The sequence below is a fragment of the Papaver somniferum genome, chromosome 11 (assembly GCF_003573695.1).
Source record: "Papaver somniferum cultivar HN1 chromosome 11, ASM357369v1, whole genome shotgun sequence".
Classification (NCBI taxonomy): domain Eukaryota; kingdom Viridiplantae; phylum Streptophyta; class Magnoliopsida; order Ranunculales; family Papaveraceae; genus Papaver; species Papaver somniferum.
Window position 1 is genome coordinate 628424 of NC_039368.1, and position 72089 is coordinate 700512.

Genomic DNA, 72089 nt, shown 5'->3' on the forward strand with positions numbered 1-72089 from the left:
TCCATAATAGGACCCAAATGGAAAACCCACATAAGTGAAAGCCCAGAAAAAAACTCATCCTTACCAAAACCCTAAAATTATAGTAGAGAACAACTGAAATTGCCGCCGCCGCGACCCAAGCTCTGAAATTGACGCTGGAATTTGTCAAAATCAAATTGCGCCACCATCCCACTGCTAAAACATGAAGCTTTCGGGTGGAGCACAGCATAAACTACATGATTTCTTCCATCATCTATACCACCGTCTTCAACTCCAGATCCATCAAGCCACCGTTGAAACCGCTTTTAAAAAGTTAGGAAAGTTTTACTCAACAGGTTTTGATTGAAAATAATGTTGAAGAACCGTGCAAAATTAGACAGAAAAACTATTAAGGTTAGGATTTGAACCACTCTGTCGGACCCTTGAAATCCACCTCCATACACACAGACGTCTTCCATAACCAAGCCACCATAACGAAATCTTTGCCACTTCTTTCTTCAATAAACAAGTACCTCAGATGAAATTAGTGATTTCGGATGATGTTGATTGAAAAAGATGAAAAATAAATGACAAATTCAAGAAAAACCAGCAAATCAGCCCCACATCAGTGAAAATCAGTTTCTATGAAGAACCCAACTCTGAAAGAACTTCAAACCAAACACCGATTGGAAGCCGTCCCTGTAAAACAGAAACCCAAAGGAAAATACCAAAGAGATCTTAGAAGACTTGGATCCAAGGTGAGAACTTCAAACCAAACACCGATTGGAAGCCGTCCCGGGGTTCGACCTGCCCGGTCAGGTCGCTGAGGTCCATCGTACATTAAATTTGAAAATCAAAATAAAAACCCAGTAATCCAATTCAGCAAGTGGTAGTGACAATTCATGTATCAACATAATCTAGTGGAGCAAGAACTTGTGGCAGTTTCTGCATCAACAAAGAGAAGCAGCGAGATATGGGAAGAAACTACATATTAGCCGCAAGTAATATATACAACAAATTAAGCTACAATAAGATAACACATCTCCAATTCAGTAAAGGGTGAAAAATAGGAAAAACAAAGTACCGAGAAGCGTCATAATTTCTTTTAAAATAGTTTGTAATTTGAAACACCATGTCATACAAACAATATTCAGGGAAGAAAAACCCAATGATTCTGACGGTAATGTTGGTTTCTTAATAATTATATATGGGAGAACGAATTGAATTAAAAATGATTGTTTTTTCTTGACATTTTCAGAAATAAATAGAGTTAGTATAATTCAAAATATCAACCCGATAATAGAAATAATAATATTCGTTACAAAACTATTAACCGAATATACATGGTAACAAATCCCCAAAAAAATTTATGTCAAAGTATAGTCATCATCACCGTGTATTCTCTTAAATCTGTATGTGATGGAAAATGCCCACATACGAAAAAAATTCTTTTCACTGTTTGATTGTTTAAAATCAGCAACAAATTTTACCCCGGCTAGTAAAAATAAACAATTTGCATAGTTACTGTGAAAGTGTGTTCTTTTATCAGTGAATGTATTGAAGAAAACCACATGGTAGCAAGAAAAGAAGGCAAGAGATCCGTGTTTTGAATTTACTCGAGTATTTTAGTCTACTTTAGCTTTTTTCTTTGGCATATTAGAAGAATGTACGTGATCCACAAACTATAGTTACAAAGGAAAGAATATTTAATAGACCAGAAGAATATAAATGATGACTAGCTAGGAAGGCATGATATTTTTTTTTAATAAGAAGAGAGGAAGAGTGTTAGATTAGAAGAATTTACAGTGTGCTACCAAGAGGTGGAAAAGAGTAAAAAAGCTAGAATTTACGGCGTGTTAGATTAGTTAAAAAAAAGCTAGAAAAGAGTAAAGGTAGAAAAGAGTGTGATAATCCATATTGTTTACATATATGGATTATCCCTATCAAAGGCGTCTGCATTTTCTTTATTGGTTGATGCATATTTTTCTTTTCTCTAGTGTCTTAATCCGCTGAATCCAGCAAAGGCATTCCTTTCTCTCTTATCTCTTTCTTTATTTTTTTAGTTTCTCAGGTTTCAAATATTCTGTCACTTATTTCCTATACATATATACACACATGCTTATAAAAAATAATATATATATATATATATGTATACACACATGCTGCTAACTAAGAGCATACCAAAACGGTTTTGTAGTCACCCAATTAGCGGGAGATTAAATACATAAAATCGGATGCAATTTTCAATGCTGAGAACTAATTAATTACATGATGTGTTATATCGTTCATTTACATTGCAGTAGCGATGTACATGAGTAAGGTATGAGCAACAACAGTTGTGTTTGAGCTGCGAATGAAGCATCTAACTTGCAGCAAGAAAAACTGCAATGACTAACCATTTGGAACTCGGATTTTAAACAAGAACAAAAAAAAACCTGTTTTATACGAGATTTATTTCTTATAATAAGACCAGCAGGCAGCTAATCAAATATGGAAAAGAAAGACAAATCTCACACTCGTATCATCACTTAGCTAAATTAGACCTTAGGGGTCTTTCACGTGTTTGTGCGATAAGGTCAAGCAAAAGTCAACTAAGTCAACCAAATTTTTTTTTCATTCAAACTTGATTTCGTCTGATTTATTTCTGTTTGATCTTACCTTGTTGTTGTTCTATTAGTCTAGATCTTCTGTTAAATTGTACTTATTGGCTTTTATTTTTGTTTAATTTCCCCTCTTTTTTAGCCCTAATTTTCAAATTTGTCTTCTTTTTCTTTCTTTATTTCTTTTGCTGTAATGATTCTGTTTGTCTCTCTTTAATGGCAGTACATCTTCAGTAATTCTCATTTGGCCAATATCAGTGTTTCAGCTATGTCCCATTACATCATTCGAATTTTACTCAGTTGGCTTCTCAACAGTTGGTATTTTACAGGTTGGCTTCAGTGCTTTGCAGTGGTACATCGATTTCTCCTGATATTCATCAAGATAACTATTAGTTGGATATATCATATTGGACATATCTTATCACTCGGGTATCGGTATCTGGTTGCTTCTTGATAGACACATTTTTGTGTCTAATTTGTCCTCAATGTCCGTATTGTTGGAACTCTATTTTTGTACTAATATTGTGTTTTTATGTATTTTTAGGAAATAAACATTTTTGGAAAATTCGGCTCGAAAAGTTGATTTTGGCACCCGGAGGACAAGTGTTATTCGGACTCTCGCTTTTGGATAAGGGGTAACCTAATTACTAAGGGGCACCCCCAGGTCACCCCCAAGGCATATGCTATTCGCACCCTAGTTCAGGATAAGGGGAATATCATCTTCAACATTCAAATTCGTGTTTTGGCAGGAAAACCATTTTCACTCCTGACAGAATTTCGATCGTCAAAATGAAGGGGTTATGGGTCGATTCAATGGCTGAAATTTGGTATAGAGATGTGATATAGGTTAAGGAACATAGTATGGGTGACATGATTGATCAAATTTGGCTGGAATATTCGGTATGATTCACACACCCAAAACAGAGCACATGTACTGTAACACGAGCAAAATTGAAGTTCTTGTGTGCATGGGGGAGTTCTGCTGGCGTTGGAAGAGTGTTGAGGCGTGAATAAGTCGAATGGGAGCGTGCAGGAAGCAAGTTGACGTGAGAAAATTCTTTAAATGGCAATTATTCTCTATTTTTGGCAGCGAGGAGTAATCGAATTAAATAGAGTATATACGCAATCAATGGTCGGATTTTTGGCCTCAATTCACTATAAATACACGTACAATTGAAGTGAGAGAGGGTGTCGAGAGTTTTGGGAGCTAGGGAGAGCTAGAGAAGCAGAAATGAAGAGTTTTCAGAACTCTGCTGCTGTTGCTGATGATGATGAAGAACATGAAGAACACGAAGAACGGACCTGCCAGAGCAGTCGTTCTTCAACTATAACAGCGACAGCGGAACGTGGGTCGTAGTTTTCCAACGACTACAGCACTTAAGAGATATCGTTCTTTGTAACGTGTTATGCAACGATTATAAACGTTCCAAACACCTGATTTTCACCATTTTCTCTCTGTTTCATCATTGTGAACCATTTTTGAGCCATAATAAATTATTTTGAGAGCATTTTTACTATGATGAGTTAATTCCCTCGTAACCAAGGCAATGGAGGAATCTATTCACACAACATAAAAGGGTAACTATTTCATTTAATTATATAATTTACCTAATCGCTGCTTTTGCAGGGTTTTAAATTGTTTGAATGATTATCTTAATTATTTGTTATTCAGTTTGATAGGTTATGCTTGATTTAATTACTTGATAATCTATGCTTAAGGTTTACAAATAGTGTTTGAGAATCTGTATGATTGATAGTGAATTAAAGATAAAAGAGGACTTAAGAATTGAATAGAGTTTTGAAATAGTTATCATTCAATTTTGCATAATAGTGGAATCTAGTGTCTTGGTTACCTCTCGCACCCATTGTTAATAATTTTTTATATAATTTTATTAAATCTTTAAATTTATCCTTCACAAGTCCGAGAGTTTGAACCTCATTACTACAACCCATCAAAAATCTTAATCACTTCTCAAGATAAGTTTTCTTTTCATAACATCTATTCTTGCAACACTTTTCAAACCTATATTCATATTCAGCAAGCCTATATTTATAACTCCATGATACCTCTTACTAAATTTGCTTATAAATTTTCCATTTGCCAGACTTTCTTTCATACTGATGAGTGCCAAATATTGTATATATTTATCCCTTTTTGTTGGCATTTAACTCATCTTTTATGCATTAATTGAAAACGATAATTTTCAGGACCATATAGAGTAGATACCACGATAATTTGCCATAATTGAAAACGAACTCCTTCTTTTTTTTGAAAAAAATTAAAAAAATTCCAAAAAAAAATTGAAAAATAAAAAAATCAAAAAAATTAAAAAATGAAAAATCATAAAAAATGGAGCTCATTTACCTTGAAATGTTGACTCTTGTGCAAATATGTATTTTTATTAGGAGTCTTAGTCTAGATATTTAGGCACCCTGATTCTAGCACAATTCACATAGTGATAAGAAATTTGCACGCGCACGATCTACCAATACATGTATGGCCTCGATCTTCAAGGTGTTGGATAGGAAGTTACGATTGCCAATCACTTTAGAATACTGAACGAAACTTGACTAGCTTGTTCTTTGGTTGGTTGGGATAGAAGGTGGAGGTTACATTAAGAAAGACAACCATCGAATTTAACTGGGTGCATCAAAAAGGGCTACCTCTTGCAAAGTGTCATGTAATTTTTGTTTCCTTTTGTATATGTATCAAAAGTGTTTCCTTGTAAAAAAAAAAAAAACAATGTATATATTCAGAAAAAAAAAAGAGAAAAAAATATCAGAAAAATACAAAAAAAAATCAAGTATTTATCAATTCCATCATCTCTTGTTCCAAAAATAAAAAGAGAGTAGTCAATGTAAATAAGAGTCATGTAAATAGTCATTTTGTTGTTTCATTGTAATAAGCAAGGAGGGTGTATGCCATTGATGTACAACGCGAGTAATTGTGAAATACCTCCAACTCATTCACAATTCTCGTAAAGTCCGGACAGCTAGCTAGATTTCGACCTCAGTTCTTAGCCGGAGAAACTATCTCTTGGTGATTAGTAGTCATAACTTCAGATCTTTCTTTACACATGTGTAGATACACTTTACACTCTTATCACATGTCCTTTTTTTGTTATCAGTGCTAGGATTGTGCCTTTGATAGCTAGATTGACATCTCCATTTTGCTGTGAGCTTAAACTGTTTTGCACATGTCACATTTGATGGAATCTGAGCTTATATTTTGACCTAGAACTTTGTAGGTACGTTCTAAGCAAACCTTCACGAGACTTCAACTCGTCCACTAGGGACACTTAGTGGTTTAAAAGGCTTAGTGCATACGCTAAATGCATTCGAGAGACCAGCGACAGTGGTATAGTTAGGATTTCCTTAGTTTTGTTTTACTTGAGGACAAGTAAAATTCAGGTTTGGGGGTATTTGATGAGTGCCAAATATTGTATATATTTATCCCTTTTTGTTGGCATTTAACTCATCTTTTATGCATTAATTCTACATTTTATCCCATATTCTGTATTTTCATTGTTTTCAAGAATAAATATTTTTATTAATTAATTTTGCATTTTTAGGTAATAAATAAAGTCTGGATGACTTGCGGAGCAAAAAGAGCAGAGAAGTAGTGAAAAGCCGGGAGAAATCACGCAAGGAAGCCGCGAAGAATGGTGCGCACAACCTCATTTTCTACACACAAAAACGCCTCCGTTCTCAGCCATCAGATCAGTTCTCAGAAGCATTCGACGGTCGCTCCTTCATAGAGCATCAAAATCTGAAGTCTCTGCCAAGCACCACAGCGCTGAAATTCCAAGCCTTCAGATTAGATGGTAGTTGAATCCAACGGTTGCTCCCTTGCTGTGCATCGAAGTTTGATATCTCCGCCTTACACTACAGTACCTAACTCCATCAAGTACCGTTCGTTTCGTTGTATCCCTTCATCGGACGGTCGCTCCTCGCTTGCCTCCGCATCACCGTTCGATCTACCTACCAGCTCCACATCTCACGGCCTAGTCTCGCTGAACATCAAAAATCGATGAACTCGCCTCACACCCAAGTGCCGAACATCCTCGACCTCAAACAAACAACCCCTACCCTAACCCATATCGACCTCTCCTCCATCACCTCCCTCTGCAGAACCACCTTCTTCACCTGCCGCTCCACCACCAACTCCACTGCCGCTCCACCGTACCACCATGTCCGCCACCACCAACTCTGCCACAACCACACCACCTACCCCACATGGTAACTTTCAATCAACTTCATCAACATCACACGATTTCAGTGACGTGTGGAATTGATGAGAATGATTGCATGTTATCAATCGAAGCTAGAAAAGGCATGGGAAGGAGCAGTGAAGTCAGAGGAAGGATGGGTCAGCGATTGATTGAAGAAATTGCGCCATCAAAGTAAGATTTTACGAAACCCTAATTTCTCAATATTTGGGATTTTTATAGAAAACCCTAATTTCTGTTAGGGAGAGCATAGGGAAGCTAGAGTAGGGATATGGGTATGATTGAATTAGGTGAATTAGGTAAAACCAAACCCTAACTGTACTGTTTTCAATTTGGATTTTTTTGGGTAAAACCCTAATTGTGCTTGTAAGTATAAATAGGGATTGTGGTGTGATGTAAAAGTTATGCCTGGATTATCCAGTGTGTCCAGAACTGTGAGTTCTGTAAAAGTTCAATTTTATGTCATGTTTTCTCTATTGTTCTTAACTGTTTTGTGCTATTCTTGTTCATGTTTCTTTTGTATGTAAAATGCTCCTGTTTTGTAAATGCTTCTGTTTAGTGTCAAGTAAATGCCCATGTAATGTCCCTGTTAATCTCCATGCTCAGTTTGTATCACTGCCCCTTTGTTCTTCCTGTTCTGTCTTGTTCTGTCCCTGTTTATGTTTCGTTAGTTATGTCAAATGATAGGTTGAGATGAAGTCTTAGTTTCTAGGCTACATCCACTGAATTGATTGAGTAATGGAAGAAATCAGTGCTCATAGCAAGCTGATTATCTTGCCATTCCATTTTTGTATGCTTAGGATGCAATGTGTTGATTGAGCATTGGGAGAAATTAGTGCTCATAGCAAGCTAATTCTCTTCCCATTCTATTTGTATGCCTGTATTCTTCCCTTTGCCTTAGTTTTGCTCCATTTCAGTTTCACTATCATCCCTGCCCTTGGTTTAGGCCTTGGTTCATCTTGCATTGTGCTGTTGCTTTTGCCCTGTTGTTGCATCTCTTGCACTGCCATTTCTTTTTTCTCCTTGTTCTGCTGCTGCCTCCCTTTCTCTGCTTGTGCAGCTGCTGTGCAGCACTTGTGCTGCTGCCACTTCTTCTCCTGCTGCCTTCCTTTCTCTTGCTGCTGCTGGTGCTCCTAGGCCTGCTACCTGGTGCTTCCACTCCACTTCTCCTGCCAAGCCCAGTTCAGTTCTCAGCTAAAAGGCCTAGCTAAATCAAAACTGAAGTTCAGTTCCTCAAAGGCCCAAAGGCCCAGATCCTTGACTGAATCCAAAGCCCAGTTCACATCAAAAGACACTGAGCCCAATTCACAGTTGAACTGTTGAGCCCAAGTTCAGTTCACTGTTAGCCCAAAGCCCAGTGCAACTCAAAAGACCAAAAGCCCATAAGTTCACAGTTAATCCAAACAAACCCACTAAGCCCAAAGCACAATTAGAAGCCCAATAGCAATTTAGAGCCCAAATAGCTAGAAACAACAAAACACTCCCGATCTCTGTGGATCGACCCGTACTTGCACGAGCCACAACTGACGACCGTGCACTTGCGGTATTACTGTAGGCCCGCGTTTTCATTGCGCTTAATTTTATACATATCTCCGGGCCCACCAAGTTTTTGGCCGGGGATAATTTTTAGGACCTTTTAGAAGCCTACCAAGTTTTTGGCGCCGCTGCCGGGGACTGGTGCTGTGTTTTTCTTGTGTTTTTCTTAGCTATTTTGCATTTCACTGCATAGCATTTGCATCTGCATCTGCTTCACTTCATTTGCTGTTGGACCTGCTGTTCTGAACCTGTTTTTCCTCTGCTGGGACGCCACCAAGGAAAAGAACCAAAACCCAACTGGGTTTTTGCAACAATATCAGAGCAGCTGGGCTGTGCTAAAAAGGTAAGCCTAAACCCATTCCATTGAGAGAACCCAACCCGTGGGCTTCCAAATTTCTTTAATTGTGGGCTTGTAATAATTAACCCAATTTTTTGGGCTTTTTATTTTTCTATTTTGGGTTTGTAATTAATTATTTTTGGGCTTGTTGTTTAATTTGTGGGCTTGTATTTATTTTGTGTGGGCTTGTTTAAATTCTTCCATTGGACTTGTATTTTGGACTCTGGGTTTAAACCCAGCTGAGCTTATAACTGATTGTGGGCTTGCTTCCACTCAAGAGTGGACCTCGAAACCAAAGTTTTAAAACAAACGTCGGGCCTTAACCAACTGGTCCAAATTAAACTTTCAAAATTAAAACCTAGTGTTTCGTGGGCCGCAGCCTTCCTTCCATTCCATTAGAGGACAAACAGTGGGCTTGCTCCCATTCAAAAACCAAAATTTTATTTTCTTTTGCAAAAAAAAAAAAAAAAATCTTTTGCTCCCAATTTTAAAACCAAATTTCTACTTTGCTCCCATTTTTAAACCAAATTTTCTTTTCAAATATATCCCATCAAAAAACCAAATTTTTCCCAAAAATCCAAACCCATTAAAAACCAAATAGTGGGCTTTGTGTCATTTCAAAATGGGCCAACCTCATGCTCTCCGTGAATACATGTATCCGTCAATAAAAATTCCATTATCATGTATTGTATTACCTCAAACTAATAACCCTTTTAAAATAAATGCAAGCATGATACAAATACTTCCTATATTTCGAGGGTTCGATTCTGAGAACCCCTATACTCATGTAAGGGAGTTTGAACAAATTTGTCGGACTATGCAACCTGATCATATGTCCGAAGACTCTCTGAAATTGCGTTTGTTTACATTTTCTTTAAAGGAAAGGGCCAAAACATGGTTTTACGGTTTGAGACCACAATCAATCAACACTTGGGACCAACTCACAGATCTATTTTTCAAAAAATTCTTTCCACACCATAGGACCATCGCTATTCGTCAAAGTATCAATTGTTGTGTCCAATTGGATGAGGAAACTGTTTTTCACTATTTTGAACGTTTTAATGATTTGTTGAGTGAATGTCCGCACCATGGAATTGAGAAGTGGAGACTTGTCGTCATCCTCTATGAGGGACTAGACTTTAAATCTCGAACCATGGTTGAGTCTATGTGTAATGGTGAGTTTATTGATAAATCTGTGGATGATGCATGGAATTTTTTAGCCGAGATTGCAGAGAAAACCCATCAATGGGAATCCGTTAGGGAAACAGGAACAACACCACATGATATGAGTCACCCCATGAATTAGAGTTTTATTCTTGTAATAGCTCCGACCTTAGGATTGAAAATTATCCTAGATTGCAAAATTCCTATCATGATGATGATGATTATGATGTTATGTTAGAAGAACATGTCTATACTGAAAATGTTATGGAACCTTTGGGTTCAAATACATTAGGCTTCTCTGCCCCGACCTTAATGCATGATATTTCTTCTAGTATTCCATGTGATGTTTCCCCTGATGTGCCGATACACGAGAATAAATCTGTTGATGATGTTGATAATTCTGATTGTGATCTTGCCAATTTGATTGATGATTGTGAGCATGATGTGACATGTGTAGATGAGTTAGAGATTTTGATTTGATTGATAATGATATGCCTATTCTTCTACCTAAGTCACAATCTGATGGCCTTCCACCCAACCTAGATTTGGTTTGTACCCATATTGTCAAACCATTTTTCTGAAAATTCCTAATCTAGGATTGGAACTGTGTGCTTCCCAAGTCCTCTTGGACTATTTTGCTTCAAATATAACACTTTTAAAGAGCCACAGTTGGAAATTGCATGTTTGCCCATCCCGAAAACAGTCCATTATGAGTTAGACCTTTTGAATCCTGAACCCCTAAAATTGTTAGATTTTGTGCTTAAAAGTAAACCTGTTGAACAATTTAGGTTTAGGGGTATTCATTCGGTTTTTCCTCTCACTCTCCTCCCATTTAAGTCCAATTTTAGTGTTTTGAAACTTTCTATGTCTCTACACTTTTTCTTTTGGGTTGATCCTCAACTCTTTAGATTTTGTGTATGGTGAATTTTTTGTATATAATCCAGTAGATAAATTTTAAAAACCTTTTGTTCCTTTTGTATATATTTTGCTAATCCAATATGATCTCGGCTGAAATATGTTGGATTTTTGCCTTGAATAACGGAGTTTTAATTCTGCTTTCGCCGAAATCGGGTATTCTCTCTCCTTTTACTCTACTCAGCATGTCCCTTTCCATATGTTGCATTTTAATTCTTTCCATATTTTGAAACATTGAGGACAATGTTTAGTTTAGGTTTGGGGGTATAGAGTAGATACCACGATAATTGCCATAATTGAAAACGAACTCCTTCTTTTTTTGAAAAAATTGAAAAATTCCAAAAAAAATTGAAAAAAAAAATTCAAAAAATTAAAAAATGAAAAATCATAAAAAAAGGAGCTCATTTACCTTGAAATGTTGACTCTTGTGCAAATATGTATTTTTATTAGGAGTCTTAGTCTAGATATTTAGGCACCCTGATTCTAGCACAATTCACATAGTGATAAGAAATTTGCACGCGCACGATCTACCAATACATGTATGGCCTCGATCTTCAAGGTGTTGATAGGAAGTTACGATTGCCAATCACTTTAGAATACTGAACGAAACTTGACTAGCTTGTTCTTTGGTTGGTTGGGATAGAAGGTGGAGGTTACATTAAGAAAGACAACCATCGAATTTAACTGGGTGCATCAAAAAGGGCTACCTCTTGCAAAGTGTCATGTAATTTTTGTTTCCTTTTGTATATGTATCAAAAGTGTTTCCTTAAAAAAAAAAAAAAAAAAAAAAAAAAAAAAAAAAACGATGTATATATTCAGAAAAAAAAAAAAAAAAATCAGAAAAATACAAAAAAATCAAGTATTTATCAATTCCATCATCTCTTGTTCCAAAAATAAAAGAGAGTAGTCAATGTAAATAAGAGTCATGTAAATAGTCATTTTGTTGTTTTTGTAATAAGCAAGGAGGGTGTATGCCATTGATGTACAACGCGAGTAATTGTGAAATACCTCCAACTCATTCACAATTCTCGTAAAGTCCGGACAGCTAGCTAGATTTCGACCTCAGTTCTTAGCCTGAGAAACTATCTCTTGGTGATTAGTAGTCATAACTTCAGATCTTTCTTTACACATGTGTAGATACACTTTACACTCTTATCACATGTCTTTTTTTGTTATCAGTGCTAGGATTGTGCCTTCGATAGCTAGATTGACATCTCCATTTTGCTGTGAGCTTAAACTGTTTTGCACATGTCACATTTGATGGAATCTGAGCTTATATTTTGACCTAGAACTTTGTAGGTACGTTCTAAGCAAACCTTCACGAGACTTCAACTCGTCCACTAGGGACACTTAGTGGTTTAAAAGGCTTAGTGCATACGCTAAATGCATTCGAGAGACCAGCGACAGTGGTATAGTTAGGATTTCCTTAGTTTTGTTTTACTTGAGGACAAGTAAAATTCAGGTTTGGGGGTATTTGATGAGTGCCAAATATTGTATATATTTATCCCTTTTTGTTGGCATTTAACTCATCTTTTATGCATTAATTCTACATTTTATCCCATATTATGTATTTTCATTGTTTTCAAGAATAAATATTTTTATTAATTAATTTTGCATTTTTAGGTAATAAATAAAGTCTGGATGACTTGCGGAGCAAAAAGAGCAGAGAAGTAGTGAAAAGCCGGGAGAAATCACGCAAGGAAGCCGCGAAGAATGGTGCGCACAACCTCATTTTCTACACACAAAAACGCCTCCGTTCTCAGCCATCAGATCAGTTCTCAGAAGCATCCGACGGTCGCTCCTTCATAGAGCATCAAAATCTGAAGTCTCTGCCAAGCACCACAGCGCTGAAATTCCAAGCCTTCAGATTAGATGGTAGTTGAATCCAACGGTTGCTCCCTTGCTGTGCATCAAAGTTTGATATCTCCGCCTTACACTACAGTACCTAACTCCATCAAGTACCGTTCGTTTCGTTGTATCCCTTCATCGGACGGTCGCTCCTCGCTTGACTCCGCATCACCGTCCGATCTACCTACCAGCTCCACATCTCACGGCCTAGTCTCGCTGAACATCAAAAATCGATGAACTCGCCTCACACCCAAGTGCCGAACATCCTCGACCTCAAACAAACAGCCCCTACCCTAACCCATATCGACCTCTCCTCCATCACCTCCCTCTGCAGAACCACCTTCTTCACCTGCCGCTCCACCACCAACTCCACTGCCGCTCCACCGTACCACCATGTCCGCCACCACCAACTCTGCCACAACCACACCACCTACCGCACATGGTAACTTTCAATCAACTTCATCAACATCACACGATTTCAGTGACGTGTGGAATTGATGAGAATGATTGCATGTTATCAATCGAAGCTAGAAAAGGCATGGGAAGGAGCAGTGAAGTCAGAGGAAGGATGGGTCAGCGATTGATTGAAGAAATTGCGCCATCAAAGTAAGATTTTACGAAACCCTAATTTCTCAATATTTGGGATTTTTATAGAAAACCCTAATTTCTGTTAGGGAGAGCATAGGGAAGCTAGAGTAGGGATATGGGTATGATTGAATTAGGTGAATTAGGTAAAACCAAACCCTAATTGTACTGTTTTCAATTTGGATTTTTTTGGGTAAAACCCTAATTGTGCTTGTAAGTATAAATAGGGATTGTGGTGTGATGTAAAAGTTATGCCTGGATTATCCAGTGTGTCCAGAACTGTGAGTTCTGTAAAAGTTCAATTTTATGTCATGTTTTCTCTATTGTTCTTAACTGTTTTGTGCTATTCTTGTTCATGTTTCTTTTGTATGTAAAATGCTCCTGTTTTGTAAATGCTTCTGTTTAGTGTCAAGTAAATGCCCATGTAATGTCCCTGTTAATCTCCATGCTCAGTTTGTATCACTGCCCCTTTGTTCTTCCTGTTCTGTCTTGTTCTGTCCCTGTTTATGTTTCGTTAGTTATGTCAAATGATAGGTTGAGATGAAGTCTTAGTTTCTAGGCTACATCCACTGAATTGATTGAGTAATGGAAGAAATCAGTGCTCATAGCAAGCTGATTATCTTGCCATTCCATTTTTGTATGCTTAGGATGCAATGTGTTGATTGAGCATTGGGAGAAATTAGTGCTCATAGCAAGCTAATTCTCTTCCCATTCTATTTGTATGCCTGTATTATTCCCTTTGCCTTAGTTTTGCTCCATTTCAGTTTCACTATCATCCCTGCCCTTGGTTTAGGCCTTGGTTCATCTTGCATTGTGCTGTTGCTTTTGCCCTGTTGTTGCATCTCTTGCACTGCCATTTCTTTTTTCTCCTTGTTCTGCTGCTGCCTCCCTTTCTCTGCTTGTGCAGCTGCTGTGCAGCACTTGTGCTGCTGCCACTTCTTCTCCTGCTGCCTTCCTTTCTCTTGCTGTTGCTGGTGCTCCTAGGCCTGCTACCTGGTGCTGCCACTCCACTTCTCCTGCCAAGCCCAGTTCATTTCTCAGCTAAAAGGCCTAGCTAAATCAAAACTGAAGTTCAGTTCCTCAAAGGCCCAAAGGCCCAGATCCTTGACTGAATCCAAAGCCCAGTTCACATCAAAAGACACTGAGCCCAATTCACAGTTGAACTGTTGAGCCCAAGTTCAGTTCACTGTTAGCCCAAAGCCCAGTGCAACTCAAAAGACCAAAAGCCCATAAGTTCACAGTTAATCCAAACAAACCCACTAAGCCCAAAGCACAATTAGAAGCCCAATAGCAATTTAGAGCCCAAATAGCTAGAAACAACAAAACACTCCCGATCTCTGTGGATCGACCCGTACTTGCACGAGCCACAACTGACGACCGTGCACTTGCGGTATTACTGTAGGCCCGCGTTTTCATTGCGCTTAATTTTATACATATCTCCGGGCCCACCAAGTTTTTGGCCGGGGATAATTTTTAGGACCTTTTAGAAGCCTACCACATACCCTTTTCCCATTTGCAATTTGTTTCACGCTCTTACTAATGGCTAGACCTCATCTAAGTCATATTACTAGGCAAATGGAAGAAACCTCTTTAACTGATGAGCCAATTCGTCGAAGGGTTATATCTCACTCTGATTCTACAATCTTTACTGGAATCAGGGATTGGAGATTCAGTTTGGTTGGAAAACTTTATGCACTAGGCATAATGATTTGGCAGGATGCTGAAAAAGCTGCAAGAACTATCTGTCCTCATCTTCGCAGAAATAACCAATGGTATGTAATTGTTAGATCCTTAGACCCCAATATCTTTAGTATCAAATTTAACAATTCTGATGATAAAGAATCTATATTATTTGGAGGTGCTTGGAATTTAGATGGTTATCTGATTGTGATTAAAGATTATAATCTAACTATAGATCATCATAATCTAGATTTTACCATCTCTCTTTACTGGATTGAGTTTAAGAATATGCTGCCAGAATTTTCTTATCCTGAAATACTTAGGATATTAGGAAACATTGTTGGTGAAACCAGACTCGTCGAACTGGACGGTATTAATCCTCATACTTCTAACAAGTGCAGAGCTTTAGTAATGATAGATGTTAGAACTCCTCTAATCTCTGGAATCTATGTTGCAAGTGCAGCTGAAATTACCAGGTGGGTGGGATATTTTTATGAGAAGCAACCTTACCGTTTATGTCAAGAATGCAAAGTAGCTGATCATTCAGATGCTGACTGTGACTTGATAAAAGCTCGAAGGTTACAAATGGAAGAGACTGTTAGGAATTTCGGGTTTGCAGAATCCATTATTCCTGAGACTAGAAATCCACAAGATAAAGCTTAGTTGTTCCTTCAGCATGGTTCGATTCGTCGTTCAAGACTCGATCAACCTGCTCAGATGCAACAAAGACCTCTAGATGGTATGCACATCTCATATTTCACTGCCACTGATAACGAAGCTTCTTCCTCTTCTTCGTCAGTTCTTCAAGGTGAATCCTCTACCTGTTTGCCAACTGCTATGGATGTTACTTGTGGAAAGAAAAAAAGAATTCGCCAATGTCCAACTTTAGTTGTTGTATCTGATTCCCCATATGCTAGTATGGTTCAAGATCCTATCGAAAACCATGGCTCTAATGTTGAACCTAATATTTGGGACATAGCTACTGCGGCTTATCATTCTCGGAAAAACACTGATACTTGGACTCAGGTTACTTCTTTTTCTCTCACTCTCACTTTTCGTTCTTTGGTTTCATCTTTTGATTTTCCTTTTGTTTTTTTTTGTTTTTTCAATATGAAGTTTTTCTCTTGGAATTGTCAGGGTTTTAATAATCCCCATACTAGAGACTACTTTAGGTTTTGCTTGACACAATTTGATCCTGATATTTTCTTTCTTTCGGAAACCAAATCTCAAACTAATAAGATGACATTGTACCTCACTCATACTCATTACCCCAATTATTGGTTTGCACCTTCTTTAGGATTATCCGGTGGAATTGCTATTGCTTGGAAAAATGGCATTGATATGGAACTGATGCATACTACCTCTGATACTATACATGCTATTGTTCATACTCATGATAACCATCCTGATATCTTACTTACGTGTATGTATGGTGCTCACAATGTTGTTGAAACAATTCTCAACGGAAATATCTCATGGAAATGCATAATGAAGTAGATCTTTCTTTGGTTATTTTGGGTGATTTAAATTTTACGATGCATGACTCTGAAACTCATAGCATTCATCCATCTCATCCTCATCATGCTAGTCATGTTAGAAATTTTATTCATCAGATGGGTCTCTTTGATTTAGGTTATATACAGGTTCTGATACTACTTGGTCTAATCATTAGTCTGATGATGATCATGTTTCAGTTAGGCTTAGCAGAGCATTAGTTAACAACCTTTGGGTTACTCACTGTAATCAATCTCATTTAGAACACCTAGTTCCCGTTGCATCTGATCATAGTCCAATATTATTGCATACTTTACCACATCAAAGGAAAATTTTTCCATTCAAGCTTTACAGATATTGGTTTCGACTTGGCTCATATATGACACTATCACTCAAAGTTGGCAGCATCAATTTTTAGCCTCTCCTTCTTACCAGTTCTCCTGCAAGCTTAAGTATACCAGAACTCAGCTACAATTCTGGAAAAAAACCTCATTTGGTAATATTGAATCGCAACTGCATAATATTCAGACTCGTCTGCAACATTGTTATAATAACAACATGGCTTCCACTCATCCTCAAGTTCAACAGTTAAGTTCTTCTCTTCAAAGTTGGCTTTCCATTCAGAAAGATCACTTCATGCAACAGGCAGGTGATAGGTCTTTAGATGCTGACAAGAATACTTCTTATTTTCATTCGAAAGAAAACTTTAATAAAAGAAGGTCTCATATACATGCTATACAAGGTCCTTTAGGAATCTGGTTTGACTCTAGATCTGATATTGAGAATATATTACTAACTCATTTTAAGTCTATTTTTACTACTTCACATCCACCTGTTAGTAATGATATTCTTCAATACTTTTCTCCTTGTATTTCTGAGACAGAGAATAACAATTTGCTAGTTCTACCTGATGCTCAAGAAATCAAAGAGGTGGTTTTTCAGATTCGTCCTTGGGCTTCTCCTAGCAATGATGGTTTTCAAGCGGGTTTCTATCAACAATGCTGGAATACTATAGGCACTGAGTTAATATCCATGGTGCAACATTTTTTTATTCATAAACATATGCTTAGAGCCATGAATCATACTTATCAAGTTCTAATACCAAAAATTCCTCACCCTCAAACACCATCGGATTATAGGCCTATTAGTCTTTGTAATGTTAGCTATAAGGTCATTTCAAAGATAATAGCTAACAAGTTAAAACCCATTTTGTCAAAAATAATTTATCCTACCCAAACTGCTTACATCTCTGGTCGACATATACAAGACAATGTTATCATTGCACATGAACTGATCCATAGCATGAAAACTAAGAGAAATAGAAATGCTTTAGTGGGTATAAAATTAGACATGTCGAAAGCTTTCGACAGAGTAGAATGGTCTTTTTTACTTTATATTCTTCGCAAACTTGGTTTCCATTCTGACTGGATTGACTTGATTGAACAGTGTATTTCCACAACAAATATTTCTTTACTTATTAATGGAATACCTAGTTCTACATTTGCTCCAACTCGTGGCACTCGACAAGGGGACCCCTTTTCCCCTTACTTATTTTTGTTCATCATGGAAGCTTTCTCTCGTCTGCTGCAACATGAAGTCGATTATGGTCTTCTTAAAGGTATTAAGGTAGCGAAACATAGTCCTTCTATCAATCATTTGTTTTTTGCAGATGATTGTCTTTTTTCTTTCAAGCTACTTCAACTCATATGATTCACTTGCAGAATTTACTTCACTCTTTTAGTCAACCATCAGGTCAAGTTATTAATATGCAGAAATCTACAGTCTTTTTTGGAAAACATACTTCTCCTTCTCAGCAATCCAACATTTCAGGTATTCTAGGAATGAAGAGAATGGGACATGGAGAAAAATACTTAGGCATCTCTCTTTTACTGCACAGATCAAGAAAACAAAATTCTCAAGGTATTTTAGATAACATGGGCCGCAGATACAGGTTTGGGAAAGCAAAATTATCAATTAAGCTGGTTGAACAACTCAAATCAATGTTGTTCTAAGCACAATGGGAACGTATCAGATGCAGGTGTTCAAACTCCCTGACTTAACACTTCAACAAATTGATAAAATTTGGAGGCAATACTGGTGGCATAGATACACCAACTACAGATCTCCCCGTTTAATTTATTGGAATACTATGCAACTACCTAAGAGGCTTGGAGGTTTAGGTCTTAAGAAATTAGACAACTACAACTTGGCTTTTCTGGCTACACTTGCATGTCAGTTACTGCACAATCAAGATGCATCGTGGGCGAAAATTTTAAAGGGTAATCACTTCCCTTACCATGATTTACGATTTCATCCTCCTCCTAAAAGTACTAATTCTAGTTGGATTTGGCAGAGTATTTGTTTGGGTCTTGAAATTGTTCTTAAATATGCAAAGTGGAAAGTAGGAAATGGAACTCAAGTAAATATATGGACATCTAATTGGATACCCTCCATGACATCACCATTATAAGACTGGAATGATCTTCATCTAAGTAACCATCAGTGGGTGTCTCAATTATTGATTCTGATTCTGCTCAATGGAATGTTTCTCTACTACGACAACTGGTTACTCCTAATCAGGTGAATTCGATCCTTATTATACCTCTGCAACTTGATCATCCAGATAAACTTATTTGACCTTATACAACTACTGGCTTATTCACCACCTCTTCCACTTATAAGCTACTTTGTGAACAACATCTTCCACCAAACGTTACTTTAAACTTATCTCCTCAATTCTGGTTAAGATTTTGGAAGTTCAAAGTTCCTTATAAATTTTATATCTTCATGTGGAAGACTCTTCATAATTCTGACAATCAACTCTGTGTTCTGTGTAACACTCAATAGCCTGAAGATGTGGATCATCTATTTCTGCACTGTGCGTTTGCTCAAGACATTTGGAGATATTTTCTTCCTCAACATTATACTTCAATAGTGCATCATTCAACTGTTCTTGCCTGGATTCAAACGTGACAGTCTAAGGATTCGTACATTAATATTTTCAACACTGCTTATCACATCCATGTTACACTCTGCATCATTCATCTTATTTGGAAACTTAGATGTAGGGTCATTTTTAGTAGTACTAATCCTAATCCTAACACTGCCATTCATCATGTTAACTCATACATTGCATTTCATCACCTTGGTAACCCATATGTTAACTATATGAGCATTAATAGGTCTATTACTTAATCTGCCTTGGAAACCTCCTCCATCAGGATATTTACAAATAAACATTAATGCTTCCTTTAATAAAGTTTCTCTCCTTGCTGGTATTGGAATTATAACAAGGAATCATGCATGACTTTATGTGATGGGAAAAGGATGTTTGAAAAGAGCTCAGAATATGAATCAGGCAGAATCTTGGGCTATGTTTGAAGCTACGCGGTTGGCCACTTCCTATGGTTGGTCTAGAGTTATCTTTGAAACTGATAATCTTAATATCAGTTCTTATCTACAGAAACAATCTCCTCTTCCTCCCTGGTAGAGTATGCCTTTGCTTAGACAATATGTATACAAACGTAATATTAACTCTAGTTGGTCTTGTGTTTTTGTTTATAGAAGCTGTAATAAAACTGTTGATGCACTTGCTAAAGCTGCTCGCAGGTTTCACTTATGTGGGAAATGGTGGACTTATCCACCTCACTTATTACTTCCTCACCTTACTTGTGATGTAAATTTACTTGATGTGTGATATATGGTTTGTTCAAAAAAAAAAAAAAAAGTATCATCACTTAACCATTTTACCTAGGGGCCAGGGCGTAACCATGGAAAACTCAAATTCCAAGATTTGATACTACTTTGCACCATTTTTTAAACAGGTGTTTTTCTACCACGGTGATAAAATTGTTACACGCCAGTAAAAATCCCAAACATCCACCTTGGCAGCTCATCCAGACTAGAGTCAACTTTCTCGTTTGACATTTTGACTAACTTTGACTATTTAGTCATTTACAATATTCAGTCAGTAATCCCCAAAACCATTTTATCTTCTCATCAAGATCGGGGTTTTAGCTCTTTCTTCATTTCTCCTTTCTCTTCCCCTAAAAAATGGAATCCCTTGCAAAATTCAATCAACATCCACTGAATGTCTCATCCAACAATCGTAATCATCTCCTTCAATTCACAAAACCCATTTCTTCAATTTCTCTCAAAACCCTTTCAAAATCAAACAAAACCCTCATAGCTTCATTTTCTTCGAACAAAAATCCCCAATTTGATAAAACCCCAAAAAACCCGTTCTCATCAATCATCAAAACCACATGTGTCACCATCTTCACCACTTCACTGTTCTTGAATCAATTCTCTAAACCCTCAATTGCAGCTCGAATTCCTCCAGAAACCTTCGAATCCATCGAAGAAACCGAGGAAGAAGAAACCAAGATTGCTCAGGGAGAAGAAGAAAAGCCTATAGATGAGAAACAACAGGCCATTGATTCACTTCCTAATGATGTTGAGAGCTTGAAATTACTGATGGAAAACAAGATTAAGGATAAGAAAGTGGTGGAGGCGGTGACGATACTCGATAAGTTGATAGAAATTGATCCATCTGATCCCCAATGGCCGTTATTGAAATCTCATTTGCAGAGTTCAATAGGTGAAGCAGAAGCTGCCACATTAGGGTTTGAAGAAATTTTATCCAAAGATCCACTCTCTGTTGAAGCATATCATGGGTTAGTAATGGCGGCGTCGCAATCGGAAACTGGAGAGTTACAGAATGTGTTGAAGAGAATTGAGAATGCAATGGAGAAATGTAAGAAGGAGAAGAATAAGAAAGAAGATGTAAGAGATTTTAGATTGTTGATTGCTCAAGTTAGAGTGATTGAAGGGAATTATGACGAAGCGTTGATTGTGTATCAAGAGCTTGTTAAAGAGGAGCCTAGAGATTTTAGACCTTATTTATGTCAAGGTATTATTTATACTTTGTTGAGGAAAACAGAGGAAGCTGCAAAATCATTTGAGAAGTATCAGAAATTGGTTCCGAAAGATCATCCTTATCATCGGTATTTCGAGGATAACATGATGGCTACTAAGGTTTTCTCACAAATAGCTGATAGTCAGACTAGTTGAACCAGAGATATGGAGCGTCATTCGGGAAATTGAGGTTGGTAAGACCTTTTCAGATGCTTTATGTTTCTGTTCTTTAAATGAAGTTTTGCAAACTTAGCAAGTGATGAATATATATGAGACATTAGGAACACTTATTATCGGAAATTTTTATGGCAACTTGAACCTTGTTCACATTAGATTGTTTGATGTTGTTATTCCTGTTTTTTCTTTGTTGATGATGAGAAGGAATTTTTTGCCTAATAGGAATAGGATTGAAATAAACTTAGCTTTATCCTTTATGCTTCCTTTATGTATTATATTCTGTTTAATCTATAATGGTGGTGGTAGTTTTGAGTGCGGCAATGATTCTCATTTAGTGTAACAACTGAAAACTGAAAAATACATAATCCTGTGAAGGTATGCTACTTTGTCTTACCTTCCAGAAGCACCAACGTTTGAAGTTTTCTTGATTGAACTAGTTTTATGTAGTTCTCAACTTCTCATTTCGAGTTCATTTTTTTGTTCTTGCTGTCAGTAGTTCCTCTATAAGGTTAGATATATACATAGAGAAATAAACAGACAAGCAAAGAGATCCAGGTCCCAGGCACAGTGCCATGTGCGTTGATCGGAGTAATAGTGCTTAACCTATTTTTTTATGCGGTTGTCTTCATTTATTCTTTGTTGGTTCTGTTTGGGACTGTCTTTGCCTTCAAAAATCGAGTAGGATGTAGACTCCCACCTAGTCTGATAGGATTACTGATCATTGGACATGTGCACCTCATAGATATTGTCCCTTATGATCTATTCACAAAATCGCAATCCAATACGGTCCTTTGATCCATCTTCCTCTAGGTTCTGTTCCATGCATATCATAGTTCCCTCTCCTGAATTAGCCAAATAGTGTCTTATGACCAATGAACTGACCTTTATTTCACGTCCTGTAACCATCGCCATTGTTTACCTCTCTTACTACTCTGCTGGCTTTGCTTTCACTTCTTTCGGAACTGTCTAGAGTTTTATGTTTTATGAAGAAAGTAGTAATGTCAGAGCTCCTCGGTGGCTAGGTTCTTAAGAAACATTGCCACATTCGATAAGAATTCAGAGCTTAGTTCAGCTGTCAATGAAGAAATCAATCAATGGGGAAATAGTTAATGTTTCAAAAGAACTCGTGAAGCTTTCGAATAACTTAATTACTCAAATGATGCTTGGTATTAAGTATTCTTCAAGTAAAGAGAGGGGAAAGGAAGTTTATTTTCTGATTAGGGAGGTCACAGAGATTTCTGGTCAGTTCAATGTCTCAGATATTTTTGGCTTTTTACGAAACCTAGATTTACAAGGGTTTCTTAAAAAATCTACTGATATAAGAAGCAGATATCATATTTTGCATGAAAGAATCATCAAGGAGCGCGAAGAAGTAAGAAGCAAGGCGAATAGTGAGGGCGGTAATAAGATGGTGAAAGATTTTTTGGATATCTTACTTGATGCATCCAAAAATATGAACTCAGAGGTCAAACTTACCAGAGATCATGTTAAGGCCTCCCTGCCTTATGGATTCCTAGATATGCTTCTCATACTCCGTAAAATTTGTTGTTTTTTTAGTGCTAACCTCTGCAGTCATTTTAGTACATAACGGGGCTAGTTGCTATTGGACTTGGCCATGCTTAAGTAAGTTAGCTGTTAGCTGTTCTATGAAGAGGTATAGATTCACTTGTTCAGAGTTTAATCACATATTCTCTCCCTAAATTGTGTGGTTGATTAGGATATGATGATGGTTGGGACAGACACATCAGCTGGTTCTACTGAATGAGCGCTAGGGGAGCTCATTAATCATCCCCTGGTTCACAAATTTGCTTCAGAAAGCTAGGAAAGAAATAGATTCGTTTGTGGGTAGGAATGTTAGGTTGGTGGATGAATCTGATCTTCCATATCTTCAATCGATCTTTAAAGAAGTGTTTTGTCTTCACGCTCCTGCATCCATGATTGCTGGAGAATCCACCCAAGATTTCATTATAGGAGGCTGTAGTATTCCAGTTAAAACTAGGTTGTTTGTGAATGTGTGGTCTATCAATAGGAATCCCAAGTACTGGAAAAACCAGTTGGAATTTCAACCAGAAAGGTTTATAATACCTGAAGGTGTTGATGGAAAAAGTGATCAGTATTAAACAAATAGAGTGGATAAGGATGTTAGGTGGCAGCGTTTTGAATTTCTGACAGTTGGTATTGTGAGGAGAATGTGTCACTGGTATTTGGTTATCTTTACTAGAAAGAGCAGCAGTATTGGCTGCTATGATACATTGCTTGGATTTGGAGGTAGTTAGCAGTAGTTTTTTTTTTTGAAGCAATAGTTAGCAGTAATAGCAGCAAAGTAGTTGATATGACTGAAACGTCCTGTATTGATTGTTCCCATGGCAAATCCTATCGTACTTGACGTGGATTAATAATACCGACTTATCAATGTTTTTAACGATATGCACCCCTGTAAAATTTTATCCTGCTTGGTGTTATTTTTTTCCATTTTCTGTGGATTGCAAGTTTCTCGGATATTGGAAGTTTGTATTGGTGCATTCTGCCTATACATAAGGGCAAATTAAGGCCTAGTTTGGTATTGATGCGGCTTTTACAAAAGCATTTTTCTGCTGTGCGTTGTGCCGTGCTGTGAGAAAAAGTTAGACGTTTGGTTAAATATTAATTAAAGTTAAGAACCCTTCTGAGAATTTCCGATCATAAGCCCATGAGATTAAGCATATCAGCCAAAAAATTCCAGTTTACCAGATCATAAGCCTTCGCCATATCCAATATCAAAGCAAAATGACCATCCGAGGCCGCAGAATTATTCATGGAATGTAGAAGTTCTTTAGCAATGACAATGTGTCCATAATTTGTCGTCCCGGAACAAAAGCAGTTTGTGACCAAGATATAAATCCATCTAGAAAGGGTTTGATTCTATTAGATAATAATTTCTCCACTACTTTATACAATACATTGGTCTGTAATCACTTGGACTAGCTGGATTTTTTATTTTTGGAATCAATGATATACGTGTTATGGAAACTCAGCATATTGAAAGATGACTTTATTAATCTCACAACATCATTTGATAGAATGGACCAACATTTTTTTATAGAAGATAGGAGAATACCCATCTGGACCCGGAGAAGTATAAGATCCCATCTTAACAAGAGCACCCTAAATATCTTCTTCTGTTGGAATTTTAGCAATCTCTTGATTTTCCTGATCGGATATTTGGAAAATAGAAGCATCGATTAACCTTGGTAATGATTCAACAGGTGGTTGTTTAAACAAATCTTCAACGTGATGAACCAATTCCTTAACGATTTCATCCTGGTGAGAAATCCAAGTTGAATTCTCTTTCTGAATATGGCTTATAATATTTCTTCTTCTGCGCTATTGAACATACATATGAAAATGCCGTGTATTCCTATCTCCATCTTTTGCCCACTGTTGCTTCATCCTTTGATCCCAATAGGTAGCCTCCATAACCAGATACTCATTCAATTGAGCAGTTATCTCCATTTCCTGCTGAAGCACTGAAACTGATGGTGGTTTAGATTGGATTCTTAGCAATTTGGTTTTAAGAAAAGTAATCTTATGCCTAGCTAACACAACTAATTTTAGTTTTGCTCCAATGTTGTAAGAAAGACCCCAATTTTTGCAGTTTATCATGAATTGTAGAGACCAGCACTCTTCGACCTTCTTCAAGAAATCTAGATGTGATATCCAATATGCTTCAAATTTGTAATGCGGTGCTGCTATTGGAATGTTCTTGCCATATTTAATATTATTGGGGCATGATCACTTGCCCATCTGGGTAGATGCAGAACACCCAATTATGAAAAGAAACATACCATTCAGGAGAAGCCATTACTCTATCAAGACGTTGTCGAATCAATTCATCCGAACTTCGACCATTACTCCAAGTGTAAGCCGGACCACTAAATCCTAAATCAATCAAATGATTGTGATGAATAAAGGAATTGAAATAAGAAATAGTAGAACCAATCACGGGTAGACCTCCACACTTATCTTGAGTTGAAGAGATAGCATTGAAATTCCCTATAAAACTGTTTGAAGTGTATGGGCTTCCAACTCAAAATCAATTGGCAATGAGTGGAGTGGCTCCACACCTTATATATTAAGATCTAGGCTAAGGAGTTAGCTATGTGGGACTATCTTATAGTTTCTCCAACATGCCCCCCTCCACGTGTAAGGCGGAGATTAAGTCACTACGACGTGGATCTCTGTACGGGTGGACGGACAATCCTTTGGATCTACTTCTCATTCCACTCTCATACGGGCCTAGCTGTGATACCATGTTTGAAGTGTGTGGGCTTCCAAATCAAAGCCAATTAATTTTGAGTTGGAAGCCCACACACTTCAAACAAAAACACTTACAACCTTGAAGTTGTTGAACCTAAGAAGACAAATTCTCCCAGAAAACTGCTCCGTCCGAGAATCTTGGTGGTCCGTATAAACAAAAAAGATGCCACGAGGGTCTTGAGCCGTCATTGTGAACAACAACATGAATGAAATTAGTAGAAGAAGATATTATCTCCAAATTAACAGAATTCTTCCATAATAACCAAAGACCACCACTTCTGCCAATTGAACTTACAACATAGGAATTATCAAAACCAATTTAATTAACTCTTGTCTCTGAAGCTACATTAGATAATTTAGTTTCTCATAAGAAAACCACCGATGGATTGGTACACCTAAGGAACGAGTGTAGCGCACGAATTGTTGGGTTGTTCCCTAATCCCCAAAAAATACCATGAAAAAATTAACATTTATCATGCGGCCTTTTAGGGATTGACACTGCACCACTTCCATTCGATGAACTAGAACCATTCTTCTTAGCATACTTCGATCTTGGGGAATTGTTGATAATGTATGAATCATCCTGGAATCCTTTTTGTGCTCTGCTATCGTAAGGACGTTCAAAACCAAGAGGCTTGAGTATGCCTGAATTACGGGCCATATTCTTCCAATCTGCATGACTCTTTACGCCCAAAGATGGGGGTTTGGTAATAACCTTTTTTGGAGGATATGGAATTGCGATAGTCAGTTGTTTACCTCTCCCAGAGACCAAACGGCTATAGTTTTCTCTGTGAAGACATAATTCAGAATTAAAAATATTTCTTTCAATCGATATATCAGCAACATGAATTTCCGATCTGAGAATTCGGGTCATAGAGTAATCTTATCTAACATTCTGAGAAGAACCCTCCTGTTGCGACACCAAACCTGGCTGCTATCTTTTCCTTATTTAGATTTACTTTATTTACTGCATAGCTTTCCTAGTTTGAATAGAACTTCTTTTATTTGCATTACTTGCTCAACGGGAAATTTCGTAGTTATAAATACAATACTCGAGTCTGTATGAATGACACAACTTAATCAATACAACTCAGTTTATTTATTTCTTCTTCTTCTCTTAATCTTTTAAGAAGAGGTGGCTAACCCCCAACTCAAAGGGTTTTATCTAGGGTTCTTTACCTATTTCCTGTGTTCTAACTAGTCTTTTGTTCAAGGACCCTAACACATGGTTCAAAGCAGGATTTGATCAATCCCTAAATTTTACCAATTTTGTTTCTTTAGAGATGTCTTATCTAGAGAATCTAAAACTTGTTCAAGATAGCTTTGTGAATGCTGGTCAAAAACTTGATACTCTTGTCACCACCATCAACAAAAATCATGTTCACGATAAAGAAGCTCGCGACAGGAAGAAAGCTGAAGACAAACAACTGCGTGAAGCGGATCGTGCAACTAGGAAATTGGACTTATCTGAACATAAAACAAAGCTGTCAAACACTCTTACAACAGATGTCACAACAACCTTACATCATTGGAAAACTCCTTACATGCAGTGTTTAAAGAACTTATTCCTATGATTAATCAACTTCATGGTGATGCTCCTCCACCACCTCCACCACCTCCTCCTCCTCCTGGTGGTAATGCAGTTAATATTCGATATGGATCAATTAGCTTGACGTTTCCAACTTTTGATGGTGATGATCCTGATGGTTGGATTTTTAATGTCGATCAATATTTTAGTCTGCACGAAGTAGCTGAAAATTTGAAAATCACTCTTGCTTCCGCTCATCTTAAAGGTGATGCCAATGATTGGTTTCGCTGGAAAAAGACAAGTACCAGTGTGACAACATGGGTAGAATTTTGTGATCTTGTCCGTTCTCGTTTATCTCCTACAAAATTTGTTGATGCTCGAATGGCAATTAGCACGATTAAACAAAAAGGTACGGTTCGTGATCACATACCTAAATTTTAACGCAATTTTGTCACAGATTTTCCTAAAGACCACTTAGTCAATTTTTTTATCCATTCTTTTAAACCGGATATTGGCTCTGTGGTTAAATTGCTGGAACTACAAATTTTAGTTGCAACTTTTAAAAAGGCAATAAATCAGGAAGATGTCTTATTAGCAGCAAAACAACCTTACCGTCCTCCTCAGCTAAGATCTTCAACCAATCCTTCACCTAATCAATTTAAAAGAAATACCTTACCTCCTGGAGCTAAAAGACTTACTTGGGAAGAAAAAAAATAGAAGAAGGATAAGGGTCTTTGCTTTAATTGTGATCAATTGTTTGCTCATGGTCACTTGTGCTTAAAACCGAGATTATTGATATTAGATGGAGCTTCAGAAATGGTTGAATTGGATACAGAAATTGTACATGAAGAAACTATAATGATTCCTGAAGATGAAACTGAAGATACTATATCATTACATTCTCTTATGGGTTCTTCTTTTCCTAGACCTATGCGAGTTAATGGTTTTTCTAAAGCTCAACCTCTTACAATTCTGATTGATTCGGGTTCAACCCATAATTTTCTTCATCACGCATTAGCTAAATGATGTGGTTATTATTTTCAAGCTAAAGATAATGCACTATGTGTCACTGTTGGTGATGGTGGTCAGTTAACTACATTGGGTACTTGCTTCAATGTTCCAATTCGAATGCAAGATTATAATTTTTCTATTGACTTTTATATCTTACCCATTAGTGGTTGGGATGCTGTGTTAGGAGTTCAATGGTTGCGAACTTTGGGACAGATTTCTTAGGATTTCTTGGGATTTTGACAATGGTTGCGAGCCTCTTCCAGTACATGCAGATGTTTGGATAGATATCTCAATGGATTTTATTGATAGATTCCCACAATCTTATCATAAGACTTCCATATTGGTGGTTGTTGATAGTTTGTCGAAATATGCCCACTTTATAGCTCTTGTGCATCCATACTCGGCTGCTTCTATTGCTGATATCTTTGTTCAAGAAGTTGTTCGTCTACATGGAATGCCAAGAACAATAATCATCGATCGTGATCCAATCTTTATGAGCAATTTTGGAAGCATATTTTGCTTTACAAAATACACAATTATGTCGCAGCTCGGCTTGTCATCCACAGACAGATGGACAAACAGAGGTGACCAATCGAAATCCTGAGTGTTATTTACGCTGTTTTTCTAGCATTAAACCTTCTGAATGGAGCAAATGGTTGCCTTGGGCAGAATGGTGGTGTAATACCAGCTATCACCCAGCTATCAATATGTCACCTTATGAAGCTTTGTACACTAGAGTTCCACCAACTATTTCGAGCTATAAACCTCTAACCATAACTGTTCATGCTGTTGATCTTAATTTGAGAGCTAGAGATCAAACACTCAAGCTCCTTAAATTACATCTTCAAGATGCTCAAGCTAGAAAATCTTTTGCTGAAAAACATCGTACTGAGAGATGTTTTGTAGTAAATGATTGGGTATTTCTTCCCCTGCAACCCTAAACCCTATATACAATTGACAGTGGCAAACCAACCATATTCTAAACTTTCTCCTTGTTTTTATGGACCTTTTAAAGTTCTGGAAAAAATAGGAGAAGTTGCATATAAGTTACAGTTACCTGCTGAGAGACGTATTAATCCAGGTTTTCATGTTTCACAATGGAAATTAAAACTTGGATCTGCTGTCACTGCGGAAGCAGTTTTGTCTACAATATTTGATTATGAGAAATGAGAACGTGAAGCTATCCTCAAAAAGAAGATGTTCAAAAAAGGAAATCAAGCTGGAATTAAATGGCTTATACAATGGAAGGATCACTCAAAGGAAGACGCAACATGGGAAGATGCAGATGATATTCTCTTTCGTTTTCCAGAAATTGAGGCTTGAGGACAAGTCATTTTTCAAGCGGGATAGAATGTTACGACACCAAACCTGCCTGCTATCTTTTCCTTATTTAGATTTACTTTATTTACTGCATAGCTTTGCTAGTTTTAGTAGAACTTCTTTTATTTGCATTACTTGCTCAACAGGCAATTCCGTAGGTATAAATACAATGCTAGAGTTGTACGAAGGACACAACTTATTCAATACAACTCAGTTTAATTATTTCTTCTTCTCTTAATCTTCTAAGCAGAGGTGGCTAATCCCCAACTTAAAGGGTTTTATCTAGGGTTTTTTACCTATTTCCTGTGTTCTAACTAGTGTTTTGGTCAAGGACCCTAACACCTCCTCAAATAATGAAGAAAACTGGTCTGAATTGTGCGATCCCCTGAAATCCCCTATTTTAGACTTTCCCCTCGAATCATGAGTATTATAGTAGGATAGTTATTTATCTGACTATAAGACATCTGAGTGCTTCGTTTATCTGGTTGGTTATACAACGCATCGGCCACCACAAATATATCGTTATACACCGGTATCTCCTGTTCTGCAAATCTACCAGAAGCATTTATAGTATGCTTATAAGTTGGTTATAATAATTCTAACGTTTCTGCATGGAGATTTTTAGGATAGTTGTTGTAGATATAATTTTTGAAGAAACTGGATTTGGGGCACAACTTCATCCATTGACCTATTAAACCACAAAATAAGTAAAACCCGGGTAGACGTTCATAGTGCAATTCAACAGCATAGTATGGTTTTCCAGGAAGGGGGAACGGAATGGCTTATGGAAATGGATGATTCATTGCGACATGGGTTCAAGTTTTTGCAAATTTTTCCCAAGAAGTACATTCATAAGTTGCAATAGGTCTAGTAACACCAATCTGAGATATTAGAACGTACACATATAGAGAGCAGAGATTCTCTACAGGTGAGCCATGAATTTGGATACCTTACTCAACGGTTTCAAACTTGTAATCCTCTGGTCGCTTATTTGGGATACATCTCTCAAAAGCATAGAGATCATCTTTGATGATCCAAGGTATTCCCTCAATAATCATAGTAGCATCTGCCTGGGATTCAAACTTGATGATATATATGTTATCAGTAAAGACGGAAATGTCGAAAACCTGAGTAGTTTTCCAAATTTTTTGCAATGTTTCTCTGACTACATAGACAGAAAATGACTTGAGGGAAATAATTTCAGTATAAGACAATTCTGATGTCTCAATTTTGTTCCTTGGAAATTGGTATTGATATTGACGGTAGCATTTGATGATTCTTGGGAAAGTAGGTTTGCAAATTGATCCAGAAGATCAGACGAAGATGGATTGGAAGGTAGATGATGATCATTGAAGTCTTCAGAAGACATGTTGAATGGAAAGATAAGGACAGTTAAGAGCATGAAATCCTTAACGGCTATTAAAGTGGTTAACACAGTAACCTATCAGGGAAGCAGTTTTAAGCAGTCTGAGTTTCAGTTTTGAAAAAAGAATCAGATAAAATATGAATCTATGTGTTAAGAAGAGAACCCCCCTCCCCTCCTTTTTGTTTTTTCCTTGAAACAATATTTTGAATGATAGTAAAGAAAACCAGATAATACTATTATAATAAAGATTCACCAATGATTGGTTTTAATGATGTTTAAACAAAGAAAAGGAGATAACTACTGTAATGATAGAGGACAAGTAATGAATCAATGGAAGTTTTCAGAAAAAAGAGAGAAAGTTGCAGAGAAGAGGATACATCCAAACCGTACGAATTCAGTTCTTTTCCGTTTCAAATATGCGCAGCGTGGGACGGATGTGTAAATATTTCTTCACTCGGCCTCAGCCGCAATAGCCTCAACAGAGATCACTCACCGGAGATACTATAAACCAGCAGACCGATTGGCACTCTTGAACCAATGCTCCAAATAAAGAATGTCGCTCAACCAAACGAGATGGACTATCAAATTCCTTTGCATGTCCTGCTCGAGTATTAAACATAGATTAGGCTTTATATATCTCAAGGTAAGAAACTTTTACCAGAAATAAATCATATCGGATACCAGAGATAGATTTAGACTGAGCGGTGGGAGAGAAACATACCTGCATCTATTACTAAAACTCTGTCACAGTCCATGACAGTCGGTATTCTATGAGCAATGCTAATGATGGTACAAGCACCGAAGTCTTCTCGTATGATTCTTTGAATAACACCATCAGTTTGTGAATCAACAGACGCCGTAGCTTCATCCATAAACAAAATCCTGCTTTTCTTTAGCATTACTCTTCCAAGACAGAGCAACTGCCTTTGTCCCACACTCCAATTATCTCCACTATCAACCACTAAGAGAAGGAAATAAAGCAGTCCCGAATATCATGAGTAATGAGGGATTGCAACTGAGGAGATCAATGAACAAACAAATAACATCCAATATCTGAAAATGGTTACCTAAGGAGTCAAGTTTATCGGGTTTTGCAGTCACCACATCTTTTAGTTGGCAGCGCTCAAGGCTCTGTACACAGGTAAGATAAAACCTAGATTTAACATTTGAGGACTGCACAAACTTAAACCAAGTAGCAAATTACTGAGATTGAAAATCAATAGTTTTTCGTAGGAATTACCTTCCATATTTGGTGTAGAATGTTAGTACTAGAAATCACACAATGTATAAAACTTCTCAAAGGAAGAGTTTTCTTTTCTTTAAAATCTGCTTTTCTTCCTTACAAACGTGGCCATATATATGCCTTATGGAATATGCCAATATCTTTTATGATTAATGCTAATAAAGAGGAAATCCTAATAAATATGATATCATGCAAATACTTGCAAGATATCCCTTATTTCCTAACAAAATAACAAATAGGAAAATATTCATACATGGCTAACGGATATTCTTTCGTCGATCCCTTCCTTCCAAGTATGGTTCTGCCATATCTTGCACTACATCATTCTCCCCGGGAAAGAGGAAATTCGCCCCCGAATTAGGCAGGGTAGAAAAATCATCATCAAACAAGTCGCCGTTGTAGGGAATGAGATGACGTACATTGAACACACCAGCAGTATGAATACGACTGGGAAGTCGCAGACGGTAAGCATTAGGATTGATCTTCTCAATAATTTCAAAAGGACCAATCTTGCGAGGGCCCAATTTGTTGTATGTGCCCGTAGAGAAACGTTCCTTAATGAGTACAGCCCAAACGAAATCACCTACCTCAAATTCAACGTGACGACGATGCTTATCGGCGGCCGTTTTGTACTTCGTAGAGGACGCCACCAAGTTTTGAGCAGCATCGGCATGTATCTGTTGTAAGTGATGCACCAACTCATCATCAGTGGCATGCACTCGTTGTAAATCTGGCACAGGCGCAAGATCAAGGGGTGAACGCGGATTAAATCCACAGACCACTTGGAAAGGGCTAAACCCGGTGCTCTTATGAATGGCTCTGTTGAAGGCAAATTCTGCTTGAAACAAATGCCTGTCCCATTGTTTAGTGTGAGAACCCACCAGGCTGCGAAGTATGTTCCCCAGAGATCGGTTAACAACCTCTGTCTGCCCATCCGTTTGAGGGTGATAAGCACTGCTGAATTTCAACTCCGTACGCAATAATTTCCAAAGAGACCTCCAGAAATGACTAAGAAATTTAGAATCACGGTCCGATACAATGGATTCTGGGAGACCATGAAGACGATACACGTGTTGGAAAAACAAAAATGCCACATGAACCGCATCCGTAGTTTTTTTGCAAGCTATAAAGTGCGCCATTTTGGAAAATCTGTCAACTACGACAAAAACAGAATCCATTCCATGTTGAGTGCGAGGCAAACCCACAACAAAGTCCATACTAATATCAGTCCAAGGCTTAGACGGAATTGGTAATGGCATATAAAGACCAGCATTTGTCGAAGAACCTTTAGATACCTGACAGATATGACAACGAGAAACGAAACGTTGTACCTCTTTAAACAAGCGCGGCCAAAAGTATGATGTTGAAACCAACTGGAAGGTCTTGTCACGACCAAAGTGACCCTCGTTATGCAGTTCTTGAACGATACGTAAACGCCAACTACAGTCTGGAATGCAAAGTCGAGTTCCCTTGAAGAGAAAACCATCCAACATCGTGAACTGGGCACTGTTGCCAGCATGCACAGCGTCCAGAATTGAGCCAAAATAGGGGTCAGTCTTGTACAAATCAGCAAACGACTCCAAACCTAAGACCTCCGTCCGTAGTGACGTTAGCAGACTTCGTCGACGACTAAGACCATCAGCCACACGGTTCTGAGTGCCAGCCTTGTGTTTGAGGACAAATGTGAAATCCTGTAGATAATTAGCCCATTTAACTTGTCGTGCATTCATCTTGTCTTGATTGCCGATGTGCTTGAGAGCATCATGGTCAGTAAACAATACAAATTCAGAATGAATCAAATAATGACGCCAGTGCTTTAGGGTTTGGATGATGGCATAAAACTCTAGTTCATACGTGCTGTAATTTCGCTTAGCTCCATTTAATTTCTCACTAAAAAATGCGATCGGTTTACTGGTTGGCTGAGGACTGCACCTATACCAACCTTAGAGGCGTCTGTATGAACCTCAAATGGTAAAGAAAAATTTGGTAAGACATATAGGGGCAGAACAAAGCTTCTCCTTCAGCAAGATGAAGCTTGCTGTAGCTGCGTCTGTCCAAGAAAACTTGCCATTCTTCATGCAGTCGGTGATTGCTGCTGCAATAGTGCTAAAGTGGGGAATAAACCTTCTATAAAAGGACGCGAACCCATGAAAACTCCTGGCCTCATGGATTGTTTGCGGACAAGGCCAAGTACGCACAGCATCAACCTTCGATTCATCCACGGAAATACCATCCTTGGATATGACGTATCCAAGAAACAAAATGCGATCTGTACCGAAGACACACTTCTTTGTAGCGGCAAAGAAATTTTGCTGGCGTAAGACTACTAAGACCTCACGAAGATGACGCAAGTGCATATCCAAGTTAGTACTATAAACCAAAATGTCATCGAAATAAACGACCACAAACTTACCCAAGAATGGTTTTAATACTTCATTCATGACACGCATAAACGTACTTGGAGCATTGGAGAGACCAAACGGCATCACCAACCATTCATAAAGTCCTTCCCTAGTTTTAAAAGCGGTCTTCCACTCATCTCCAGGCCGTATACGAATCTGATGGTAGCCACTACGCAAATCCAATTTGCTAAAAATCGTAGCACCATGAAGCTGGTCCAGGATATCATCCAGACGAGGGATGGGAAAACGATACTTCACCGTAATCTTATTAATAGCACGACTGTCCACACACATGCGCCATGAACCGTCCTTCTTAGGAATGAGCAACGCCGGAACTGCACAAGGACTAAGACTCTCCCTGATGAGACCCTTGGCTAATAACTCCCCTACCTGACGTTGTAGTTCCTCGTGTTCTCTTGGGCTCATACGGTAATGAGCTCGATTAGGAAGAACCGATCCTGGTACTAAGTCTATCCGGTGCTGAATAGCTCGAGATGGAGGCAACCCCTCCGGAAGGTCAACAGGAAAAATGTCGCAAAGTCCGATAATACTCCCTGGATACATGACGGAACCTCCACAGCCGTCGGCAGATGCAAGAGAAAGACCACACAAGATGAACAATACCCTCATCTATCATCTCGGTCTCAAACGTACGCCAAGACAGAAAATTGGAAGCCAGATTAGAGAGTGGTTTGTGCACAGTTCCTTGGCAGGTACTAACGTGATGCGAGTCGATTTGAACAAGAATGAATATGTGTTTAGTTTACCATCGTGAATTACCTCCCTGTCGTATTGCCAAGGTCGTCCCAATAGCAGATGACAAGCATCCATAACCACGACATCACACCACAAAGCATCTTCGTATACAGAACCAATGGAAAACTTCACAAGACAACGTTTGGAAATAGTTACCTCCGAACCTTTACTCAGCCAGTGAAGAGAGTACGGACTAGGATGTTTCTCTGTTGATAACTTGAGCTTTCTCACAGCTCTTCAGACACCACGTTCTCACAGCTCCTGAGTCAATGATCATTCGACAGACTTTCCTTCTATGGTGCACGTTGTCTGGAAGATGTTCTTTCTGAGCCATGACTCGTCAGTGTCAACCTTCGGCGTCAGGAACGATGGTCGAGAAATCATCAAGCAGTCACCTTGGTCCCCTGGCAGAAATACTTCATCGAACTCAGTTGATGTCTCCTCCGCATCAGCAAAGACATCATCAGCAGCAGTCGGTCTCTACAAGTAAAGCTTTGCCAGGTCGACCAGCCTTACGACAATCGTTGCCAAGTGACCAGGATCACCACATCGGTAGCATTTAGGACCAGGCCTCTGAGACGTACTAACATTCTGTTGAGCGGAAGCAATCTGTGAAGGAGTAATAGTAGGACGGCCAACAGCTGCTCTAATTGACTTACGGGATAATTGTTTTTCCAAACGCAGAGCTCGTTGGTGAACCTCAGACACAGAAAAATAATCAAACATATTTAGTGTGTCTGGAAAGTCTCACGCAGACCACCTATATAGCGGGAGACAAGCTGATCATCGGTGTCTGTAATACCTGACCGAGTGACCAAATCATAGAACTCTTTCGTATATTCATCAATGGATCGAAAACCCTGACGAAGGTTTTGTAAACGAATATACAGTTCTCTGGTATAGTTAAATGGCAAAAAGGCTGAACGCATACACTTTTCAAGCCTTGCCCAGGAAGAAATAGGAGTTTTACCTTTTTGAATCCGGGAAGCTTTCAGTTGACGCCACCAAACAGCAGCCCTACCCCGAAAGCGTGTAGCCACAAGCGGAACCACTCGATCATCAGGAACCCTCTTAAATTCCAGAACTTCCTCCACAGTAGAAAACCAGTCGATACAATCCTCTGGTGTCAACCCGCTACCATGAAACTCAGGAATTTCGATGCGGAATGATGATTCCCAACTCCTAGATTCACGCTCACGCCCAGCAAAAGGGTTATCAGTATCATTATCGTCATCTTCATCAGATGAATTGGACTCATCAGTAGGAGGATGACGGCGCTCATGTCGTTGTAACAGGGTTGCTACCTGACCGGCGAGCTGCTCAACCGTGCGTGATAGTTCATCGTATCTCGTTCTCTCCATTACCTCCTCAACCAAAGCTTCGCGAGGACCACCCTGACCTCTACCACGAACCATGTTGGAAGGATCGATACCCAGTTTCTGAATACCAAATGGTGTAGAATGTTAGTACTAGAAATCACACAATGTATAAAACTTCTCAAAGGAAGAGTTTTCTTTTCTTTAAAATCTGCTTTTCTTCCTTACAAACGTGGCCATATATAGGCCTTATGGAATATGCCAATATCTTTTATGATTAATGCTAATAAAGAGGAAATCCTAATAAATATGATATCATGCAAATACTTGCAAGATATCCCTTATTTCCTAACAAAATAACAAATAGGAAAATATTCATACATGGCTAACGGATATTCTTTCGTCGATCCCTTCCTTCCAAGTATGATTCTGCCATATCTTGCACTACATCAATATTTCATCATCTGACTATTTTCCAACTGGATCAATATTACTTCTGACTGTTCCTTCGAAAAGAACTGGTTCTTGAGGAATGATCCCATAACGGGACCTGAGATCATGAAGACCCAACTTGCAAACGTCGATCCCGTCAATGATAATTGTTCCTCCCGCAGGTTCCATCACTGTAGAGAAAGCCTGGATCAACGTTGATTTCCCGCTACCCGTTCTACCAACAACACCAACTTTCTCTCCCCCTTGAATGCTAAGAGTGATCCCTTTGAGAATAAGAGGAGTATTTGGGGAATAAGAGGAGTACTAGGCCTAACATAATCAACAATTTTTCCAACTAAATAATTTCAGTCATGTTACCTGCAATTGCTTGAGATGTACACTGCCACGAGTAGGCCATTCAGGGGGAGCTTTGTTGTCTTCGATAACCCATGCTGATTCAGATGGAATATTGATGAACTGTTTTACTCTCTCCAAAGAAACCATTCTGTTCTCCAGAAAGCAACTAATCCATACCGAAAAAAACAAAACAGAATTGAGAGACAATCCCTAGGAGAGTGATAAGCCAACATATTCTGTATCAGGAAATAGTTAGAAGTCAGTTTCACTTGATGACAGAGTCCGAGAGGGATAGAGAACCAGTAGATATGTGAATTATGTACCAGGTTTTATAATGTTGCTAGGAAGCATGATCATAAACAAAGCAGAAGTGAAGAGAAATACACTTCCGATCAATTCTAAACGGAATCCCAGCCACGAGTTTGCTGCCTTATTGTGAAAATCCATACGTAAATTTGCATCAACTCTTTCAACGTTTTCCTGACAGAATATTTCTTGCTTACTGAAGCACCGGATGGTCATACAACCAGCAACACTTTCAGAAAAGTGTTGGATAACAGGAGCTTTGGTGATGGAGTCAAGACGTGTCAATTCACGAGATGATGCCAGAAAGTATCCCTGCGTAACCAAATGATTCAGGCCGATAAATCAAAAATGAACTCCCTTACATTCACTGTCCAAATGGAATTATATTCGGAAATTCAATCAATGAAAAATGGAATACGTACCCGATACCAAAAATTGGTTAACCCTAGTGGTACTATGAGGAATATAGTTGGCCAAGCAACCTCACATATTACAATGACGATGCTGAGAACAGTGATGTACATCGCAATAGTCAATCCGAGGTAAAATGGAATGAAGAGATCAATGTTGGTTTGATCTGAGGAAGCCTGAAAGAAATACCAAAATATGTCAGATCTCTGAGAAAGAGAGAGAGAGAGAGAGAGAGAGAGAGAGAGAGAGAGAGAGAGGAGAGAGAGAGAGAGGGAGAGAGAGAGAGAGAGAGAGAGAGAGAGAGATATGAATCTTACCCACTTAGAACTCGTCCAGAAGGAGTTGTATCAAAGAATGACATTGGGGCATGTAGGATACTATTAAGTATTCGTGAGAAGAAAACTTGAGAAGTCTTCAGAAACGCGAATGCTGTTAGAAAAGCTCTTATAAACACCAAAACGCAAGTAACAACAACAATGAACGCATAGACCTTGATAAAGGTGGAAGGATTAAAAGAAGACGCGTTTTTTTCTCCGGTTTCATAAGCTAACCAGTAATCAGAAGCCATCACAGAAGATTGCCACAAGAGAGAAAAGAACAACACTGCTAATATACCCGACCATCCATAAGCTTCAGTGCAGAAAATCTTGTAAACTCCCAAACTAACTCGCCCTGTTTCTCATTGTTCGTCTTCGACAAGTTTCGATGATGTCTTTTGGGATTCGGGTTGGTCACTAATTGAGCCATTTTCGTTAGTACGGTAATCTCCGTAAGCTTCTCTTTGAGATATTGATGGTTCTAGATCCTCAGAATCTGGATTGCTATTTTCGACTAGCTCCATGGATGTTTCATGAGCAGCGACTAAAGTACTGAAAGCCAAACCAGAACTTAGAAGCTCGTTATATTTCCCTGATTGAACTATCATCCCGTCTCGCATAATCTGTCTGCAATGCGGTGGCGTACAACCGTTAGGAAACACAGAATCTGGACCTTAATTAACCTCACTAAAAGAAAAGTAAAAAAAAAGAAACTTACCATTATGAGATCAGCATTATGCAGAAAATCAACTTGATGAGTTACAAGCAAAATGGTCTTGTTTTTGAGTGCTCATCTGACACATTCCTGTAAAGTCACACCAATGTGAACACACGGACCAACAGGGAAAGATGAGACAGACATAAAGCTATAATTCATTGAAAATAGAGGGTTTAAAATTCAAGGTTGTACATTAGACGGTGTAATCACCTTGAAAATATAAGAACCAGTATGAGCATCAACTGCGCTAAATACATCGTCAAGAAGATAAATATCACAATCTTGATAAACGGCTCTAGCGAGTTGTATTCGTTGTTTCTGACCACCACTAAGATTGATACCTCTTTCACCAATTTCAGTTTGATCACCGAATTCCATCATCTCCAAATCTTTTTCTAAGCAACAACCTCTGATTACTTCTCTGTATCTTGTCATATCCATTGGCAATCCAAACAATATGTTTTCCTGGATAGTCCCATTTTGTATCCACGAGGTTTGGGCCACATACGCTGTTGTTCCACATACTCTCACCTGCATCAGAAAGATCAGAGCACTTAATTTATATAGAAACTCATCATACATAAAAATAAGGCATGCATAAGTGGTTGGATAATTCACTCAAACATAAATTCTATACATAGTCTCCTTTACCAAATTTCCCACAAAGAAAGGATAGCAGACGTTTCCTTAAAAGAAGTGTACAACATAACTAGCGTAAGTGCATTTCTAAATTCGATGGATAAAGAAGATTGGATTATCTTGCGCAACAAGAAATGAAACATGATTGCAACTGTAAAAACTATATTCATAATGGTTAAGGCTGCACACGGTGCGGTTATGGGTAAAACCGTACATACAACGGTTTTCAATTTCAAAACCGTAACCGAACTGTGTTGTCACGGTTCGGTTTTAAAACCGATCTGAGTTGGCTTGGTTATTCTTAACGGTTATACGGTTTTGACCGATTCCACCTGGATTAAAAGAAAAAATAAAATAAAATACCTTCAGTTCCTCTTCCATTAGATAAAAAATCAATCCTGTAACTCTAATTGATGGTTCATTCCAAGACTTAATAGTTCAAATTTCATAACTAATGGAGTCTTAACAGATCTAATTAAACGACACATAGCTTGAATCAGGAGAAGTTTACAATCCATTGTTGGCATGTCTTGACCATGGTCAATTTCATCAACACACAATTATAGAGATACAAATTGAACCTTCAAAACTTCGTAGTCATATAACATCTGTAAAACCCATGCCATGTTAAATAAAGTTGAATCTAACCATAACGATTAGAAATTAAAAAAAAAAGAAAAAACTAGTTTTTTAAGAAACCTAAAATTAATAAACAAAATAATCTTCAATCTTTCAATCAGATCTCCAATCTTTCAAGGTGGTGTTGCTGGTGCCGGTGATGCAGCAGGTGGTGCTGGTTGTAATGGTGGTGTAGCAGGTGGTGTTGGTTGAAAAACAGAAACGAGAAGAAGTAGTCGAAGAAGAAAAATTGGTGATTACGAGAACTGGTGATTGTGATGCTCCTGATCGAGTTGATGGTTGGATAATGGAGAGGTGAACAACTACCGATGATTACAGAGAGGGAGAAGTGAAGAAATGTCGCTGCAAAAGGAGGAGTAAGTTTTAGATTTAGGGTTGGTAAGCATATATATACATGTATTGACGACTAAGATCTAAATAGGTATATAATTGTTAACAAAATAGATATATAACGGTTATTCGGTTATTCGGTTCGGTTAGTGTACGGTTATGGGTAAAATCGTTGGCCGCACTGAAGATTTAATAATTAACAAAATTAAAACCGTGACCGACCGCGGTTACCGTCCTGTGGGCGATTACAGTTCGGTTTCTGTGGAGGCCTACTAATAATGGTAGGTAGTTTGTTTTTCTCTTTTTTATAATATTTAAAATGTTCTTGAAAGGGGTTTAGAATTGGAGTATATGTAGGGCCCATTCTACAAATTCCCATAAATGGATTCTTAAATTGTTATCTAGAGACAAATGAATTGTCAAAAGCAAAAAAAAAAACGCGACCGGCTAAGTCAAAAGTTGACTAACCCAAGTTGACTAACCCTCCTCTAGCTCAACCTAAAATCTAATTATCTATCTAAAATCCCTCCACTTCTTTTATAATTTTTGTTTGGCCCACTAAATATAACCCTATTTTTTTAATGTTTTTTAAGCCCCTGGCCCCTTAATGTTTTTTTTTCTGGCTCCGCCATCCCACCAGAATTATATTCTGAATGAGAAGAGGAAGTGGTGATTAAGAATTTAAGATAGACCTTGGAATGGTGGCGGGGTTGGAAGACTGAGACTGTAGGAGATCACATAGTGGTGAGACTGATAGTAGGAGAGCTCATGGGGGTGATTCACTAATAATCCTTAACTTGTAAGGTAAAACATAATTCCAAGTTCATTAACTTCCTAATGTCCTTTCCTAAAAGCACTAATTCCTACAATCCCAATTTAGATCAAGTACTTCTTTAGCTCCACAACCACCACCAGTAACCATAATAAGAACACAAATGCAAATAAGAGATATTTATTTATGGGTTAGGATCAGTTAACGAAAATGTTTTGACAAAATCAATCAACAAAAATTCTAAACCATGAGATGTTATATATCTGATGGTCCACATATTTGATGACATGTCACTTAATTTTGTTTTAGTGCTTGTTTGGATTAATACTGGGGCAATAATTTAGGGAAGTTAATGGTAACAAAGAATTTTCCTTGACCGATTTTTTTAGGATGAACATGATGTATCAAGATGAAACAAATATAATATTAGCATTTCTGATGGAAAATCTAATTCCAAATATTTTTTTCCACTCAATTGTTTCTTATTATTTCACTAAGATAACATTCTCATTCGAGATAGTATATTGGCAGACATCATGATTTCATAGTTTAGACTCATAGCTATAACAATAATGTTGAATGGAGAGCTAGGGATGGCTCAAATATAGCTTTACTTGAGCTGACCATCTTAAAAGAGAATTGAAAAACTCGAATACAAATCAAATTTTGAGAATCCTCATCTGTCAAACAAAAATATGTATATCTATATAGATCATATTATTTATTAATAAAATTTTGGTCAGGATGGCAAAGATGAATGGACATTAGAAATCCAAGTTTTTTATTTATAAAGAGGATTGAGATGTACAGAAGATCGAGAAGACGACGAACATGAGATTTAGTTGATAACTTGATATTCCAAACTTAATTTTGTACGAGCAAACACACGCCAAAAAGGAATTATGTGCCACATCATCAAAATCATTGGCTATTGGATCTATACAATCTTATGGGTTGGGATCCTATAAGAAAATGGGTTGGGATCCTATAACAAAACAATTTGACAAAATAATTGACAAAACCTTCCAATGACAAAATTATATAGATCCAATGGCCAATGATTTTGATGATGTGGCACATAATTCCTTTTTGGTTTGTGTTTGCTCGTTAAAATTAAGTTTGGAATATCAAGTTATCAACTAAATCTCATGTTCGTCGTCTTCTCTATCTTCTGTACATCTCAATCCTCTTTGTAAATAAAAACTTGGATTTCGAACGTCGATTCATCTTTGCCATCCTAACCAAAATTTTATTAATAAATAACATGATCCATATGTATATATTTTTTTTGACAGATGAAGATTCTCAAAATTTGAGCCATCCCCTGCTCTCCATTCAACAACATTGTTACAATTAGAAGGCGCTATTGGGAAATACTAAAATTAATTGGGGATTGAGGAAAAGGACAAAAACTGGATTTAAATATCAAATCAGGGTCACCTTTGTCTAAGTATTTTATATAATTCCTAACTCCTCACTAATCAGGTTTAATGTCTAATTATAATTAGAAAAAATCTTAAGTATCTGTTAAATGATTAGTGTGTATTTTTATTTGTATTTGGGTGAGTGAGGTGAGAGTAGGAGGGAAAAAGTATTTGAGAGGGAACTTTTTTTGGTGAAAATGGAGGATGATTGTGAAGAGAGAATTGCTGGTAAGAGGTTGAAAATTTGATTTTTTTTCTTTGAATCCACAATTTTTGCTGCTGAAAAATCTCGGTGCCGGCATGGACGTGGTATAAATACAATGCCGGAAGCAGCCATACTGGCTTGGTATTCATACCACGTCCATGTCGGCACCGAGCTTATCTCCAATTTTGAAATTCAAAACCTATTCCGTTTTGAATTTGTTTGCTGGTTTTCAGTCCACTGCCGACACAGTCAGTGAATTCTCGAGCATGCCGGTACTTCTACCGGTATGGTATGTTGCTTGAATTTATTTGCCGGCACATGATGTAAAGTATCCAGAAAATTGATTTTTTTTTCCACTTGACTACCGGCATTGATAGATTTTTATCGAGCATGCCGACATTTAGTTACGGCATTGAATGTTAGTTACCAAGCATGCCGGCACCATTTTGTGGCATGGTCTTCATCAATTCCGGCATGGTCTTCATCACTTACGGCATGGTCTTCATCACTTCCGGCATGGTCTTCATCACTTACGGCATGGTCTTCATCACTTCCGGCATGATCTTCAACAATTCCGGCATGGTCTTCATCACTTCCGGCGATGTAAAAAAAAATTATTTTCGACATGGTCTTTATCACTACCGGCATGGTCTTCATCACTTCCAGCATGATCTTCATCACTACCGGCATGGTCTTCATCTATATCGGCATGGTCTTCATCACTTCCGGCTTGTCTTCATCACTTCCGGCATGGTATTCATCACTTCCGGCATGATCTTCATCATTTCCGGCATGGTCTTCATCACTACCGGCATGGTCTTCATCACTTCCGAATGTTAAAAAAAATCATTTTCAAAGTGAGGAGCCGGCAGAGAAGGAGAAGAGAATTTGAAAGGGAGTGGGAAAAATTTAGAATTTGAAAGGGAGTGGGGAATATTTAGGTTTCAAATCCCTAACCCTAAAAGAGATTAATAAGAGGTGAAGATGGAAATGGAGGATATGATTTTGTTTTTTAATTTTTATTTTGAGGAAGGGTATTTTAGTATATTTCCCCCCAAAAGACACCCCTTAGCAGACACTATTGGTTGGAGGAAGTAATTTATATCCCCACTTAGTTCTCGTATTCCCTAATCGCACGTTCTATAATTATGAGTCTAAACTAAAATCATGATATCTGCCTATATACCATCTCGAATGAGACGCTATCTTAGTGAAATAAGAAACAATTGAGTGGAAAAAAGAATTGGAGTTATATTTTCCATCAGAAATGTTAAAACCATAATTGTTTCATCTTGATACATCACGTCCACCTAGAAAAAATTTGGTAACGGAAAATTCCCGTTACCATTGTCTTCCCTAAATTGTTACCCCAGTATTAATCCAAACAAGTACCAAAACAAAATTAAGTGACATATCATCGAAGATGTGGACCATCAGATATATAACATCTTATGGTTTAGAATTTTTGTTGATTGATTTTATCAAAGCAAAACGGATCCTAACCTTATATTTAAGTACCTCTCATTTTTTTTCTTTTTCATTTTTTCCATTTTTGTAAAAATACCCTTAAGATATGCTCTAAGTGGATAATGAAAGTGGACTAAATTTTTTTTTTTGGATGAATTAACCTGTTCTTTGATGCATGAAATGTTAACTCAATCTCTTTTGGAGGTTGAATTGCTTTAAAAACTTAAAAATACGATAATTAAGAGTATTTGTGAAGAATTCTGAAAATAAAAATAATGTTTATTAAATTTCCACTTTTGTTTATAGTGAACAACGTGAGTTCGTTGCCGGAGAGAGTCATGCAAGCGTCAAATCAGCGGTAAAGAAACAAATTATAAATTTAAACACCTAAAAAACCTCATCACTTGGAAATTGAAAAAGAATAATTGGTGGTCCAATGATATTCAGTTGGGACCCATCATTTTCTAAAAAAGTTTATCAATATTCATTTTGTTCATATGATTTTTACTTATAGAGAAAGTTACGTCCACCAGTTACAATCGTTATAAAGCGTTTTGGTGGGTGTGAGTATATTCTAAGAATAAAAGCCCTAATTTAGGGGGAAAACACCATTTTTTACGTTTTTAGTGTTTTAAGGGGAGTTATAGCAGTTAAATAATAATAAAAAATAGTTAAGATTTGGGATTTCTATCAAATGGTTACAACGTTCGTGAAAAAGGTTATAATATGTCTAATAATGCTAGTGCAAATCTTTTTATTTTTATTTTTTAATTCTTCTATTTTTAAATTTTTTATTTTAACTTTGTGAGGAAAGGTAAAAAATAAAATAAGATGCTATTGCTTTTTTAAAATCAGGAAAAGGAAAAGTGAAACAGAAATATTTTATATTTGTTTATTTTGAGAGGGATAATTTTATTCTCACACTATTTCATATTTCTGGCAGCCTTTCTTTTTTGTAAAATCAAACGATAATAGCTAATACTTTGGAATATGTTCCTTTTACAGAGCTCTACGTACATATTAAAAACGAATGTGTTCCCAGAACTCGAACATTATTTGCCAATTTTACTTCCATGGTTGAAAATCCCTTGAGTATTAGTGGAGGATTTTCAAACTAATAGATAGTAGTATATTTTACATCTTGGAAAGTACTCATCTTTTGTCGGTAAGTAGAGCTTTATAAGAAAACATATTCCCGAAATATTGGCATCAAATCCATTACTATTTATATTTATTAAAAAAAATGACACCCAAAGTATGGGTGAATCCTCTCCTTTTAAGTTTTAATCTTAAATTTTTGAAAACAAATAAATTGTGTACGAAATAATTTTTTACTCTAATATGGTTATCAAAAGAGTAGGAACGAGAAATAAGTTCTAAGAAATTCACGTTAAATATTGTTTAAAAAAAGTAGCATCTAGTTAATTTTAAAAAAAAAATTATAACATAAGATCTAAAAAACGGTGTTATTTCCTATTTAATGACATTGTGTAGAGAATGATACACATAATACTCATGGGCATGTTACATGGGTGTTATCGTTTTAACAAGCGGTTTTCCAAAAATGAAAAACATTACCGTTTTTCAAACCTTGTTTGACTTTTCTAAAACGTAGTACATACTTTTATTATTTATAATTCATTTAAAATAAATACTTAAGATAACCAAACATACCTTTATAATTATTTCACGTAGCCCATAAAATTACACATAGTTATTATATATGACCGAAAATAATTTGATAAATCATAAAATCCAGTATTGATTACAGAATTTTCATAGTTAAATTTTTGTAAGATATTTGACATTATTGATGATTTTGAAGAATAGTCAACACTAACAATTAATTTTAGTGCAATCGTAATTGAGAAAAAAATAACATCAATTTAGAGAATGATTCTAGAAAAAGAATCGAAGTGTTCAACATTGCGGATAAAGGTATGTTTAGTTATAGGGGTAGAAGATTACTGGGGAGAATACCAAAATTCATATAAGAAAAAACACATTCGAGCATGTCTTATACGAATATTGGTATCCTCCACAATAATATGGTACCTCCCCTTAGAATCCATGAAAATCTAGTCAATTCCATTTTGATTTGTGTTGTTGCGTGGATTTTTAAGGGAATAATCAGAGTATGTATCCTCGATTAATTTTAATGTAATCATGATTGAGAAAAACAAAAAAAAATCATTTTAGAGAAATATAAGGATTAGAGTTTATTTTGCTTATGGGGAAAATAAGAATTAGAGATTATAATTGATTAATTTGTGAGAATGGTGAAAGAACAATTACATATATATATATATATATATAACGTTTTATTTTAATTTTGAGTAAGAAGTAGTTTTTCAGCCTAAAGTAAGTGTTTCTGGACTAAAAATAACAAATTTATGGGCAGTGGGCTACATTTAAAAAATACCCGTAAACGTTATGCAAGTCATACTAAGTTATAACGCGGCATTAATTACAACAAAAGAAAGTTACACATCAAATGGAGTTTCCTCTGAAATACTTCAAAAGGAAACACATACAATTCCTTGTTTACATGATTTTTTCTGGCTAGTTTTGTTTACTATTTACAAACACATTATTCTCTTTTTAGCACGCTTAGGTATTAAAAAATACCGCTCAACAAATTATACAAAAAGTCTCCTTTTATCTACCGATAGTGCCATAATTGCTAAAAAAGGCTACCGGAATTAGCAGGATACCATTTCATACGAGACAAAAGAGTTGTAATCGATCCTAATCGTCGGATCACTCAAACGGTACACCTACTAACTCCGATAACCCCTTTAGGGACCATGAATAACATTATAAAATCGCGGCTGTGTCTATAATATGTCTTGGGATTGCTTCAATAAGAAGAAAAATTCTAGGGATGATACAAGGTGGCCTATTTTATTTTACTTAGTAATTTTTTAAAGAAAGGAGCATATAGTAGCCAGACCGGCCCCAAAGAGGCAGCTGGTTAACTATGAAGATTTGAATCGGTGATCAAGGATTCAAGTACTTCTGGTAAGTACTAAGAACCAAAATATATTTTTTATTTTATCTGCTGATAGGGTGAACTGAAGGAGGTCTCTCGAGTCTGGACTCATCCGAGCAAACCTCTATACTAAAAAGTATATGACACTTATCCATCATATAGTTAAAAGAGTACTGTTAGCATATTGTTTTCACTTTTCACTTCTACCCTATTGGTTTGGCTAAACAACAACGTATTTTTCCATTGGAAATCCAAAAGCTTCCCACCCAATAAAACATTTCGAGATGTTGAATTTGGAGTTTAACACCATTTATGTACGGACGATTTATTAGAGAGCACTTAAGAGTACGTACGTCTAAGGGCATGTCATTAGCATGACTGGGTAGATGTTGAATGAAGAAGTTTTTCAAATTTACTGTATATATCCGTAGCTTAATGAAGTCTACTACTCAATAATATAAATTGCCATGAATAAATACGGTACACTGGTTTACCGTTGAAGCCTTGCTGACCATTCTAAGCCTATGAACTGAATTTCGGAGAACTTCCTTTATTTTAACTACGTGATAAGCTTATGAAGCCTATGACCATTCTAAACTACGTGGCAGTTTGCGTCGAATGTCAAGTTTGGACTGTTAGGTATACCTATTAAGTGCTGCAGGCATCCTCCTGATAGTTTAGTTAAGAGGTATGTATTTTGCTCATTTGCAGTTACGTAATGAAAGATTTCATCATGATCTCTCTTTGATGGTTTGATCTAGTTTTGAGGGTTTTCTGGTTTACTTTCAAGGGACAGTAACCTTAGACATTAAGTATTCTTGTAATTATCGTTTGCTTTTCATAAATTCATTGCCCAACCAAAAAAAAAAAGATGGAAAAGAAGAAAAAAAGAAATAAAAGTTCCAAGTAAGTTGGAAGCCATACCATTCCGGACGTCTTATGCATCTCCCCAAGAATGGACCCCAACAACGATGATTTTCCGGATCCAACAGTTCCAACAATAGCAGCAAATTCACCTTTCTTAATCAAAAGATTCAAATCTTTCAAAACAGAATCATCACCTTCATCATCCCAACCAAATGTACCATTTTGAACCTCAACAGCAGTTGTACCATCACAATCTTCACTTCTCTCAACAGCATCATGCACTAGTTCTTTAGTAATCATAAACTTATCCAATCTCTGAAGTGATATCATTGCTTGCGAAACCGAAATCATAGCTTGAGGAAAATTCCTTAGCGGTTCTTGTAAAACCTTGAATAACGAGGTCGCCGTGAAAACTGTACCTGCAGTCAGTGGAACTCCTAACCAAATGGCTGTCCCAAAGGTTAATGCGGAAACAAGAACCTGGGCACTCCATAATACTATGAGGTTTGCGTAAGTAGAATACATGAATTTCGTCAGCCACGAAAACTCAGCACTTCGAAATTTTTGTATGCGCTTATTGAAATGTTCTTCCCATGCTTGAAACTTGATCACTCTCATATAACTAAGCATTTCATTCACCGCCTTGATTTTTGAATCTCGTTGTTTCATCAAATTGAATTGATATCGATTATTTCTTTTAGTTCCTAAAACAGCAAAAACAATGACTCCAGATATGCCAAACAATGCAGCAAGTGCTGAAACACCAAGGCTAAAGTAAAGAAGAACCAAAGCAACACCAACTTGTGCTGGCAGTAACCAAATGTAGTGCAATTGCAACATCATATCGGAAAGCTGTTGTACATCAACTGCCATATAGTTCACGATTGAACCTAACCCGTGTTCTTGACGACCCGAGCAGGATAGCCGAAGTCCCTTCTTGTACAATGAAGTGATCAATGTAGATCTGATTAGCATCCCAAGATTTTGCGACTGAAAAGTGTACTGATGAGAACAAAGAACTTCGACAAGTTTCGCAGATAACAAGATCAAAACTAGATAATATCCTTCATCAGGTGAGCTACCCAAACCCGAAGTGAAATTCACAAACTGTTGAAGAAGAATCGGACCGATATACATGACAGAAAGACGAATTATCGCAAGAAAACCAGTGAAAGCTAAATTCTTCCAAAAACATCGAATCAATGTAGTTCGAACAGGATTCTTTGAATTCTCCTCTGGTTTTGGAAAGTTCGTTTCGAAAAACACTGACATCCTCTCTGCTTTATGATCAGGTGCTAATGAAGGAACTTCATCGATCTTAAACGGTGATTTATAACCCCTTTGTAACAACGGATTCAACCATAACCATAACGCTTTAGAAATGATCGAAGCAGAAGCATAACCGGTTGGAACAGACTTATTCAGAAGTGGGTTTCTCAAACTCAATTCTGATTCCAACTCTCTCCTCACCGTAATCCCCGTAAATCCTTTCGCTGCAACAGCAAGAAAATATACCGATATAGGTAGATTAACCAAAAAGAATATATCGTCAATTCTCAATTCCGTTTCATGGGTTTTATTCCCCCGAGATATGAACAATCGAAGAAACCGAGAATAACATAACAAAAACAAAGTTTACAATCCAGTAAACACGAATGAACATAGCATGTTTAATAGCTTGGAATATCTTTTCATGGATGATTAAAACTGTGATTACAAAATGAGTCACAGCTAGTGCTAATTGAAACAAAGCTTCTGTTAATTTCCATGAAGACTCGAGTTTCGAAGTGAAAGCTACAATAGATAGTGATGGCAACTGCAAGATGAAACTTAGCTTATATAAGGACAATTCTCTTTATTGATGTTTAGAAAATCTCTAAAAACTAAACACAAGCTCTAATCTTGCTCATATGATCAACCACAACTTTGGTGATCATATATATATAGAACTATGAATTCCTTTTCCTAGTCCTATTACCTTATTACATGTCTTTCCTTTTCTTAGAACTAGATGACTTATTCCCTAGGATTACATCAATTTCCTAATCTTGTCCTAACCAGCTTGTTAGTGACTTCTATGTTGAAGTTAATCCAATATTCTCCCCGTTAAGCTTCAACCTTACCCGTGACATATCTTGTACTCCAATCAGTTGTCTCATTTCTTCAAACTTGATCTGAGTTAATGCCTTTGTCAATATGTCTGCTTTCTGCTCAGTTCCTGGTATGTGTTCAACGTTGATGATCTCCTTCTCGATACATTCTCGTATGAAATGATACCTTTTGTGAATGTGTTTTGTCTTCCCATGAAACACTGGATTTTTAGTGAGTGCAATTGCGGACTTATTATCAATCTTGATGAGAACTTTTTCAGGTTCTCTTCCTTTGATTTCACCCAACAGTTCTTGAAGCCATATTGATTGTTTAGCTGCTTCTGTTGCATCCATAAACTCAGCTTCACAGGATGAGAGAGCTATTGTGTCTTGCTTCTGTGAGCACCATGTAATAGGTGCTTCATCTAGATAAAATATATGACCAGTTGTACCTTTTCCATCATCTTGGTCAATATTATGAATGATGTCACTATACCCAACAATTCCTTTTGATCCTCCTCGACCATACTTCAATCCACAGCTGATTGTTCCTCTTAGATATCTCAATATCTGCTTTATTACATCACCATGAGACTTGCGTGGACTCTGCATATAACGGCTTGCTACTCCCATAGAGAAAGCCAAATCTGGTCTTGTGTGTAATAAGTATCTTAGGCATCCAACATTTCTTCTATAACTCGTTGAATCAATCTCTGCTTCTTCTTGTGTCTTTGAAACTTTAAGTCCAAACTCCATTGGTATCTTAGTTGGATTACAAGTTTCAAGTCCTGCTTCTTTCAGAATTCTCCTTGCATAAGCTTCTTGTTTAAACTGAATCCCATCTACTCCTTGATGGACTTCTATGCCAAGGTAATAAGTGAGTTTTCCGAGGTCTGACATCTCAAACTTTCATGACATTTCTCTCTTGAACTCATTGATCACCTTAAGGGAGTTGCCAGTCAAAAATAGATCATCTACATAGACTGCAATCACAAGAAGCGTTCCCTTTTCTTCTCTTCTGTATACTGATGTTTCTTTAGAGCACTTAACAAATCTGATTTCTCTTAAGATTTGATCTAACTTTGTATTCCAGGCTCGAGGAGCTTGTCTTAGACCATATAGAGCTTTTGATAACTTATAAACCTTATGCTCTTGTCCTTTTACTTCAAAACCTTCTGGTTGTTCAACATACACATCTTCTCGCAATTCACCATGTAAGAATGCTGTCTTAACGTCTAAGTAGTGAATTTCCCATAAGTTTGATGCAGCTTCTGCTATTAAGAGACGAATTATCTCTAGTCTAGCAACTGGTGCGAAAACTTCATCAAAGTCTATGCCTGATTCTTGAACGTATCCCTTAGCTACAAGTCTTGCCTTGTATTTGTTAATAGTTCCATCAGCATTTCTTTTAACCTTGAAGATCCACTTAAGACCAATCACTTTTACCCCACCAGGCTTATCAACTAGAAACCAAGTCTTGTTTCTGTTGATTGAAATAATTTCTTCTCTACATGCTTGTGTCCATTTAGTCGAGACCTTTGCTTCCTGAAAATTCCTTGGTTCATCATTAACAAAAAGTAGCATTATCTCACATTCTTATGCATCTTGAAGAACATTATCCTCCAGATACTGTGGCTTTTTTATCTGTCTTGTTGATTTTCGCAGTGGAATGGGTTGAGTTTTTTCATCGATCTCTTCTTCTTCTTCTTCGTTATTCTCAGTGTTTTCATTATTCTCTTCTTCTTCTTGATTAACATCATTGTTTCCATTGGTATTGATGATTATGGGTCCTTCGCCTTCATCAATTACTTGACCCCATCTCATGTGAAACATTCCCGGATCCCTACTTGGTCCATCATTAGTTTCTTTACAGTTCAAGTTTGCTTTTTCATCGAATACCACATCTCGACTCACTATCACTCTTTTCGTTGTTGGATTGAATTATATGTAAGCTTTGGATCCAGGCTCAATTCCTAGATGCACAAGAGTCTGAGATCGATCATCCAGTTTCTTAAGAGTTGAAAAATAAACTTTTGCGTATGCTTTGCAACCAAACACTCTTAAATGATCTATGTTTGATTTTCTCTTTCGCAAAATTTCATATGGAGTCATGTCTTTTAGAGCTTTCGTAGGTATCCTGTTTATTAGGTATGTGGAGTGTCGTGCAGCTTCTCCCCATAGATAATTAGGTACCTGCATAGCCTTTAAAGAACTTCTTGTCATCTCCATTAGAGTCCTGTTTCTCCTCTCCACCACTCCGTTTTGTTGTGGTGTAATAGGACCACATAAATCAGCATGAAGAAGCTCTAATGGCTTTGAGGCTCTGAATGTTGTTGCTTTTGGAAAACCTTGACCCGTTTGTTTCCCAACTAAACATGATTCACAGATCCTTGATTCATTGTTTATCCGTGGTAGCCCTCGAACCATATTGTTCTGAGACATTGCCTTTAAATTTCTAAAGCTTATGTGCCAAAACCTTGCGTGCCACTTCCATGTCTGATCTTCCAGTCTCATATTCAGACACAATGGCCTTCCAATAATGAGACTTATCTTATAGAGTCTATTCTGTGAGCGTGAGACTCTAACTAAAAGTCTTCCACTTGGGTCATGAACTGTTAGATAATCTTGTCGCATTCTAACATCACATCCAACTTCTGTAGCTTGTCCTAAACTTAGAATGTTACTTTGTAAGTTTGGGATGAAGTAGATGTTTGTGACAAGCTTCTGTTCTCCGGTCTTTCTCTGAATTAGAATTGATACTTTCCCTTCAATTTCTACAGAAGATCCATCCCCAAACTTCACTTGTCCTTTGATTTTCTCATTGAGTTCAGAAAAGTAGTGTCTCTTACCAGTCATGTGATTGCTGGCTCCATTATCTAAATACCAGATTCCTTCTTCTCCATCCTTTGATTCGTAGTTCTTTGGTATTAGTTTCCCTTCGTTTAAGAATACAACTTCGTGCATGAAAAGAGCTGTATCTGCTTCCCTTGTTTCATTCTTGTTTGTTTCTTCCATCTTTTGTATTCTTTCAGGGCATACAGAGGAGAAGTGTCCTGGGTTATCACATCTGTAACAAATAATGTTTGATCTATCCTTCTTTTCTTTCCCTTGGTTTTGATCATTCTGACTTGTTGTTCTATCTTGTGAGTTAAACCTTCCTCCCCTTCCTCGGCCTCTGTTTACTCTACCACCTCTTCCACGACCTCTTCCTCTTGTCGCAATTTTGTTGGTAAGAGTTTGTGTACAAGAGTTTTCCTTGAGTTTCTCCATTGTTTTCTTCATCAAGGATTCTCTCTTCATATGCTTTCAATCTTCCAATTATATATTCATAGCTAGTCTTCTTTAAATCTAAGACTTGTTCGAGAGAAGCTATGATATGAATATACTTGGATCTTGGTAAATTATTGAGAAACTTCTTTACCAGTTTATCTTCATCAATGGATTGTCCAAGTGACACAGCTTTTGAGGCTATCTATGATAGCTTTCCTGCAAAGCTATCAATAGTATCAGTGTCTTTCATCTTTACTCTTTCAAATTCAGACATTAAGGTTTGCAGACGGGCTTCTTTAACTCGATCAGCTCCGAGATTATGTGCCTTTATTGCATCCCAAATTTTCTTTGAAGTTTACTGTTCACCAACTTATAGAACAAGACATTCTGGTATTGCTTGAAAGAGTAATCCAATGGCAACATTGTTTTTGTCTGGGTCCAATGTACCAGGATCAATTGTTTCCCAAACTTTGTAGATTTTCATCAGTACATTCATTCTCATGGCCCATACTGTGTAGTTTGTGGCGTTGAGGATTGGAACTTGTATTGATGGTGGCGTGAACTGTTTTGCACCCACAATGGTGGTTTCGTTTTCCATGGCTCAGAAACAAGCTCTGATACCAATTAATGGCAACTGCAAGATGAAACTTAGCTTATATAAAGACAACTCTCTTTATTGATGTTTAGAAAATCTCTCAAAACTAAATACAAGCTCTAATCTTGCTCATATGATCAACCACAACTTTGGTGATCATATATATATAGAACTATGAATTCCTTTTCCTAGTCCTATTACCTTATTACATGTCTTTCCTTTTCTTAGAACTAGATGACTTCTAATTCCCTTAGGATTACATCAATTTCCTAATCTTGTCCTAACCAGCTTGTTAGTGACTTCTATGTTGAAGTTAATCCAACAGATAGTACTAGATAACTTATGGATACCAAAGCTGATAGAATTAGAGATAAATGAAACCAGAGACTTACACCAAGATTATCTTTTCTTGTTCTGGTAATCAAGGGTATGTTGATGGAAGTTGTAGTAGTGTTATTCTTTTTGTGAAATCTAGAGAATAGGCTTTGAAGGGTAAATACTATGAAAATGAATAAGAAAAGAAGATTGATGCAGGAGAATAGAACTCTTTGTGGACATGGTGATAACAATATAAATCTTCCCCATTGAAGAATTGTTGAGAAAGAGAGTGTTTTGTCTTGAATGATTGATGAACTTGAACATGACAGTGAATTCATCCATGAATCGGATGAGGAAGACATATATTAAGTCCTAAAAAGATGAAATAACTAAATGAAATCACTTAATTCCTTGTGTGCCTTACTGCCCCATTCAGCTCTTTGTTTTCTCTGTTCTCCTGCAGTGGTTCAGATAACTATCCTCATATTTATATTAGTTTTTAGAAACAGAGTAAATTCGATAAACAGAGGATTAACTTGTTAACTAAATTTCAGACCAGCAAAACAAAACCCTGACGGTTAAGAAATTTTGTACGAACCCTTTGTCAAATGTTAGAGTCCCACGATCTGGACCCTTTAAACAACACAAACAAGTAACTATATCGTGGAAGAATTTTAAAGTATTTTTTATTTTTTTTATTTTTATTTTTTTAAGGAACGAGGGGCTTTGAAAATCCCCTGAATTTTATTTATTGACTACCTCGTTCAATGAGTTTTGAAGGATTATAAAGAAGAGGTGGTAGACAGACACACCCTTCTGGTTGATTATGATCAATTACATCAAGAAATAGGACAACACAGATGGTACATGATTTACATTCGAAACTTAAAGAAACAAGATATGAAAATCGAATTAAACTTCTGCATCCCGTTGAAGGATTGGATATCCTTGTAATGGTTTGAAACCATTTTGTTTCCTGATCATCATGAATATTAGATGCTTCCATAAAAGGGAAGTAATACGCCCAAATTAATTTCTTCACAAACAATCTCCACATATGACGAAGAAGATCGTTTTCATCCAGAACATGCTTGATGATAATACAAATCCACCATAAAAACCTAATAAGACAATAAGAAAACAAGTACTGATAGTATTGTGAAACCATCAGACCGATAAGAAATCATAAAAAATGTCTAGAACGGAAGATAAATTATACAAGTAAAAAAAATTGATCCGGTAAATTTGAAAAATCAAACCAAAACCGGGTAGATCAAGGATAAATCTAAAAAAGTAGTTTGTTTTTATTCCCTTCTGTGTTGCGGAGAGAAAAGGGGAGAGAAATTTCCAATGATTCTGTCTTTTGAGATATTTTTTGACAATAAGAGCATCTCCGATGACACATCCTTGTCCTACGTATATGGACGGATAAAGTAAACATCCTTTGCTGATTTGTATTGAAAATTTCCTTAAATACAAGAAGTTCAAGAAAATCATCTCCAACCGATGGAGTCTAGTTTTATTTGGGAATCTAGTTGGAACAATTTTATTGGCTACCATTATATTCTTTTAATTTGAAAAATATATTTTGTGGAATAAATAACTAATTTTATCTTTTAAAAATATGGAAAGATATCTCCACATCCTTTAGGTGATCCTCTGAAAGCAGAGGTTCTGTCAGAGGATGTTAACCTAACTATATCTTTTCATATTCCCATTGGAGATGATTTTTAGGAAAAAATAGCACAAGCCTAAAAAAAAGGAGTCTAACATCCTCCATTGGAGATGCTCTAAGATTTTGTGACGGGTTTTTTCTGAATGCTGCTGGATCACGTGGCTTGTACACGACCCACTTGTTTTACCTAACCATAATACCATACATGTTTCTCATTTACTTATTACCAGTCCCCAGATAAAGGAATACATTGAGTTCCCTACCACCCTGCACATTCTGAATTCTTGTTGGGCATTTCAATCTCAATTAATACCTCAGTTTTAAACTCTACCTAGTTCTGCAAAAGTTGAAACAGTTAGCGGAAATTCTATCCTCCTCCCTAGTGTCCCTCTTTACTTTAGTGGTTGTTTTGTGAACGCAAACTTGTGCACTTAAAAACCCGGGTGCATATTAGAGCTTTTCCAATGGTGAATATCTATATTTCTTATGTGGCATCACTTTTAAGACATCTTTTAGGTAGAAAATCCTAAATATTAGGAGAAAATCAATTTTATTTCCGACCCATAAAGTGTTATATCTTTCTTTTACTTATTTGTAGATATATAATTGGTTAAAGTTATTTCCATTTTTGTTTCTAATGATTTTTATTAATAAAAATGTGATTAGGATGGGAAGACATACTCTAAGTGAATGTCTAAAACTAGAGGTTCACCTAGAGGATGTCTAAATTTTTTTTTGCCACATCATCCTCACATCAATGGGTTGGAGATGATTTTTTATGAAAACGGTTGCGTATCCTATGTGGATGAAGACTTTTTTCTTCGCACACATTCCATTGGAGAAGCTCTTATATACCTTTGTATTGGAAATTTTAGTTGTTCAATTTTGTTATCTCTTCTAAAAACCTCTGTGGCACTGTCAGTGGGAGAGTTTAAGAAGAAGCTCAAGCACCATGCTGTTATGTAGCATATATAACCCTTTCTTTTTTTTGCACCAAAAAAAGAAAGGCGTATATAGAATAGGTTTATTTATAGAAAAAGGCGTTGGAGCCCAGCTACTTGTAAATTTAATAATATTTTAATATAAACAAAAAAAATAAAAACCTTTTTTTCACAAAAGGAAGAACTATTATCATTATTTATTTAAATTAGGGAATATAGTTCCGATCGATATTAACAACATTAGTAACCAAGCGCAAAACTTTTATAACAGAAACATAGCTTGGGACGCAACCCGAAATAAAACTTAATGAACCTGAAGTCCTAGCTTCTTCGGCCATTTTGTCCGCTACACCATTGCCCTCCCGTTTAATATAAATGATATGAAGATTTTCATCTTTTTAGCGAAGCATAAACTCGTTTAGAATAGATTAACAACCCCATTCCACTTCGACCTTCTTACCTGTTAAATAAGATACTATCGTAATATTATCACCCTCTAATACTAACAATCTGGATGTGGAGACTAAAGCTTATCTATCACTCAGAAGTCTATTCTATTATATCTTCTAACGAGAGTAAGTCGTACAACTATATAGACTTTGCATTATACACATTTGAAATTTTGATCCGAGCTTATCTCGTTTATATATTTCTCGAAATACGTGTTGGAAGCTTTTCGGCTTTAGCTTAACTTCGTCATATACTTTATGAGTTTAGTTGTGGACAATTTATCTGTTGGAAACTAAATATTGAGTCAAGATGATCATATGAAAATTACCTTGAACATCTTACATGATTTGTGTGAGACAATCATTTGATGTTAACATGGGAATTTTGTATTGATCTATTAATCACTTGAAAATTACTTGAAGCTAGTGGTATGTGCAAGATTACCATTGTTGTCTTCCAAGTATGTTTCAATGATTGAATGAGAGTTCTAGAACTACTACCAATGTCTGGATATAGCACAGTATGCGTACCTTGTATGCGAACTGTGAAGTACTAATTCAGGTCCGGAACTCTTGTTTGCAAACTATGTTTGCGAACGAGTTTAACTGTGAAAGATCCGTAACTGTAGTTTGCGAACATTTCTTGCGAACGACAAGACTAGGCTAAGTACGGAACTTTGTTTCGCGTACTCATTTTGCGAACACAATGGTTAGGTTCTAAAATCGGTAAGTATGAAAACTCATACTCATGAACTCAGATTCGTTGGCGAACTAAAGTCCCTGAAACTTTAATGAATTAAGGTATGAGAACTTGTTTTGTAAACCGTGGCATTATGTTCATGAATTGGTTCTTGTATAAGTAATGTGTACAACTGCAAACCAAACCGAATATGCTTCAAATTTTTCATGGATATTTATATGAGATAGTGAACATTTGAACAACTCTCTTAAGCACATTTGGATTCATTTGATTGTCTATCATGATTGATTAATCATCATATTTGATCTAGAAGTGTTAAATGAATATGGCTAAACTATAAGTGTTCATATGGCTAACTTCGGTTTGGTTTGCCCGACATAGCTAACATTTTGTTTAGGTTGTTGCTTCTTTTGCCTTAGCATAGTTGGGTTATTTGAACTAGAAGAGCTACAAGTTAGGGTGAAAATAAAGTCACCTAATTTATTTTAATAAATAAATAAGTTAATAGAAAATGAAAATACATATGAAATAATTAATCAAAACAATAAATATATTTATATGTATTTATATTAGTATTAATATATAGGTTTTGTATTAATATAAAGAGAAATAACTTTAGATATTAGAAAACGAAAGGCTAGAGAAAATGAAAACGAGATGGAGCTATATTTTTTAGCTAAGAATACTGTAGAAAATCAGCAAAGGATCAAAGAAATTAAGATAGAATGTTAAAACCCCTTTCTCCTTGTGTTTTTGTTAATAGTTGATTTTAATTTCGTCTAATATTGTATCATTAGATTTCTGAAATTTCCCTGTGTAGTTTTATGCACCCGATTGATGATCAGCCTTTGAATATTAATAGATAACATGATTAGGTATATATGGTTTAAATTTGAGGTTAATCCACCGTAAATTCACCGTGGAATGTTTGTTTTAGTTTGGGTGATGTTTCTAAAATTTCTGGACAGTTTTGCATTTTTATGGTTTTGGTGTGTTTAGGAAATTTTAATGATTTTATAAAAATTTATAGTTTTGACAAGTGTTGTAGCCATGTATCATATCTTTCATTGTGATTCATATTTGTTCAATTTCAAGTTGATATGAATTTATCCTGAATTGTTTGGTAATGACATCTAATCAGCCAAGTTTTTAGGATGTCACTGGAAATTCGATATCATTTGTTTGGACCGTTAATTTTCTGGGAAAATTGGATATGTTATGTATAAATATGTCCGGAATGTTCATCTAAAATTTGGAGACTATCGGATTAAGTTACCATTATGAAACCTATAAAATAAAAGTATGGAGTTATTGGGTTTGATTAAATGCTCAAAAAACCTACATCGTTAGTTGAGTTTTGAACTTATAACTTGTTGATAAAGTGTTTTGTAGTATCAAAATGTATATCGTATGATTTTTAATAATTGGATAAGCTTGCTTGGATGGTGGTGCCCATATCGAGGGTATACAGATAGGTGGGGCATGACCTAAGGATACTCGTGTAACGGTAGAGTGATATTATAAATGAATGGATATACTTGTTTGAATGGCGGTGCCCGTACCGAGGATATACAAATAGGTGGGGAACGACCCAAGTATACTCATGCAAGTGAGGTTGGCGGTTCCTTGCCGAGGATACACGGATAGGCGGGGCATGCACAGAGGATACTCGTGCATTTAAGAGGATTTGATAGATTATGAGTTTAGTTGATGAATATATACATAATTAAATCCTTGAAGTCACACCATATACTCTTGTTGTGCGTATTCTCTTTGATTGTGAAAAAGCGGGGGTCTAACAACACCACCCAATATTTCTCTTAGCAATCTGTATGGACAAACTCGAATATAATTTTAAGAGAATCAACAAGACTCAATCAATTAAAAGTATATCAACGAGTTTATATCTCTCTCTTGATTTAATTTACTCAAGCATGAACTGCGAGTTCTAATCAAATACAAGGAATAACTTGGATGGTACCAAAGACCAATATCCAAGGATCAGTCAATGACAATCAACAACCAAAGGTTGGATTATTCTAATTGATGATCTAAACGCACAACCTATATTATTTCAATTATAAAGATAAAACAATATAATGCGGAAATAGAAATAACAAAGACACCAGAAATTTTGTTAACGAGGAAACCGCAAATGCAGAAAAACCCTGGTACCTATTCCACATTGAACACACACTGTATTAAGCCGCCACAGACACTAGCCTACTCCAAGCTAACTTCGGACTGGACTGTAGTTGAACCCCAATCAGTATCCCACTGATCCAATGTATAGTTGTACTCCCTACTCCTCTGATCCCAGCAGGATACTGCGCACTTGATTCCCTTAGTTGATCTCACCCACAACTAAGAGTTGCCAAAATCGCAGGCTTTGACAATAAACAAATCTGTCTCACAAAGACAAGTCTATCAAAGGATCAATCTGTCTCGCACAGAAAAACCCTAAAGTTTTTGTTCCGTCTTTTGATAATAATCAAGGTGAATAGGAACCAATTGATAATCCGGTCTTATATTCCCGAAGAATAGCCTAGATAAATCAATCACCTCACAAAAATCTTAATCGTATGGTAGCGAAACAAGATGTTGCGGAATCACAAACGATGAGACGAAGATGTTTGTGAATACTTTTTATATCTTTCCTATCGGAGATATTAATCTCAAGCCAATAAATATGATTGTACTCGTACGATAGAAGATGCAAGATCAGATCACACAACCTACGATAAAAGTAGTATAGTTATGGATTCACAATCCCAATGAAGTCTTTAATTCGTTAACCTAGTTTTAGAAGAATAAAATCAAAGGTTAAAGGAGAACCTATCACGCAAACTAGTATCACACGTGAAGTGTGGGGATTAGTTTTGCAGAGTTGCTAGATGTCCCCTTATATAGTCTTTCAAATCAGGGTTTCGCCTTGGTCACAAAGAAAAAAATATTCACTAATAGATGAAAACCTGATTTAGATTCAAGCTAATATTTCTCACCCGTTAGATCCAAAACTTAGCTTGTTATACACAAATAAAATGCACACTTCTAGGTTTTTTAACCGTACCCAAACGTGTACATTGTTGGTTTAATAATAGTTAACCAAAAGGTTAGCCATATGAGCATTTCATACCAACCATATTCTTCTTCACCATAACTAGTTCAAATGACTCAAATGAACTAGTTAAAGAGTTGTTCAATTGCAAGGAAATCTTATGTACTACACAAGACACAATCGAAGCAAAGATGATTTGATTCACTCGAATCGGTTCATGAACTTTATAGCCACAGTTTGCAAATTGCATTCCTTAGTCTTTATAAGTTTAAGTTCAGAAATCATCTTCAGATATATAACCTTCTTAAGTTCGCACACTAGGTTCGTGGACTTAAGCAACCGGGCAGAGTTTACAAACTCCAGCAGAAAATATAGGCAAAGACTTTTCTACGGTTCGCGGAGTGGTACTCACATAACAAGTTTGTCAAATCCAGCAGAATATCTCGGGATGAGAATTTCGGCAGTTCGCGGACTTGGCAACAAGCCACTCTTCCGGTTTCTCTTGATCAACAAAGTTCGCAAACTTTGGTTCAAGGGATAGGACTTATGCACATATTTGTTTCCACAACAATACTTATGTCCATCATTGGTTATATAATCTAAACTCTCATTCCAACCATTGAAACATTCTTAGAGAACGTTATATAGTTGTTACACCATTTCTCGTCCAAGCAATTTTCAAAGTGATTGAAACATATCACGACTTTCGTCACTAGGTAAAGATAAACATGGTCGAAATGAAACGCCTACCAACACATATTTCGAGATATAGATAGGCGAGGTATACTCCGCTCGAAATACCAAATGTGTATAATCTAAGTCTATATATAGCATACGAATTTTTGTCTCAAGAAGTATGAAATAGGGTAGATAGACTTTTGAGTGACAGATAAGTTCGAGTCTTCACATACCATTTTGTCCAGAAGTTCCACCGGTTCCTTGAGTAGTTTTCTTCTTGTATGATGAATCTCCATGAAGTCCTTGAGCTCAACTACACTTTTTATCCTAGTCCGAGACTTAGCTATAGTAGACTAGAAACTAAGAATTATAGTTTTGATCAATAACATTGACAAACAAGCTTGAGATAGCAACGCATGCGAGTTCGAACGAGCAATGCTCTAACAATCTCCCCCTTTGTCAATTTTAGTGACAAAACTATCAATACATATGGAATACAAAATAGATAAAGAAACTTTAGTAGATCCTATTCCACATATCTAATCTTCAACATTCCTCGAAATCTTCGTCACTTCCAAGTACTCCAATGATCCCAAAGGTTGTAAGTTTAGCATCACCGTTGTTGAAGATCTGTAGCTATAACAATGAGAAAGCATCGGTCTCAATCATTGTTATACAGTGTCATAGTATTATTACACAGTATCAAAGTCCAATTGTATCACAACTTCAACAATAATACTATGGTGATATGTATCACTCCCTCTTAGTCAATACTCCATCTCACATGGAAACCACTCCCCCTTACAGAATGATCCGAAAACCATATGTATTTATAGTGTGAACTACATATTAATTCTCCCCCCTTTTGTGAATAAAATTGGCAAAGGTACAAGAACGGGGTCATAATGAAATTTTAGTAAGAGACATTTAATGACTAATAGAAAATACGTACCATCTAATTTAGATGCAATCATATAGACGAAGCTAATAGCATTCATCAAGGAGTTTAAATATACAAGATAACCCCTCAAGATATGACCATTAAGCACAAGTTCAAAAGAACTCTCCCCCATTTGATGTCATTCCTGAAAGAACAACAAGAGCGGCCTTAATTTCGAAAGAAAAAAGGATTTTTATTTGACACCAAAACCATAGGAATGATTTTTATATCCGAAAACTCAATCAAATTAATCACAAGTACACCCATGATTAATTTAATCGGAATACGCAATCAAATTAAACACAAAAAGTGATCAATTTAATTGATTATGCTCGACATAAGTAAACTTACGGAGCTACGACTAAGTTAACCATAAGGGAATGATTAGCTTAACCGTTTATATACTGAACACAAGAAAACTTATGGAGTATTGCAGTATACACATAAAATATGGATCAGGGATGATCAATACTGCGGAATATACAAGGATTCATTCTATCTTCAATCACTATTTGCATAATGACAATTAATAGACATAATCCTTGTCACAAAAGATTTTAACCTATCTTCCATCAAAGATTGACATAATAGGCTTAACTTTTGTATTTTTCAAAAGTCCATTCATTCTTTAATCAATACATGAATATCGACATACGAAAGACTTTACATTTGACAAGGTATGGGACAATCATAGTTCACGGACTCAAACACACATATCCCATAAGAATTACAATATATGAAACCATAAGGATTAATACTGCAAAGATCATCTTCCAAATAAATTTAGAATTTAAACCAATAAATCTAAAAACATGAAGATGAAAACGTAGGACATAGCTATGTGTAATCACAATGGCTATTCCAAACTCTAGTAATCCTTCTCAAAAGAAGAATAAATTCTCATAAGCAGTTTCCTAGGCATTATGACAAACTCGTAATGCACATATAAGATGATTTGTTCTTTCAAGGTAGAATCAATCTTTTTCTCCCGGATTTACACCAAGAATAGCTACCACAGGCGTATAAACATATTTTCTTAACAAATAAGAACATACAAAGTCATTAACGACAATGCACTACATATCACATAATATGATTGTGAACATTCAAGAATCCCATAGTAATGCATACTACTGCCTGTTCTTGAACTTCCTTCTTTGTGATTCACCAACAACATTCTTGTAAAAGCTACAATGAGCTTAGAAGAGTAGTACTCCAAGAATAAAAGTTCCAAGTCCAAGAGAAGTGGAACAAGTGCAACGAAACTGAGCAAAACACTCAAAAACAAGAGACATGACAAATACCAATCTTAACCCATCCAAAAACAATAATTCTCATATCCATTTTGAAGTTTCTCATTCCTTATACGGAAACGACATCTCCTTTCCAGGTGACCTTTATTTTCACAATAGTGGCAAACATAAGGAATGTTCTTACCTCGATCCATGTATGCTGACATTGGAGGTTGATATACTTTGCTCTTTTGAACCTTAACTGCCGGTGAAGGTATTTCTTTTTTTCATCAGTGGAAACCTTTTGTAGAGAATAATCACTAGCCTTGAAAAATTTTATCTCTTTTCTAATACTTGGAGCATTTATTCCCTTATAGCCCAATCCTCGTGTATCACGATGATTTTTACTTTCTCCTAGCATAGTGGTTAATTTGCTTGAACTGGTATTGAACTATTTCAAGTCATCTTACAACATCTTGATTTTATCAAGAGCAGCAGCTAAATCAGCCTCAAGACGTTTTTCTCGAGATAGAAAAGCGCTTTCTTTGTCATCAAAACTTGCTTGCTGAGAGTTAATTCTTCCTTTAATTTCTGCAAGTTTCTCTTCCAACAAGAAGTATTTTTGATAAACACGATCATATTCAAGTGACTTTCTACTCAGATTTTCCTCGATATCTTTGAGGACCGATTCGCAAGAGCGATTCCGACCATAAAGACCTCCGTAAATCCTTTTCAATTTCTTGTTTTCTCGACAGAGAGGAGTCGGAATAGGTGTGACATAAGAAGTTGTAATACTCTTCATTTTCAATGAATCCAAAACTTAACATATACTGAGACTTCCTCATTAACATCTCTATCAATATCGGAATCACCTTCATCAGAAAGTTCATCCAACTGTTCTTCTAGGAGTGTTTCCCAATCAACAGTTATTACATCAAGAGAATGTTTAGATATTGACTTAGATGTGACAGTTCTCTCAGGTGAATCCAAGATTTTAGAATCATCTAGTAATATCTGAACTGGTACGTTATTGGAGATAGACTCTCCCATAATAATCAGATTGCTAGAAACACAGACTTATGAAGTCTTAAACGTGTTTTCCTGCTCTGATACCAATTGAAAAAGAGGGGGTATAACAACCTCACCCAATATTTCTCTTAGCAATATGGACTAAATCCAATATACTTACAAGACAATCAACTAGACAGTTAGACTCAATCTTATAAAAAGTATATCAAAGAGTTATATCTCAATCTCTCAATTCAATCTGCAATCAAACAAATAACAATTTGCGAGCCCGATTGGATATAAGTGTTAGAGCATTGCTCGGTCGAACTCGCTTGCGTTGCTATCTTAAGCATGTTTGTCAATTTTAGTGATCAAACTATAAGTCTTTATCTCTAGCCTATTTATAGATGTCTCGGACTAGGACATAAATAGTATAGTTGAGCTTAGATCTCTCAGCGTTCATCATTTGAAGATGAAGAACTACTAAGGGGAGATTGTGGAACTTCATCAACAAAAGGTATGTGGAGACTTAAACTCATATATCACTTGGAAAGTCTATTTCTTCTCTATTTCCAATATTGAGACATAAGTCATGTCACAATATAGTTTTCTATTATACATATTTGAGATTTCGAGCTGAGTTTATCTCCCTTATATATTTCTCAAAATATCTGTTGTCAAGTTTTTGCTTTAGCCATGTTCATCTTACATTCGTGTTGAAAGTCCGAATAAGATCATATGAAAATTTCTGAGTTATATCTAACATGGATTATGTGATACAATCATTTGATGTTGCCTTGGAATGTTTCATTATGATAATTTCAATAACTTGAAAATCGCTTTGACGAAAAATAGTTTGTGAAAAACAACTATATAACGTCCTCTAAGAAAGATTCAATGATTGAAATTAAGAGTTGATGAGATAACCATACTTGGATATAAGGATATATAGTGTATCCACACATTAGTGTATAAATCCATAAACCGGGAACCAAATGTATGCATATGTGTGTATACAGAATTGTTGAAGGGGACAAGATAAGTATGCGTACCCGTACGCATACTGGTAGAAGTTTTCGAACCGAAAATAACTGCTGGGTTTAGGAATTACAAACTCCTAAACTAGTCACCTTAAGTATGCAACCCATACGCATACTGGTAGGATTTTTCGAACCGAATGCTGAGTTTGGGAATTACAAACTCCTAAACTAGTCACCTTAAGTGTGCGTACCCGTACGCATACTGGTGGAGATTTTCCAACCGAAAATTTCTGCTGAGTTTGGAAACTTGACAAACTCAAATCCGGTTGCTTAAGTATGTATAACCGTACGCATACTTAAGCTGATTATTTTGTTAAATCGGTCAGTTCATGAAATTAAGAATTTAAATCTTAAGGAATGCAATCTTTGCAAACCGTGGCTATAATGTTTATGATTGATTCAAGTGAATCAAACCGATTTGATTTCGATTGTATCTTCTATGCAATTGAACAACTCTTTAATTAGTTTCATCTGAGTCACTTGAACTAGTTATGGATAAGATGTATAAGGTTCATATGAGAGTAACCAAGTGGCTAACCTCAGTTAACTATTTGATGAGCCAACATGAGTGTACACGTTTGGGTACGGATCATAAACCTAAATGAGGGTACATTTCATTTGTGTGTAACAAGCTAAGTTCGATCTAACGGTTGAAATATATTAGTTTGTTGAATCAGGTTTTTCATCTGACGGTGATTATTGAATGCTTTGTTACCAAAGTAACTTGGATTGCAAACCTTGATTTAAAAACTATATAAAGAAGAAATCTAAAAACTGGGAAACCTAATCCCCACACCTTCTGTGTGATACTAGTTGTATATCTGAGTTAATTCTTCTTTAGCCTTAGGTTTTTCCTCGATACCTTAAAGGTTACCAACTTCATCGGGATTATGAAGCCAGAACGTTACTACTACTCTTGTAATTGTGTGATCTGATCTTTCTGTTTCTATCGTACGTGTACAATTGTAAAATTGTCTTAAGATTTATTTCTCCTATAAGTAAGATAGAAAAGTAGTCACAAAAAAACTTCTTGTCATCGTTTGTGATTCCACAATATCTAGTTTCTCCATCATACAATTTAGATTATTGTGAGGTGATTGATAACACTAGGATGTTCTTCGGAAATATAAGTCTGGTTTATCAATTGGTTCATGTTCACCTAGATTTATCAAAAGACGGAACAAAAACTATTGGGTATTTCTGTGGGAGACAGAATTATTCATTCCTATAGACTTTTCTGTGTGAAACAAATTTGGTATCAAGTCTTCGACTTTAGGTCGTAGCAACTCTTGGTTGTGGATGAGATCAGCTAAGGGAATCAAGTACGTAGTATCCTGATGGGATCAGAAATGTAAGGAGCACAAATGTACCTTGAATCGGTGTGAGATTGATTAGGGTTCAACTACAGTCCAGTCCGAAGTTAATTGGTAGTAGGCTAGTGTCTGTAGCGGCTTAATACAGTGTGGTGTTCAAGCTAGACTAGGTCCCGAGGTTTTTCTGCATTTGTGGTTTCCTCGTTAACAAAATTTTGGAATTTGTGTTATTTCTTTTCCGCATTATATTTTGTTATATAATTGAAATATCACAGGTTGTGCGTTAGATTAATCAATTAGAATATCCAACCATTGGTTGTTGGTTTACATTGATTGACACTTGGATATTGGTCTTTGGTATCATCCAAGTTATCACTCTTGTATTTAATTAAACTCGCAGATTTCTATTTGCTCGAGTAAGAATTAAATCGAGAGATAGAGATATTATACTCTTTGATATACTTTACTCTATATTGATTCTGACCGTCTAGTTGATTCTCTAGAAAGTATATTGGAGTAAGTCCTCTCAGATCGCCAAACGAATTGTTGGGTGTGGTTGTTAGACCCCCGCATTTTCAATTGGTATCAGAGCAATAAAAATTGTGTTTCCATAAAATCTATTAAAGGGAAAGATTTTTCGATCTCGAATATAGAAGAACCTTGTGTTCCAAGGAAACAAACGTACATTGAGATATGTTACCCCGACTACCTTACTAATGAGTCTGACTCAGAAGTTGGAAGGAATACATCCAAAGAGAGTTCATCGATTCTAAAAATCCTTAGGATTGAGGATGATGATGTCAATAGGGTGAAACAAAAAGTAAATGTTCCTATAAGTATGGTAAATAAGCATGAATCTCTTCTAAAGATCCTTCGAGAGTAAAACCTCAAAAAGGATGTTTTGGAAATAAAACAACGTGTGAATAAACTCTCTGTTCAAGAGCGTTCCAAAGAGTCCACCATGCCAATTGTCTCTGATTTAACTGGAAAAATTTCTGTTTTGGAAGCAAAACTAAAATCCCTTCCTGTTAAGAAAGATGTGCCTGTGAGTTCCTCTAATCAAAGAATGTCCACACCACATGGAAGGAAGAAGTCTCTCAACAATGGTGTAAGACTGTTTCCTCTGATCACTCCAATGATCAGAAAGTATGTGTTCTTTGTATTCAAAAGAACATATTGAATAAAAGAGGAAATCCAGGTTGAATGACAATTCTCTTGATCGTCTTCAACATACCTTATATTTGATTCTTAAATGTGTAACTGACATTCGCATGTCTAAATCAGTTGGTCTTAGTAATCGTCCTGTGTATTGTACCAGGAAAGTCAGTTCGGGATGTTCCTCAAATGCTCCAAAGAGAAACAGTCTTCCTAAACCATTTCATCAAAGAAGAGGCCGTTAATCATCTTATGATGAAAAGGGAGATAATGTTGTTTTCGATGCAAGAAAGGTACAAGAATAAGGAAGAGAAACAGGAGAATCGGAAAATATCCTAAAAATAATTATAAAAGGTTATAAAGAGATCATCAATAAGCTGTCAATTCGCTCTGGTCAACTTCCTTCAGGTAAGAAAGAAAACTATTTGTCACATATTGATGATAGTAGACTCCATGGTAATCTTTCGCATCATAACGGTTATCCTGTAAAAATTAGGAAGAGGTTTAATCGTAAACAACATTCATTTAATGAGATCAAGGCTCATACTTGTGTTAACTGATCACAAGGTTGAATCCTCACTCTCCTGAAAAATCCTTGAAGAGTGAGATGTATTCATGTATACTTGATTGCAAAATGTTTTTATGATCTTCCACGTTATTTTCTTATTTTTCTTAGCTAGATGATCCCTTACAAACATTTTTCATAAGTATGATCCTGTTGTTGCAGTTCTCGTTGAAATCTCTTTTGTCAAAATTGCTCTAAATTCCTTTTTCATAGGAATAAAATTTATTTGATCCTTTGTCCTGTGAGATTCACTCTCCTGGTAAAGTTCGGTTAAACTTGTGTTTGCAATTTTGGCTGCTTTGGTTCTTCATATCTAAGGGTAAAGTTAAATACGTGTGTGTATCTACTATACCGTGCACGAGCCTTTTCTGGAAACCCTAAACTTCTGTTTCCTGCGGGAAATTATAAATACCAAACAGTGTGTGAGATCTCGCATACTCTCTCCTTTTGGTTTTAAGAATGGGGTCTCCTTCAAACCCATGGAAGTTACCAGATGATTCAATTGGTGACTCTGTTTATTTGGAGTTTGTTTTAAATAAGAAGAGAACTCTTGTGAAAGCTGACGAACTCGAATCATGTGCATCATGCTATTATGCATTTTCTCATTAAGATCGAGAAAATTCTGAGATGGTTTCTGCTGAAGTGGTTCATGGTTTTCTCACTTATCTAGGGAAGACTCAACTGAAGCTTGAGAACAATGTAAAGGATCTTAATATGTTACTTCTGAGTTGAAAAAGGTTAACTCTGACCTTGTTCTCATGAAGTCACATGTTCAGGATTGTCTCAAAAAGGATATCTTTTCTGAAGATACTGTTGATGCGTTCAGTCACAAGCTTGGTGATGCAGTGGTCCATGAAGATTCGTCATGAACTCTGATTCGCTCGTGATCAGTCTTTGGGTTTTAGAGTTGTCTTTAAACTTTCTTATTTTTGTCTAGTAAATCTTCTTATGAGAATTTTCATTCTTGTTTATAAGAATAACTAGAGTTTGGAATATCCATTATTGTGATTACACATAGCTAGTTCCAAACGTTTTCATCATCAATGTTTTTATATTTATTAATTTAAATTCTAAGTTATTTGGAAGATGATGTTTGCAGTTTTAATCTTTATGGTTTTATATATTGCATATTTTTATCGTATATGTGTGTTTGCGTCCGTGAACTATGATTGTCTCATACTCGTTCAAAAGTTATCTCTATTAGGTTGATATGAATTTATTGATAAAAAAATAGAATGAACTTTTGACTTACAAAGGTTAAAAGCCTTTTTGTCATTTTTTTGATTAAAGAAAGGATAAAACTTTTGTTTCACAAGGATTAAAGTCTGTTATATGTCATTATGAAAATAGTGATGAAATATAGAATGAATCCTTGTATATTCCGCAGTACTGGTCGATCTCCGAATCCACATCTTTGTGTATATATTGTGTTTCTCCATAAACTTTCTTATGATTGAGCATAATACATTGAATTGATCATTTCCATGATTTGTGTAGTTGTGTTGCTCCGCAAGTTCTCTTATGATGGAGCATGACCGATTGAATTGATCACTTTCTTGTGGTTAATTTAGTTGTGTAATTCCGATTGAATTAATTATGAGTCTTATTGTGATTAATTAATTATGCATTTCGATTGGATTAATCATGAATTCTTTTATGGATAATTCAATTGAATTCTTTGGATTCAAATTCAAGTTTTCATGTGATTTGATTTTGTCCAAAGAAACCCTTCTTTTCTTGTAAAAGTAAGGTCGCCTTTGTTTTTCTATCGGGAATGACATTTTATGGGGGAGAGTTCTTTTTGAACTTGTGCTTAATCGCTATATCTTTGTGGGGAGTTCGTTGTGGAATATTTTAGGGTTATCTTGTATCTTTATAAACTCCTTGATGGATGCATTTAGCTTCGGATTTATGATTGCATCTAAATTTGTTGGTATGTTAATGCACCTTTGGTCTTGAAGTATCTCCTTGGAAATTTCATTAGGATCCCACTAATTTTGGTACCTTTGCCAATTTTATTGACAAAAAGGGGGAGAATTAATGTGTAGTTCATACTACAAATACATATGGTTTACAGATCATTTTGTAATTGACTAAGGGGGAGTGATACATATCACCATAGTATTGTTGTCAAAAGTTGTGATACAATTGAACTTTGATACTGTTTAAAAATACTATGGTACTGTATAACTTTGCTTTCTCATTGTCATAGCTACAGATCCTCAACAACGATGATACTAAACTTACAACCTTTAGAATCATTGGAGTACTTGGAAGTGACAAAGATTTCGAGTCTGTTGAAGATGCCAAGAAGATCAAGCATGTGGATGAGAAGCTTCAAGTTTTATTTATTTTGTAATCCATATGTATTGATAGTTTTGTCATTAAAATTAACGAAGGGGGAGATTGTTAGAGAATTGGTCGGTCGAACTCGCATGTTGTTATCTCAAGCATGTTTGTCAATGTTAGTGATCAAAACTATAAGTCTTGATTTCTAGTCTATTTATA

General features: G+C 36.5%; 2 protein-coding genes and 1 pseudogene across 2 annotated transcripts; 2 read left to right on the top strand and 1 right to left on the bottom strand.

Annotated features, from left to right (window-relative positions):
• The first annotated feature begins 20329 nt into the window (after window positions 1-20329).
• LOC113320104 (protein SLOW GREEN 1, chloroplastic-like) lies at window positions 20330-21695 on the top strand. Its single transcript, XM_026568041.1, has one exon. It carries the CDS (start codon window positions 20400-20402, stop codon window positions 21417-21419), a length of 1020 nt encoding a protein of 339 aa, XP_026423826.1. The 5' UTR covers window positions 20330-20399; the 3' UTR covers window positions 21420-21695.
• Window positions 21696-22518: 823 nt separating this feature from the next.
• LOC113322272 (cytochrome P450 93A2-like) lies at window positions 22519-23560 on the top strand. Its single transcript, XM_026570335.1, has 2 exons — window positions 22519-22905; window positions 23255-23560. Exons 1-2 carry the CDS (start codon window positions 22519-22521, stop codon window positions 23558-23560), a joined length of 693 nt encoding a protein of 230 aa, XP_026426120.1.
• Window positions 23561-31462: 7902 nt separating this feature from the next.
• LOC113323579 lies at window positions 31463-55189 on the bottom strand (annotated as a pseudogene).
• Window positions 55190-72089: the final 16900 nt, after the last annotated feature.

What these genes read in the sequence shown, in the direction of transcription:
- LOC113320104 (XM_026568041.1), top strand. Translation starts at nt 20,400, where the DNA reads ATGGAATCCCTTGCAAAATTCAATCAACATCCACTGAATGTCTCATCC.
- LOC113322272 (XM_026570335.1), top strand. Translation starts at nt 22,519, where the DNA reads ATGAAGAAATCAATCAATGGGGAAATAGTTAATGTTTCAAAAGAACTC. An exon ending in CCAAAAATATGAACTCAGAG is followed by an intron (nt 22,906 to 23,254) that starts GTCAAACTTACC and finishes AATTTGCTTCAG; the next exon opens with AAAGCTAGGAAAGAAATAGA.